A 72,089-nucleotide genomic window follows, 5' to 3' on the forward strand; every position below is an offset into this window, starting at 1 on the left:
ACTGTTTCTGGTCCATCAAAACACTATTAAAATACTACAATAAGAAAAGATTCTGCATTTATTCATGGCGGAAGGAGGGAAGGGGAAGGTTACAGACCTATTGTTTCTCTCTTTACTCACAGCCAAAGGGTTTTTTATTCTCTGGATATATTTGGGTACCAGATGGCAGATTGATTTCAAAGTTGTCAAGCAGATTAACTGAAGTTAAGATCCTAAATCCGTTTGGGGGCCTGATGATCCTGCTTAGCAAAGATGCCAATGATCTTACCCAAAGTTGGGCATTTGGTACTTGAGAAAATAAAACAGGCTTGTAAGTCCAAATGTTAACTCAGTTTTAAAAATTTGTTTTAAAATGTTACTCTTCTGAAATAAAAGAGAAGGCAAAATGATGCGTCCTCCGCTGAAATATTTTCCAGGTTTTCTGTGACAAAGACTTTTGATCTGGATTCCAGGTATGCCAAGTCTCTCCCTCTTTGCTTTCTCTCTCTGAGCTTTCTAGAGAAGAAGCTTGCTCTTGTTATGTGAACAGAGGGTGCCAATACCACAGGGTCCCAATCTAAACCAGTTCATTCCCCCAGGCATGGCAGGAATACAAGTAATTGTGCTGCTAGCAGTGTTCAGATGTATTGCTGTCCTGCTGTCTAACCCTGGCCTTAATGGAGCAAGACTGCGTGATCAGAAAATGCTGCCTAATGCTTGTTGTAATACCCACTTTTGCTGATAATAATTTATAGCTATGCACAGAGCTGGCATAAAAGAGGCCATGGAGAACACTAGGTCTACACAGAAAGGGATCCTCTCATTGTTTTATGTGTTGATCTGATAATCCAGAAGAGATAACACTGTTTTGTGGGTTGGTTATTTTCAGTTATTTTTTCTATTTCTCCAGTAGAATTTCCCAGGATGTTGAAACAGAGCAGAAACAAACGGAAGAAATTCAGGCCAAAGTCAATTTTTTCAAAGTGGAAATAGGCATAGATATGTTCTAAGTAATCCTTATTTCCGCACAGACCGTTTGACAAAAAAAACCCCAATCAACTACACAAAAACTATTGAAATAGATTTGTGCTGTAGGAACATTTTGTAGAGTGCATAGATTTGTGTGTGTATGTGTGTTTGTGTTCTAGCTCCGAACTCCTTGGGTCTGGTTGGTCTACAAGAAACAAGACAGGGACTGAACAGCCTAATGATGCTTTAAACCATTTGTGCCTTTCCCCAAGCCTTACCTCAGCATGGCAGTCTGAGAGTAAGAGACCTTGCTTCACTTGTGGTGGTGGGATTTGAGCTGTGTTCTTAAAAGCTCAACCTGCAGGGCTGGCTTTACTCTGACAAAGTCATGCCACCTCAAGGCAACTCGGAAGGTACTGCAGAAGCCTGGAGAAGGCATCATTTCTCCCCCTTTTCATTACTAAAAACAAGGCAAAGTGGTGAGAGATCTGTGAGCGTGGCTCTAATGAGCTGCAAACATGGCACAATGATTCAATATGAGCCAGAAATTAGTCAGGCTGAGTAGCAAAATGACACTTTCTTTTAAAAACACCACAAAAGCATACTGTAATTTTGTATAATTACTGATCAATTGCCATTGATTTATGCCTCTTATTTGCCATCAAAGGACCAACTAGAATTTAGCCTGAGCACCAAACAACAACTGGATGCCTTTCTAATAGGATTTACTAAATAATTATGTGAGATGCACCTGGACTTCAGGATCATAGACTTCTGTCACAGGAAATTGTAAAGTAAGAGCATGAGTTTTCTAAAAACTCGTTTCTCCTAAAAAGGAAAATGTTTTCTCCAGTGGAGCAAGTCTTGTCATTTGCTAATGCACCGACTCATATTTACCCTGTTGCAAAGACAAGGGTCCAGATTATCAGTCCCACCTGCTTTTGGCACTTAACTAAAGAGTCTCAGCTAAGACCCTAGCTATTGTAGGCTCCTTCATTCGCTAAAAATAGGGGAAATGTCTTCACTGGTGGTCTAATGCAGTATGAATGTAAATCTATTCATTCCTGACTGCCATCACAGGCACTTACATTTTCAGTCAAATTTCTTGCTGCTTATGGCTGGTAGTTGACTCGACACCACCTGGACTGTATTTTGTATAATAGTCAGGGACATGCTGCGAGGAGTAGGATGGGGCTCCTGTCCAGCTGATGGTCAGCGATGGCTCCTGTCCACCCCACAGCCGGTACCCGGGTCTGTGGGCTCCATTGCTGAGCCGCTGCTGCGGGCTCCAGCTGTAGCAGGACTGTGGGTCTGTACAGGGAGAACATCCATTCCCTGGCCAAAATAAAAGCTATATCTGGCACTGTTGAGGCCAAACGTGTCTACCGATGAAGAGATGAGTAATATGTTCAGAGCCTGACCTTTTAGTAGTTTTGTGGAATAATTTCAATCAATATTGCTGTATGACAAATTATAATTTCTGTCATCTGACACAATGTTCTGGGGGAAAAATTGCCTCTCTGAGGAGCATAAAATGTGAAATGGAAACAGCAAAAGCTTAGTTTTCCTTTCTGCTTGCTCCCTTGACAGTGAAAGGAGACCAAAACCTCAAGAGAGATGACTGAATTTTGACACACCACCTGTATTTTCAAGTGCCACCAGGCTGTTTGTGTGTCTGGATGTGTACAGGCACAGGAGGTCTGTGTGTGCCACTGCCCTCAAACAGTATGTGAAGAAAATGCTTGCATGCACTTTTTCTCCCTTCCAGCTGAGGTGGAGTTTTTAATTGATTGTTACAAAGCCAGAATTTAAATAAAATGAAGAAGACAGCACTACCACAGTGCATGTTATTGATTTATGGTTTCCTTTTTTTCGAGCAGAAAGTGGCAGATTACAGGGCAGAGAAATACTATGAGAGAAGGCAAAAGGATAAAAAAAGGGTTAGAGAGAAAGGAGGAGAAAGAAGGTTAAAAAATGCACCTATAGAAGAGGGAGAGATACTACAGAGAATGGGGCTTGCAGGAAAAGGGCATCTCCAAGAATGCTTGGAAAAAATATGTGGGTAGGGTAACAAAAGGAAAGGAAACATCAATCTAAGGAGAGGGTGGGCAAATCAAATAAGAGATGGGGCAAAAAAAAAGAGGTAGAGAACAGGAGTTGAACCACTTTTTCTCAGTGTTGAAATCTTGAATCCCTCTCTGCTTTCCTAGGCTGTTTGCCATATTGGGCTGGTGTTCTCCCACACCGCTGGTGGAGGCTGCTCTCACTTAGGACCAGTTGGGTGCACTGGGCTGCTCAGCTGGACCCGTCACAGGTCCTACCAGTTTTCCTGATGAGTGTTCCTGGTAAGTCTTTCCCAGGGCTTGGAAAGTTATAGTTCTAAGGGTGATCAAAGAAACAAAGTGAGTAGCTGGGAATACTGCATGGTAAATGCATAGCTAATTACAGTATAGGTCAAACAGACTAATTAATAAAATGTCCTGAAAGATAAAAGCAACAGCCTGTGACATGTAATTAGACCTGTAGTCCAGGGTCTCATCTTTGGAAAAACAGCATTTGTGGGATATTTTTCCTAAAAGATGATAGAGGGCCAGGGTTAAGCCAAATGAACTTTCTTTCAAGGCGTATCGGAAGTTAGAGAGGCGGGGAGTGATTCATCATTCAGAATTCTCAGAATAGATTTGCTAAATTTACAAATTCCATGTTAATTCCGATTCTCTTCTCCAGCCTTGACTGGCAACAGCTGTTTACTTTGTTCAACTTTACTCCTTGGCTTCATAATTTTCCCATCAAAATGTACCTGTTTGTGTGCTGTGAGATCCTGAGCTGGTTTGGAAGATGATGGCAGGAAGGGGATCGGTCAGTACGGTAGTGAAGGAAAGCAAGAGAATATTTTTTGCTTTGTTTCATTTTCCACTGCCCATTTTCTGTAATTACTCTAGTAAAGACTGTTTGTAGGCATATTTCTGGAAAGAACAAAGTTTTGATGACTGCACGATATTTGGGCAATGCAAACTTGCATTTCTTTGAGAAGCTGGTTCTTTGCCCTCTTTCAAACACAAAGCCACAGAGCACTGTGACCTCGTTGGTCAATCAAGCAAAACAAATTGAATTTGAAGTAATTAATACTTGCCACAATGTCCTTGGGAATACGCTAACAACTGAGAGCTATTTACAAAGAATTAGTTCAATTAATTAAACAAAGATGAAACTAATCAGATAAATTATTCCTTTTGTTCAGGTCTAATAATAAATATCAGTGACAGGTTTCTTTTGGCTGTTGCACTGCTGATGCCTTCATTGATGAGTCTTGCCTCTTCGAGTAAGCAAACAAAAGCATAAAATGTAGCATTCTCACAGTACTTTTATGCCGGTTTGATTTGGAAGTTGGGGTACCATCTCCTGTCTTGGACTTCTACGTTTTAGAAGGAATGAGAATTAACTGGTGTCAAGTGCTTGGTGATCTAGTAACCAGAATGATGAGAAGAACTGGGGCTGCCCAACCCCTAGAGAAGGGGGGATGCACAAAGATTAAAAAAAAAGAAAAGGTGGAGGAGGATGAACTGCTTTGTATATTTGCTTGGGCTAGGAAAAATTACCATGGAATGAAACAACATTGAGAAGTTGTTATTAAAAAAGTAATCTAACTGGAAGGTTAATTAAACCTGGAGGGGATCATCTGTATTCTCCACCCTCAGAGGTTTTTGAGAACAGCCTAGGCATGACCTTAAGTCTAATATACTTCACTTTGGGACACGGGAGATAGGTAACATGACCTTTCTCCATGTTACTGCCATGTCTGTGATTGAGGTACAAGTTTTGTGGGGGAAAGTAAAAATTTAAATGGTGAGAATGTTCCTTTTTGCCCATAATATCTAAGGATTGAAAGTCATCTGAGCATCATCTACTTAAAATTGGTATAAACAAAAACAGGAGTGTTTGGGGTTTTGGGGGGAGGTGGAGGTAGTAGCATGTGTACAAAGCTGCACTGCTTTGTACACGTGTTGAATAAAGCTTTCCCTGTTTTAGTGGGGTTACATATTTTCTATCCATAAACCAAGTTTAGCTGTCTCATAATCTCCCTAATGCATCTCACTGATAATGAGAGAAAGAGGCAAGCAGAGACAGAGATGAAGGACGTTCATTCCTGTACCAGGAACTGCAATAATCCATGACCTGGAAAACAAAACCACAAGGTTTTGGGTGATGGGATCTCCCATGCTTTCCTCACTATGGATTACAGGCTACTTGATGAAGTAGCCACTGATGAGTGGCTTTGAAAGGTCACTGTCAGTCATGCCACGGCTCACCTCCATGCATCGAGTGCTTCTGATGTACCACTAGTCTCAAGTGAACTTTCCTTTCTGCATCATCCTCTCATTTGGAAGTGCCCACCTTGACCTTTTTGTTATTTTGAGAAGGTGCTCCCTTACCTAGGAGCCTCTTTTGTTACAGATGTACATACGATTTCTCAGGGATGTCTCCAGTGGTGTTTGAGGGTGTTTCAGGAACTGTTCTTGCTTAGGCTGCAAGATAGTGGCGCAAAGTTGAATGGTACCATAACGTACCCAAGACATGTTTTGAAGACATTGTGTTATCACAACCAGAACTAACTCCAGAGACCATTATATGCATTTATTATACAGTACTAAAGTATGAAAGACTCAATTAAAGTTTATTTGATATAAAATTAACGCTCCTTTCTTCCTCTTCACTGTGCTGATTACGTTAAAACGGAACAATGAGGCAGCTGCAGTGGAACAGTATCAGAGAAATTTCTGTCAGCATTTACTATAGGCAAAATTATAAGGCTAGGTTTTCTCAGCCAGTTCAGTGAGCCAACTGGCTGCACATGTTCCAAACGCTTTTTTATACTACCATGAACTGCAAAAAGAATACATTGAAATTTTCCTCCTTTTTGAAAAGTAAGAGAATGGTGCAAACACAGGAAAAATTACCATATTCAACTCTTGCATTGTGCTTCTCCTCCACAGCTTTCCAGGGCCCTGATCCAGCAAAGCCCTTCAGTGCTTGTACAACTTTAAGCATCTATGCAGTCCCTTTGAAGTCACCGTGACTCTTTTAAAAAGTGCAGTTAAACACGTCTCGCTTGAACTTTAGTTCGATTTGAATGTCGGAATTTTCCAAAGGAAAATACTGTGTTTTACAATTAATTCAATTCACGTGATTTTAGTATATAGGGAAAACTGAATGGGAATGATCACCTTTGAAAACCAGTCAGTGAAAATCAATCACAGGGACTGCATTTCTCTTACTTTCTTTATAGTAGAATAAAACTTCTGCAGACTAGGTTACTTTTTCAGAGTCCTTTAGTGTAATTTCTCTAGAAGCTTTTTGGATCTACTCCTATTAAATTTTATACACTTCTATTCCATGAGAGTGAAAAATAATATTTCAAGTGACAAGTCTATTGAAACCCTCATTTTTTTATCATGAAGATTTTTTAAAAAAACCCCATCCTTCAATCTAGTTTTTTCCTCTACGATGGAGTTGGAATAAGAATAGTAATTTGGCAATGTAAATTTGCATAGAAATATGCTGCCTAAGAACCCATTTATTACACCAGTTATAACTCAAGCAGATATGAAATGGCCCAAAGGTAAAGCAGAGTTGATGGCAGAATAAAAATGTGCATGTAACTTTCCATGGGCTTAAGTTTGTTGACTTTGTGATTATTTTCATTTAATATGTCTCCAGATGAATATTAACTTTTTTTTGCTGGATGTGTACTTCTGGCTCACTTACACTGAAATAAGAAAAGTGGGTGCTCTGATTAACATTTGGTTCAATTTAACTGCAGCCTTTCTATACCTTGCTGAAATACAACTTTATGGGTTTTTTTAAGGGTGATTTGTTTTTTCTATTTTCCACTGACTCAGAAGGGATATTCCTACATCAAAAGCAATCACACATTGTAGGTAGCTACTGTAATTTTTCTTCTTTTGCAATAGTGGACATGTACTACTTTCCTTACTTCAGATTCGTTGAACAGGATGTCAAAAGAACAGAATTCTATTCCCAGTTCCGGGTTTTTTTTCTGTTTTCCACCCATATTGCTTCCTGACTTACAGCTGAGAAATCTAATTCACTATGAATTTTATTCAAGGTATGGCAAAAGGAATATGAATTAGGGTTTAATAAGAAAGAGCAGCAAAAGGTACTTCTTCCTAAGCTCACAGAGCCTGCTCCTACCCTGCTAAAATATATTGAAAAGCACGTGTGTTCTCAGCTGCCTTTCTCAGCTTGTGCTTTCTAGACAAAGATGACTTTTCCTGGAGTTGAGACAGGAGGGGTCTTAAAAAAAAAAAAGGACAAGATTTTTTTTTCCCTCTTATTTTTTTTCTCTTATGATATAATCAAAGTTTGAGACATGGTTCTAAATGCTGAAGCCAGTTTAATATTGATTCTGTGCATCTTGCAGTTTCCGATCAAGTCAGATATTGCATGTATTCAGTAAAGTCTTGTTGTTATCCTTACTCTTCTGAAGAGTCACCAGGCTATAAAATCCGACTTTGAAGCTGAAAGTAAAGCTGAAATGTGATATGATATCACAAGGGTTAATTGGGCAATAACTACTTTTCTGGTCTCTTACTCTCTGTTAATGACAAATGAAAAACAAAAAGAATCCAAAATAGCTTGGTTTCTATACTGCAGACAATAATGACCATCACATGGGTTGTTATAATCATAATAGACTTGCGGTATTTTTCAGCTGAAATAGTTTAATGTTATTTTTTATTACTGACGAGTGTTGTTTGCTGCTTTAGAAATTAGCTCTGTAATTTTAAATATCTTTTTCTCCCATGTATTATGGCCATATAAATAGGGTAATATTTTTCTCCCATTGCTTTTGTTTGGTTTTCTGACTCCTTCCATATTGATTTGTCTCAGTGCTCTGTGAAATTGATTACATTTGTTTCTTTAGAAAGGAGGCTTCTGGAATTCTGCATTATATTTACCACTCAAGAAAAAAATTATAACAAAGAAATGGGTTTCTTTTAGAAATGAAACAAAAGCCTCATTCAGATGAGAGTTAATTTAATGAAAGTATTTAATCTTCCCCTCCTCCCTATCCTGAAGCAAGAAGTTATGGCACTTCTTTATTTTAAGATCTCCTTGCCATGTTTATTCTGAGTCATTCTCAGTTTACTGGCAGAAATGAATTTTTATTCTGTTAGGCCTGCTGAGATTATCCTGCTCTGTGACAAGGAGCTTTAGTCCTTCTTCTGATTTGAGCATCATCAACAGACTGAACTGAAGGGCTTGTTATAGTATAGTCACTTAAATTTAGTACTGCTTGTCACATGAATTCCTGTTCCTTTTTGCATGACCAGAAGAAATGGAAGGGAAGATGGCAGTTGCAAGGAGGGGAAGATGGCAATTGCTTTCGTGGCAAACTCGCGTTCTGCTGGATTTGATCCAGAGGATTTCGCTCCTCCCCTGACCTGGCCCACCAAGGAGTGGTGAGCCCATCCCCTGTACCCAGCCTGCAGACGGTTTTAATGCAACGTCACTGTGAACAAGCAAACCTCTTCCTACCAGCTCGGTAACGAGACATGACTCCACAGGTCACGATCAGCAAAACTACAGCTGAGTAGCTCTGTCTGTGTTCATGGCAGTCTGCCCGCTGAACAGCTTAACTCCGAGGAGGGTTGGGGCCGTCAGACTGGCACCGTGCTCGCGGCTGGGGCGAGCTCTGTGTGCTCAGATTGAGACAGGGAAGAGAAAACCAACTTGGCTCGGTGCTCTGCATTGGTGGTGGGAGACTCTCTGAAGTGGAAGAGCCTCTGCTGTTTGCAGAGGAGACAGATAAAGCTTGGTCTTGTTGATTGTCTAATGTCAGCCTAGTGCCTTTTTTTGGAGACAAACAGACCCAGCCTCAATTCACTTGTGAGCTGTAACATACTGCAGACAAACAGGTGCCTAATTCTAGCAACAAGAGTCAAGGCAGCTGCAGCCCAGCTCTGTGGAAACCTTTCACCAGTATAGGAACTGGGATGTGGATATTTTTGTCCTACAGCCTAGAACCTCAGTTGGAAAGGTCTCCTTATGGCTTTTCTGCTTATGTTCTGTGTCTGGGGCAGCTGCAATAGCAGAGGATACCATAGAAAGGCCACGCTTTGTGCGGATATCACTCTTGCATCCAGAAAAGCCAGTTACCATCCATATGTAACCATGCAAATGTACGCAGCAACCCTGACTTGCGACTGCTTCTTCTCTTGTTCTAAATCATCTTTACATACGTGTGGCAGTGAGCATTAAAGTTGACCTCAGGTTCTGGAAATCCATAAGAGCTGGGCACATTAATTTCCCGACTGTTGATCTCCCACCTTGGGGCAAGCCTGGACCCCTGCCAGCAGGTTTTGTTTCTCATCTGGCAGTCTCTGACCTGCACCAGCCCAGGGTGCTGATTAATGTAGGGCACGATGAGGAGCTTTAAAAACAGAAACAGTTTTGTAGCTATGCATTACTGTTCAATATAGCTTCCAAATTGCTGCCATGGAAAAAGGTCAGATAAAATATGTTTCATGGAAGGGTTCTGCAGCTTCATATCACATGCCATGATTTTTTCCCCCCATATAACCATATTAGGCCCTTTAAATACTGTGAGAGGGAGTGAGGAGAGGTGGGAGCAAGCGAGAGAAGAAAGAAACACTTGCTCCCTGGGTTTGCTATGTGTTTAGAGACCCAAAGGTTGAAGTGGAAACTAGATCACCCCTCAATGTAAAATGTATCTTATATTGGAATTAAGAAATTCCACGAAAGAAAAATGACCACAAGTCAGGCTATTCTTTCTCTTTCTCCCACTTCCTGCCATGTTTTTATAGCTATTATTGAACAAAATCTGTGTCACAACAGATTAATCTCCTGAATGATGCTCCCTAGAGTAGGAAAAAGCCTCAGGTCCTACGTGAGCGGAATCAACAAGGCGTTACAATATGGGTGGCTGCTAGGAGCGGATCAGAAACAGGGGCTGCTTTGAAAGCACTTTGTCCCGGAGGGGACCTTTCCAGGGGACCACTGAAAGAAGCAAGAGGCTTGAGATGAGAGACTGCTTCTGTGTGATGTGGTCAGTCTCAGAGGGCTCAGCCACTCCTTTGCAACAGGACAGAGGTCGGGGGCCAAGGGAGAGAAGATGCCACAAGCATCATCGTGGTGAAAGGGTGCTAGTTGGCATGTCTTGATACCTCAGTTTGGAGAGCTGCAAATAAAGTATCTACTGTGCAGGCCAGCATAACAGCAAAGGCAAGAACTGAATGGAGACAGATGGAAATGTCTCATGAAGTGATCTGCTTGTGTCAGAGACTGATAATACGTGGTCAACTGGGCAGGGGTCATCAGTCAATTCTTGTTGAATTTCCATCTGCTGGACTGCATTTCAACTAGGGATGGGATCCAGAAGTAGTTTTAAACACCCTGAAATACCTTAACCCTTTCTCTCTGCTCCATTGTTTAGACTCAGACACCAGTTACAGACCCAGGGCGTTGGGGGGAAATACCATAGACCTTGTCAACTAGTCACAGCTGCCAAAGGCTGCTTGTCATTAATGATTGACATACTCACTTTGCAGTATTTGTGACTCCTACCATGGCCTGTTTCAGATAATAAATAACAGACCAAAAGCACCCAGTTAGAGGAAATATTAATCTGTCTGTAGGGAGAATTTTTGTAGTCCTTTGTCCTGATGAGCAGATCATGCCATTTGGAGTACTAAAAAAAAGGAGGCAACCTCTTGATGTCAGGCAATGAAATTACTTTGGCCAGTGCTTCAGGATCTTTTAAAATCTGTATTAAAAAATATAAACAAGTCACCAGGGATTTTTTTTTAGTGCAATGTTATTGACAGGAGAATCCAGAAAGCACGTCCTCTCGAACCGTTACTATCTCAAGATGTAAATCCTTAATGATACCATATATGTCAAACCTGTGTATTATTTAGACAGCTATAATAGTTCTGATGTTCCAATGAAAACGTGCTCCAAACAGAAGTCACTGCACTCTTCACTGCATACTTAATCAGATTTTCAGTCAATGTATTGTGAGCAAGATTTTAAAACTCCAAAAACTGCAGTTTATAGCAAATTATAATGTTTGACAGGGTGAAAACACACTCCTCTTCAAGTCACTGTCTTCAAACGAACTACACCTTCAGAATATCCTTATGAAGTAGGGAAAATTCATAAATGCTGTTTTGTAGGTGAGGAAATGTGGTTGCAGACAGCGTAAATGACTTTCTCAAAGTTGTGGCAGATTTCCTCCCATTTGCTCCTCTCCCTGGATGTAGGTCATGGTAACATGATCATACTACACCACCTTTTCCCTGCTGCAACTTGATGATAGTGGGAGTGTTGCTGGTGGAACCTCGTACTTTGCCTTCAGATAGGAGCCAGAGCTAGGCTTAGCCTCAGCCTCGTATTTTGTGCCTCCTATAAGAGGGAGAAGATCATTGGAATAACCTCAGAGTAAATCAGTCCAGTGTAGCATTCATGAAATGAGAGTCTAGTTAACAGAGACAAAAAGAGCATTAAGCATGGTTACTTCTAACCTTTCTCTTTGCATCTCCCTTCTGTACTGTGGCAGGAGCCACTAGCTCCGGTGAGGCTAGTGGCCCCGTTTCTGAGGGACACAGCACTGGGAGTGTGCTGGTGAGTGGCTGATTCACGCCCGCGTTTGGCATCTGCAGTGCCCACCAGCATGGATCACCTTAGCATGCAACACATTTGCAATCTGCCTGCCTCACTTGTTTGATATTGCGGTAGCAGTATGTTTTGTACCCCTGCGTGAAGTCAATGCTCCAGAAAATCTTCCTCCAAGGTTGCTTCTCTCTCTTGGATGCTCATAAAAGTACGTACTTAAACAGGTCCCTCAGCACCATCATGTGAGGGATTTCAATAGTTTCACTGGGGAAGAAGAAATTACAAACACAGCAAACTGAATTTTATACTCCCAATCCTTAAGTAGCTTTACTGGGGGATAGTGAAAGGGGCTGTGCATCCTTCTCATTTCCCTTCCCTCTCCAAAATAATCTCTATCTTCATTTCTCTTGGGTCCTTCTGGTTAGTCTTCTCTCTCATCTCACATGCTCTGAAACATCTCTATTCTAGAAACACTTCCTCCTGCATCCCTCCATCTGATTTCCTCTTGGAAATCAGCCAGTCTCAAATTAATCTACTGGATAGAAAGCTGGTCCTTCCTGGCTGGCTTGATGGGTGACTCATGTCTTTGCTTCTGCCTCCACCCCAAATATGGCAGCCTGAGTCACTGTCCTTCATCACATCCCTTACTCACTCTTTCTTCCCTCCCCCGGTGAGAAATTCTCAGCCGATGTGTGCATGAAATGCCTGAGCTGCTAGACAGTCCCAGTGCACTGACGTGACCCGCAGGCTCCCTGCAACCCTTGCGCATTGCCCTTTGTCTCCATTGCTCTGCTGCTGCATTCAGGGACAGGCTGTCTCTTTCCACATCTTCTGGGAAAGGGCTAGTGTGCTGGTAGGAGTTACAGAGTAAGTCCCGTCTCAGAGTTTGGTTCTTCGATCACTTCTGGACATTATCATTAGAGCTAATCATCTAGTTAATTAAACTGTCTCAAATACTTGTCAGTATTGGGCTTGGCCCAGACCTTTTGTTTATGTTTCTGACCAGCCCCAATTCTTCATTTGGCAATATGTCAAAATGTACAGATGGATCAAAATTGCTCGTCATTTCCCAGTAAAATATGCTTATTTGCAAATAGTAACGCAGACTGTCACAGCTGGTATTCACAGGACTTGAATTATACATACGCAAGCTGGAAATGCTTTGAAGACTCAGCCAGCCAGAATAGACACCGTGCCACACAGAATGCTTCCCCACTCACGTCCTACCTGCTGGCCCAAAGAAGTCCCCTGTGGATGTGGATGGGAAGACTTCTATCCTCCAGCCAAGCTGTGTTGGCCTCGTACAGAGCTAAGCCAATGAAACCTGTTACTGTCAGAGAGCTGCTCACCGCCAGCTCATGGATACCATACACTCAGAGGAGTTGTCTGACATTCAAATATTCAAATACATATATATTAGAGGAAACGTTAATCTTCAGCAAGCAGAAAGCATCTAATTTAGTCAGATAAATTATTCATTGTAAATAATTTGTTCAGCTCCAATACCCAGCAACAAAAGGGTTTATTTTTCCTTCCTTTCATGCATTTAAGATTCTTTTATCAACAGTAATGGGGGATACCCAGAACAATCACATTAATATTGTTTTTTTGCTTACCTACATGTTCTTTAGAAATGGGTATAATGTAAAAATGTAGATATATTGGTGTTAGATTCCAGCTCAGGGACCTGTGCCAAGAAATCTCTATTGAGCATGTACAGTAGCACACATTCCAGTGCGAATGTATTTCACAGTTCAGTAAGTATTAGAAATGACATTTTTTGGTTTTACTGTTTTCATGTAAGTGACACCTTTAGCTTAATATGAACTCCCTTCTCTATTTCCCCTAGTTAAGAACATAACATAGTATAAGAACTGGGTGAGACTGAAGCTCCAACTAGTCAAGTGGACTGTCCAGCAGCAAGGGAGCTTGCTAGGAAGACAGCGGAAGAACAAGGCAAGCATACAGCAGTGCTTCTCCCAGCTTCCAGAAATTTATAGCTTGGGGTCTTTATGCTTAGTAATCTCTGGATATTTCTTCCAGGAGTTGGTCGTGTGTGTGTGTGTGTGAGAATTCATCTATGGTTTTGGTTAATTCCTCCCTTTCTCATTCTTTAGATTTACAAATGTCTTCTACTCTTACCAAAAGCAACAGTTACATTATTTCTTCATCCCCTTTAACATGTTACCACTGATTTCCCCTTACAACCTCTTCCGATGTGCTTGCAGAATTTCTGAGACAAGAAATGTATAGTTCCATGCTGTCCTGCCTCTGTCTGAGCGTTTGAAAAAGAACCTGTGATTTACAGGAGAATATGTAGCAAATTCCAAGGCCCAACAGCTTACCTTTATTGGATTTATCTCTGTTGGTGTCTGCTTATCTCAGTGGCCATTCTGTGACTCCAGGCAGAAAAGTATTTTGTCTTATAAACCAATAATTAAACCTTTGATGGAAATTTTTGCATTCTATATTCCTCTGCTGTCATTACCTTCTCCCTTTCCTTGTTCTCCCTCTTATTCTTGTCATCTCAGCGTTACTATTCTTCCGGCAGCCCCATCCCAAAGGTAGGCATGACTTCAGAAGACTTCTGGATGACTTCAGAAGAGATGTTGATAAATAATACCAGATTTAGGCTGTGTAAACAGAGTTGACCTTTGGTCTGTTCTTTCCCCTGCAGCCTTCCAACTAGAGAAGCAGAGAAGAAAAGACTGTGTGCTCAGCCACCTCAGGTTATCCCTTCCTCACTGAAAGCTTTGCTCTGAAGGTTACTTAGAAGGGGAGAGAAGCAAATCTGTATTTGTAAATAAACAGCAGGCAAAATACAAAGAGAAACATCAGAGGATGTTCATCAAGGGTGAATAGCAGAACGGTTAGCGAGAGAGAGAGAGAGATAACTTCTTATGCACTAAAAAAAATCCCCATGGTACCTATAAATAATTTGTCTGTGGCAAGAAAGAATAATGAACAAATGCTGAGGATTTAAGTGCAAAGGGCCCCAGTGCTCAGTCCCTTTCTGAAGGCCTCCCTTCTTTCAACCCATGGATGTTCCAGTTTCGCTAAAGAGCTGACAGCAATGGTTTACAGGATTTAATGTGGCCAGATATTCAACCATTGAGCTTTCCACTTAGTTTGGGAGTCTCAGCAAACTGGAAACAATACATTTACCATCCCAAGTCACCCAAGTGTTGAGGCTGAAGAAATAAATTGAGATGGAATAGCACCTTTTGGTGATGTGGATAAGGAACATACACGTAATTCGTGAATGTTAGGGCCAGATACTCAAATAGTGGGTCAAAAGGTACAGTTAGTGGCCTGTAGTTGAACCAGGTAGATTAATGGACAAACAGAATTCAAGAACTGATGATGTTGTGTGGCACTTTGTCGAGCTGTGGTTGTACTGAATTCTTTACGGCCAAAAGTTGTACCCGTTCAGCTGGGATATGCATCCTCAGAGATGGTTTCAGCCTGGTACTCTGGTTCTTAATTGCTATCCAAAAGAAAAAAAGATCAATTTCCTATTCATTTATCCTCTCCTGCCCCTGCCACTGACTTTGAGCTAGGCTAAAAGTTTTCCAAACGCTTTAAACTGCAGAGAATCATAATATTTACTGAAATCAGCATTTCTGCAAAGAATTCTGCATTTCCTATGTGCTCAGTGATGTCACCCCCTGTGATAACTGCCTTGTCTGGGTCAGCTTTGTGTTCTTTTCTATAAAGCAATTGAGATATATGGTTCCTGTCACTCCTTTTTATGAGTTTATTTTATGGTGTGACTGATCTTACTGCAAACAAAGCTTTTGCTCGTATTTCCCGGGGTTTTTTTCCATTCTATATTCAAGGAAAATGCAGGAAACGGGCCAGTTTGGAAGCTGTAACTTGTTAAGAGCTGATAATCTTTTTTAAAGTCTTAAAATATAGAATTCCCCAAAATGATCTTGTGGCAGCCAGTTCTTCATTATATTATGGTGCATGTATGCTCAGACACTCATTCAGCTATTATTAGTGCCTGCACTGAAGTAATGTCCAGGCATTTTTTTTTCCCAAAGGAGTAGAAGTCATGCCAAAAAAAAAAAAAAAAAAAATGTTCCCTGAACTATTTTAGCCGCTTCTGCAGGAAGAAGTGTAATCCAAGAAACAAGGTCACAGACTGGTTTCTCTGTGAGAATGGCAAACACACAATGCTTTTGAAAGGGGGGAAGAATACCAGGTTAGGATTTTGATTGCAAAAATACTTTGTATTCCCAGCCTGGTCTGGTAAATGTAATGGTGGTGGCTGGTACTTCAAGACCTGGAAAGTTTATATTTAGTACTCAAGCCTTTTTATTGAAATGTCGCAAAATAGCAAAATCCCCACTGCTTCACTTTCCAAAAGAGAGGATAACTACTGTTTTCTTCATTTAAACCACATTTTCTGCCAAGAGTAGCTATTAGTTTACGTTTTAATGCTGAAGAAGACATAAAAGGAGGGAATCTTTGCCCTTAAGAATTGAAAAGAAAATGGATATGAGAAAGGAAGTCAGAAGGGCAGGCAGTGTTAGCTCTACTTTATAGACAGGAAATGGAGAGCAAAGGACGAGTGTTTTTGTTAAGTCTTTCCAGAGAAAAATGATGATGCCAACTGTGCGTCAATGTAACAGAGTCTCTATCACCAGAGACAGAGAATGATGAGGATATTAGATTCAGCAAGGGTGTAACCAAAATGACTTTGAAATAGAGGAGCCTTTGGATGAACTCAGAAGCAGCTGGTTTTCTTTCTAGTGATTTAGTCAGTGACTGGGGCTGAGGGTTTTACCTGTCTCAGACTTCTGTCTCATTTTGATATACTGATACACTTTTTGCCTTTCAGCATCCTTAAATGCGGTGCAACAGAGAGCATTGCTTCCTTATGAATCCATGCAGCTCCCAGTGCACAGGGTGTCTCAGGACTATTGCAGTACCCATATGGAATGATAATAACAAACTACATGTTCAAAATCATATATTTGATCTGAAGAGCATGTTGAAGCTGAATTTATGCCAGTCTAGTGGCTCAATCCTTTTCACCCCAAATTTTCCCCAGCTGGCTACTCCCAGAGTTCTGCTATGCAAACGTCTTTGTGGGAGCTGTCGCTGCCTTTTGCCTTGCAAGTCATTCTCTGTATGTGGCAACGGCAGGAGTGCATCATATTTGAATTTCCCTTTCTCATGTGGCTTTTAGAACTCTGAGTTCAGACCCTGCCCAGATGGTTCCTCCATGTCAGAATCCACCAGGCGTTTTCTCTTCCATCACTTTTGAGCAGGATCTGGGGACCTGGGCACATGGTATTGTCAGAATAAAAGCAAATGCCAAGCACAGAAATCTGTCTTTCTTCCTTCATTTCTCTTTTCTTTTTTTCTTTTATTTTCCCTTCTTTTCTTTTTTTTCTTTTTTTTTTTGACTGCAGGTATTAGTCTCACAGGGTGGTCATCTGGGTGGCTCAGAAGTGACCATACATTTAAAACTTTTCTTCAAAATAGCTGGAATCCATTAAAAGCCCCCATTTGTATTCAGGGCATTTCAGCACTGAGCAACATGAAAGGAAGAGATCAATAATCACATTGCAAGACCCAACTTCTTGCTGTGCCAGGCTAACATAAACTAGCTCAGCTCTAGTATTGAATCCAATCCCCCCTAATTTGTCCTTCAGATATAGTATCCCACCTTCTTCCCTTTCACCTAGCTATCCTCTAGGTCTATTTCCAATTCAGCTATGATAACCTTGTTTTACTTCTTTGCAGTTTATTCCCACATCTGTCTTTCTCCTCCTTGATCTATCATTTAGGAATTACTACTGAAGGGACTCATGTTCATATAGTTACCTTTGTATAGCCTTTATTTTAATGCCACTCTCACCCATCATTGGACCTACAAACGTGCTCCGCTACTTCAGTAACAGGGTTATACCGGCAGGAAGGAAAGCCCTGTTTAACCAGCAAATGTGTATCATGAGGGAAGAGATGGTAGGAGATCTGTGGTGACGTGTGTCGTGAGCTGACAGTATGGCAAAACTAGGTATTGCTTCCTAAAAGAAAATTGTAAAAATGGTAACTAGGAGGCACTCCTTATTTTCTTTTGTCTTCTTCAATGTTTTCACAACTCAAGTAATTCCTTACATAAGCTTTATCATCATTAAGTCAGGTCCCACTCCTATTCTGTTCTGCCTTTTACCTATCCCCAGGCTTTAACATCACTACCAAGTCTCCACGGTTGTCTAAAAATATTTAAAGTGCATTTCAGGTTTTATCATTGTTGTTTTAAAACCAATTAAATTTTCCCCAAAATTAGTTCTTGGCATTACTGATGCCTCTTCCAGCAATAAAGCAATAGCCAACGGTACTTCCAATTCATTAATGCTCCAAGATGGGAGAATTAGAGGAGGCAGGCATGTTGCCAAAACTCAGAGTTGCCTGTGCACAAAGAGGATATGTTGTGGGAGGATGGAGGGAGAGAGAAAAACTGAATGTGGAATCAATGCCAAGAAACAATGAATGCAGCAAAAGCACTAAGTGGCCAAAGTGAGATGCCCTTCTGTGTGACCATGTGCCAAGTCAGGGAGAAGGAGCGCAAGGATGTGTTGATGTTTGATTCACTGCTGGTTTTGTGTCATGCTGAATCTGGCAGTCACACAGTTTCTGCCGTGTGTCACAAAACTCCTGTGGTGAGAAACCACATAAAAAATTTATGGAGGGGAAAAACACTGGCACAAGGATTTCAGGCTGACAGTCCCTGAAATGAAATGCTGCTTTAGGTATAGTATCAAATCCCTCTAGTCTGCCCTTACTTTCACTTTATTTATGACCAAGTCTCATTTTCCACTGCTTCCAATTGCACAGACATAAAAAAAAAAGCTTTGAATACTGCCATATGAATAGAAAAGTTCTGTTTTTGCAGCATATCATGCTTAAATGGCTCTCGCTTTATGCACGTATGAATTTGTAAGTCAAGCTTAGGCCAAAAGATACTATGGAGTGTTTGTTAAAACTTGTAGCAAGGTCTTTATGGATCCAGGCTTATCTCAGGGTTGGAGTCTCAAGGGTTTGAGGTACTGAAGTCATTGGATCATGTTGTCTACCTGAGTTTGTAGAATCTGAAACAATAATTTGAGTTTTGAGTCACATTACTCATATAAGCAGACTCAGACCCAGGGTGAAACACTGAACGCAGCTTTAGTAAATGTTTCACTGTGTTCTCAAAAATAACCATCAAGTTGTGCAGGCTTGTCAATCTTTTTCTAAAAGCAGGCTACCTAGGGAGTGCAGGGAACCACTGGGACATGAGTTGAAAATGTGTAAGGTACCCAGAGAGAAACTGTCACCCCCTTCTGTAGAACAAAGGTCCTCCAAAATTTTCAGTACGGACCAAACCCTGGAGAATTAAGCGAAGAACTGAATAATTTTTCCTACACTGTTTGTTTTCCCCCTTTCACTTGTGCGGTTTTGGGTTGGCTCAAAGTGCAGGAACCAAAATGCTGGTATGGGAGAAGAATTGTTGTAATGCAGTTTGAAGGTTAAACGTTAAGATATCTTTGAAACAACAGAAGGGGTGCGTGTGATGTTGTTGTTCTGAGATTTGTGAACTAGGTCTTATCTTCCAGCACAAAAATAAGTGGAATCCACATCCAGACTTCCCTTGGTCTGTTCTCCAACTGAGCACTGATCCTTTCAAGTTTTATTCATGTCTTATTTTTCAGCAATCTTCAAATTTGACATTGACTCAATCCACAAAAGGCAGAAAACTTGGATGGTTCAGGTATTTTCAAGATTGATAGTAATATTAGGAGGTAGCCAGAATTTCATGCTGTTCTTCTCATCACCCTCTTGAACATCCAAGGGCAGAGATCTGAATTTTGCAAGTAATTACCAGAGTGTTCTAGAGTGAAATTTCCATCAGTTAAAGTAAGGCTTTTATTTTTTTCTAGTGAAATGGGAAATTCGCTTGCTCTGAGCAAACCGAACATATGTTTATCCCATGTGAAAATCTGCCATTAGCGCCCACAAGCTTCTAGTTTACACAACATCTATTTTCATTTGCAGTGGGTAATGAAAGAAGTGTCAGAGCCACCCAGGCTCTTCTATAGTCTCACAGACCGTTATTTCAAGGACCTGGGAGCAAAGGCCACGGCATCCATTCCTGTTGACAGATTCCCAATGTTGTGCACAAAAAAAAAAAAGCTAATTTATATATATATATTTTAAAATTGTCTTTAAATCCTCTTCAAAAAGCAAAAAACAGTACAGAAGGGGAGAGCTTCCTTAATTTTTTTGTTCCGGTCTGTTTATTGAATGTCGCATGATAAGAAGAGGAAAATCTTCTGTTGGATTTTGCAGCAAAGTTTTGGCCAGCATTGTTAATTGTTTTCTTTGGTTTTAATGAAACAAACTGCCTCGGGCTGAAGCTAAATCTCTCATAAGCCACACAAGTGAAGATTAACTTCTTGTCCTTCCTCTTTTGCAAAGCCGTCAGAAAAGAGTCACTTTTCTCCTTCACTGTTTTTTTCCCCCTTAAAATGTTGTACACATCCCTGCTCAGCATCCTTCTCATTTCAGAGCTAGAGAGACACACGGCTGCTTCCCAACTTCATTTGCCTGTACCAATGCAAGGGGCCACGGCATTCTCACTGCATTTGAAGCAAGATTGCTCTCAAGGTTCACGCACCAAGCAGAAAATCCTTTGTCATTTCAAAACAGTAGACAGCAGCCGAGTATTTGATGAGTTGATATTAGGAACCGGTAGCAGCGCAACAGGCTGATGCCACTGTAGTACAGCCTGTGAAGTCTTCTCACATGCCAGCATTTGCTTTTTTAAAGCTCCTTCCTACACAATAGCACACAGTCCTTCAGGCTTTTCACTCAGTAATCCATTGTAAGCTAATCGAAAAAAGAGAGTAATGGGAAGCTCTGCAGCAGAAGTGCTAAGAGTCTCGTAGACAGGGCTGCCTTCAGGCAGCTGCCGGGTGGGTTAAAGGCAGTATTGGTTACAGGGAAACTTCCACGAAGTGATCAGACTGGGAGCATTGGGCAACCTGTGACATGCAAGAGGGCACTGCTAAAATCCCACTATTCTCGTTATGCCTAATACTTGGGAGGTGATGACCCAACACTGCTCTTAAACCCATTTTTTTTTTTTTTTTTCCAGGGGAAAAGATGCTTTAAGAAATCAGAGACTTTTTTCTGCATGTTTGCAGTGATGAGCCCCATGATTTTATCACAATTAATACATCTTAATGCATCAATCTATAGAATTGTAATACTATGTTAGACCAATAGATTTAACATAAAGCAGGGGGAGAGCATTTCTAACCTTTGTCAATTTGAAAGACTCAAAATCCAGAAAGACAATCTAAAAATAAATAGGGCGGTAGGTTCTGAGGGCAAGCTGAAGATGCTTTTCCCAGAACAAGCTAAAACTGAATGGAACTAAGGTCTGGGGAAAAATCAAAGAAAGCTAACCAAATTCCTTCAGAACTCAGGTAGAATAGTTGGGTTTGAAATTTGGCTGCAATTTCTAGTATGTTGTGCATGTTATTCCATGTGACTCAGCAGCATTTCTAGCACAAAGATTTTCAAATTGACAGAAAAATGTAACTGGAAGGAGGGGATGTGAAAAAACATTGGATTTGTGGGGTTTTTTTTCCTTTTTTTCCCCCACAAGTTATTTATTTTGATCTTGAAAACTTTATCTTTTTTAGAGGGGCGTGTTCAGAGGGGAAGAGCAATCCCTCTCCAGCTAGTATTTTGCATTGTTCCTACCTGCTAATTATGTGAAGAGATCTTCAGAGAGCCTGATAGACACATCCATAATACCTACTTGATAGCATTTCAACAGAACTTTGCCCCTCTTCTCGTCACATACACAATGGCTCCATGGTGTATTGACAGCCGTTTGTCAGAAGATCTCTGTGAGGAAGGAGACAGAGAAGGAAGATATTTCAGGCTTCCATGTTGCCACCCTCCTGATGAATAATTTAGGCAGTTTGGAGCCTCCTCATGGTCCTTTCCATCACCCCTATCCCTCTGTTCCCAGCAGCACATTCTGTCTCCTTCAGGAGTCACGCCAGCCTCTCAAACCTAAATGGTACATGATGTTAGATCAATTGGCTAAGAAAACATCCACAGAACGAGGGGGTGTGGGGGAAGAGGAAGGCTTGCTTGTCAGAAGTGTCATTTTGTCACACTGAAAATCATAGAAATGGGGAAATGAAGGATCCACGTTGTAAATGAAAACAAAATGTTTGCCTGGAACTGGCAATAGCTTGGAGGCAAGAGGGAAGAGAAGAGGGACCGGGGAAGGGAGGGGAGACAAAGACACAAAGTCCTAGTTGGTGCGTGATGGCTGTCACCATTGCAAGCAGGGCTCTGAGGAGACATCCTCAGCTGTCTCTGCTCTATACCACTGGAGCAGGCAGCCCTCCTCTACCACTGATGGACTCAGAGCGGGGACCAATGGAGCCCTGGGGTGCAAGCTCCTGCAGGGGGGAGTGCGCTGAAAAGGAGGAATGAAGATCTATGGCATCCTAAGAGCTGATCCTGAGCTCCAGCACCAGCCACCTACCTGTTGGTGAACTGGCCCCTGGATAAACCATGGGTACAAGCTGATCACTGCATTTCTTGTAACAGCGGTCGTATCCTGTCAGTGTCTCCTGCTACTTCTCACGGTTGGCCGTAGTAGAACCCATACAGAAGTCTCTCCCTGCTTTTGCTCTTCTCTTATGAATACTGCCAGAAGACCTCTACTCTCCTTGAAGCTGAGTTGAAGATGTCTAATTCCCGCCTCACATCTGTTCACAGTCACTGGAATTATTTGATGGGCTCCTTGCTAACTCAGTCTAAACTCTTCAGTAAAGTTGGAATCCAGTTGCTGCTTCTCACTAGAGGTTTGGCAGCCCAACATACTCCTGAAGTTTTGGAGTCGATTTCTCCTTTTCTTTCTTCCTGTTAAACCCTTCCTGTCACTGTATTCTCCATGTGCTGGGACCTCCCTTGTGTTGCCAACTTCCAGGTTCCTTATTCCTCTGCTTTTCACCCACGCAGTTTTCTCTTTAGTCCACAAGCAATCTCTAGCACTACTGTTTTAATTTCTTTTTTTGTTTTAATTTCTTATACACTTTACATACACAGAATGATTTTGGTATAACCCACTGCAAGGACTATTCTGGTTACTGGTTTTCAAGAGGGAATTAAACACCCATGGTAACAAAAATCTGAGATTCCCCACATGGCAATTCTGGGATCTTTTTGGTACTTCTAGTGCCAAAACTTTATAGAAAGATGTTGTCTCATTCATTCTGACTGACTCTGGCAGACACAAAGCTGCTATGCAATAATTAAGAGTATTTTTATATGTAAGCTAATTTTTCTACTAGCCTGCATACCATACATTCGGTGTGCAAAAAAAAAAAAAAAAATCTTAATTTTATGCCAAATGTTTCATGCTGAAATTCAACAGATGAAGCAAAATGACTTCTTTCACTCAGCTTTGCTGATGATTTTGCTTCCTACATAATGACCAGGTGCTGACTTCCTAGATAATAACATCCAATAATGTCAAGTAATAGGAGCTAGGTATTGGAGAGGAAAAATAAAAACAAAAACATTTCAGTGGGAAGGAGAAAGATAGACTGAGAACTTGGAATAAGTGTGGAAGATGCGCCTCTGGAGGTTCTCAAAATCAGGTTAAATGTTTAATTTTAGTTTCACTAGAGTTTGTGTTGCAACAGAAGGAGAAATTACTGGCCTCATGCTCCCTTTTTTTACACCTCTAAGATAAATGGAGCACCATGCCAGGAGAAGAAGAAACTAGCTTCTCCCAGGATGTAAGACCAAGGTGAATTCCCTCTCCTACCTTAGTAGAGCTGTAGGCATGGGGGTGTCTTTCAGCCATCCATAGGAAACAACTCTTCCTTGCTCTCATCTCCAACTCTGGTAGCCTGGCACTGAGACATAGAGAGTATCCACACCCCTCATCGCACGGCTTGCTGTAGTGTGTTGCAGAATCACCTCCTTCACTGATGGTGAATACTTTGCCAGTGATACTGCTTGCCAAGTTGCAGCATGCCTCTTTGTTCTGTCACATTGCTGTAACATCTCACGAGGAGATTTGTTGTTTCAAAAAAAGACAAATAAGCAAGCGGTGTTTGCAAACTGAGATGGCATGTTAAAGCATCTTTGGAATGGATTTCTCCCTGTGCTTTTTGTTGACCATTTGTTTCCTTCAATTGGAGCATGAAATGACCGAGCATGTCCAATGCAACTTCCCTATGCTAAGTATCACCTGCCAGGCAGATAAAGATAATCTATCCGTCACTTTTTGTTTGGGATCGTAAGCTTTCAGAAAGAAAGCTGGCACACACCCACGCTACTCCCCCCCACTGCATTCCGTTCCCATCCAGACTGCAGTGTGACTAGGAGTAGGAACAACACAGAAAATCCATCTCTCTCAATAGTATTTCAAATCTAAAACTTAACCTACAAATTAAGTGACTTACCCCTGGCACCTCCACAGTAATTGGACTCAATTTTAGATCACTTTCAATAGTAACACCTGAACAAAAGGGCAGTAGCTATAAATAACTCAGGATGGAAGATATTATTAGAAGATGTTATTAGAAAGGCAAAGATAGATTAAGTGGAGGGGAGGAAAAAAATACCAGCCCAGACACTCCAGCATAAACAAAATAGAGTAAAATTAGAGGTGGCTGTAGGCAGAGCTTTGAATGACTGAAGAGTGCATTTGCAGCCTGCTGAGCAAAGGCAATTCTGCCCCCACACTGACGCACAGAAGATTTGGATTAATTTCAGTCCAGACAGGTAGTATAGCTGCAGTTTGGGGCTGAGAGCTTGGTAGGAAGACAAACTGGAGGACTGATGCAGACCTGAATACGCTACACCTGCTGGGTAACAGAGATATAAATGCTACAAAAAGGGCAGCCAAAATGCGTCTTAAGCAACACACAGCTTCTGAACAGTTTTAGCACAGCTTCCACAACAGAGAGGTGTGATGTGAAGCTGCTGTGAGGACCAAGGCAGTAATCAGTTTTCCCTGTCTTTGAGGTTCGAAGGGAAGCAGTAGGATTGTTTGGGACGGCTCCAGGAACAGTTAGATAAACATCTCTCAGGGTAAGTTAGCTCGGATCCTCCCTTAGTCATGGTCAGGGTGACATTTTCACGGTGGCTCCTGGCTTTATGTTTCTGTGCTCGGACAGGGCTACCAGACACCCTGAGTCCCTCCCTGCCGAAGGAAGGCAGGCACCATGGCCTGTGGAGGTTAACCATTAGGTTATGGGACCCTGAGGTATGCATGGGTGAGCATCACTCCACCATCAAACCTCTGGGAGGTTGTTGTCATCTCCTGCATACAAACTGCTCCTGGGGCTTCCTGTCATTTCAGCTCCCTGGGATTTGCATCACGGTTCACCCAGCTTGTGCCCAGCAGTACCACCAAGCGAGTAGTATGTCTTCCTCAGTGTTTATTGGCATTGTTTTATTTACGATTAAGGTACAACCACAAATCTATTCAGAGCCTAATTGTCTTTGCTGTTGTAGAGATACATAAAGAAAGTGCATTGTTCAATTGTTTTATTCCATTTTAAGATTTGTGGAAATAGAAACCCTTATGGTCAATGTTACCTGATGGAAGATTATTTTCCATTAAAAAAACAGCTCTCTTTAAAATGTATTTGTTTGACATGCCAGAAGATTTCCTCTATGAAGAACAGAGAAATGGGAATAAATGTTACAGTGCAGAGTAAATATGTGTGGGGATAAGACAGAAGGAAAAGGCATTTCTCTGACTTAAAGGTTTCCTCCACCCAGGAAGCGAGAAGAGTGGTGTTGTCCAGCACTTGGAAAATGTTGCCTATCATTTAAAGTGAAATTTTTTTAACAAAGAAAAACTTATCTTTTCTTTAAAGCCTCTTGCCACAAAAATACATGTTGGACAGCAGTTTGTACCATATGGGTCAGTTGCTAAAAATATATATCTTAAAGGTGAACTTGCCTTTCAGTTTTATACAGTGGCTCAACCAATCACAGCAAATGTTAACCATAAAGTACTCAGTCCCACGTAACCCAGAGAGCTCAGTTCTCTGTGAAGCAAAAGGAAGAAAATTCCTCAAGTTCATTGGCAACAAAACTTTTTTTTAACCTTCCTTACTTATTCTTCTTAGGACATGGGCATTGTTCCACATCTTCCTGACCTTTAAAATCTGCAGGGAGTACAAAGGGAGGAGGAGGGATGGCTGACATTGTGACCAGTGCTTCCTACTTGATCACCTCTTTGCTTTGCTTATTTATGTCTCTGTTAGAAAGTGTTGCAAAGCACTTATAAAAGGCTGTTTTATTAAAAGATGCTTAAGTATTATAAAAAAGCTGAATTAATCAGAGCTCTGAGAATACATGTGCCTTCAAGGGAAATGAGCACATGGGCAGGGTGATGGAAAGCACCAGGTCCTGAAGGAACTGGCAGATGAAGTTGCTAAGCCACTATCCATCGTATTTGAGAAGTCGTGGCAGTCCGGTGAAGTTCCCACTGACTGGAAAAGGGGAAACATAACCCCCATTTTTAAAAAAGGAAAAAAGAAAGACCCGGGGAACTACAGGCCAGTCAGTCTCACCCCTGTGCCTGGGAAGATCATGGAACAGATCCTCCTGGAAGCTATGCTAAGGCCCATGGAGGACAGGGAGGTGATTCGAGACAGCCAGCATGGCTTCACCAAGGGCAAGTCCTGCCTGACTAACCTAGTGGCCTTCTAGGATGGAGTGACTACATCAGTGGACATGGGAAGGGCTACAGATGTCATCTATCTGGACCTCTGTAAGGCCTTTGACACGGTCCCCCACAACATCCTTCTGTCTAAACTGGAGAGGTATGGATTTGATGGGTGGCCTGTCCGGTGGGTGAGGAATTGGTTAGATGGTCGCATCCAGAGGGTAGTGGTCGATGGCTCAATGTCCAGATGGAGGTTGGTGACGAGTGGCGTCCCGCAGGGGTCCGTATTGGGACCGGTACTGTTTAATATCTTCATCAATGACATAGTGGGATCGAGTGCACCCTCAGCAAGTTTGCAGATGACACCAAGCTGAGTGGTGCGGTCGACATGCCAGAGGGACGGGATGCCATCCAGATGGACCTGGACAAGCTCGAGAAGTGGGCCCGTGTGAACCTCATGAGGTTTAACAAGGCCAAGTGCAAGGTCCTGCACCGGGGTCGGGGCAACCCCCAGTATCAATACAGGCTGGGGGATGAAGGGATTGAGAGCAGCCCTGCCGAGAAGAGCTTGGGGGTACTGGGGGATGAGAAGCTGGACATGAGCCAGCAATGTGCGCTCGCAGCCCAGAAGGCCAATCATATCCTGGGCTGCGTCCAAAGCAGCGTGGCCAGCAGGTCGAGGGAGGTGATTCTGCCCCTCTACTCTGCTCTAGTGAGACCCCACCTGGAGCACTGCGTCCAGCTCTGGAGCCCTCAGCATAAGACAGACACGGACCTGTTGGAGCGGGTCCAGAAGAGGGCCACGAAAATGATCAGGGGGATGGAACACCTCTCCTGTGAAGAAAGGCTGAGGGAGTTGGGGTTGTTCAGCCTGGAGAAGCGAAGGCTTCGGGGAGACCTTCTTGCAGCCTGTCAGTACTTAAAGGGGGCTGATAAAAAAGATGGCAGCAAACTTTTTAGCAGGGCCTGTTGCGACAGGACAAGGGGGAATGGCTTTAAACTAAAGGGGATAGATTTAGACTAGATATAAAGAAGAAATTTTTTACGCTGAGGGTGGTGAAGCACTGGCCCAGGTTGCCCAGAGAGGTGGTGGATGCCCCATCCCTGGAAACATTCCAGGTCAGGTTGGACGGGGCTCTGAGCAACCTGCTCTAGTTGAAGATGTCCCTGCCCAGGGCAGGGGGGTTGGACTAGATGACCTTTAGAGGTCCCTTCCAACCCAAACTATTGCATGATTCTATGATTCTATGACTCTATGATAATTACCTCAATAGCTTCTTCTGTATCGACATCACTCAGACGGGTACTTTACATCACAACAAATGAGGTGTCAACTTGGGAATACATATTTTTAAAGTATAAAATTGATTCTTTTACCCTGTGTTTGTGATTGTAAAGATGTTTTTCTTTGCATCTTACTTTTATTGCTTTTTGATAAACAGTAGCTTCCATGGACTATTTGAAGTAATGGTCTTTTGATTAGTTGGTCCAATTATTTGCAACAAAATCCATGGTTTCCCAGGTGGAAGTCAGGAAGCCCAGCATGAATAGGGTCAAAATCCAGATTAGGGGAAATATAGCTGGTGGGTGAGGTGTTGCCCTTCAGACATTTGGAAGGTTATTTCTAGTGCTTTTGCTCCATGACTCCTTAGGATGGGACTTGCTCACAGCAATAGCTGTGCATGAAAGTGCAGGCCTGGTTCTAGCCATGTGCTTTCAGGCACTTCGTGGGCACAGCATTCGCAGGAGGCTGCTACTGAGCCGCTTTCGTTTAATCTGGCACAAATCAGGGCTGTTACAAAAGTCTGTTGCAGGCTTAAACCAAAAGAAAAGCAGGCAGGATAGGGCTCCAAATGAGCCTGGGTCACAGGCTAGTAAGCATAAGGAAATTGTTAAAGTGCTGCTAAAAATCCATTATACACAGTCATGCAGAGAAGCAGTTGGATTTACATGCAGGTGCAGTCTCTGTCAGGAATATCTAAGTGTTCTCTGTACATGGGCTAAGAAACCCTCACAGAACTGTTGGATGTGAGAGAAAATAACTCTTTCTCATTCAATCTGTTTTTTTAACCACTTCTATTAATCTTGTATTTATTCTCAAAGCTCCTACCTTCTCTCATATATAATGGAGACTGAGAGAAGGGTAAATAGCTTCATACAACATTCATACCCAGCAAAATACTCCTATTAACCTATATATGAACTTATTTATCTAAGTTAAGTAAATAGATATTTATATACTTTTCAAGCAGGAGAAAAGAGAGCATAAAGATGTCTAGACAGCTGAGTTCAGGAATGAGCCACCTATGGTCCTTTTTAAACTACTGGGAAGAAAAGAGCTGCAAATAAGCGATTCCTATCTTTTGATTTTAAAGGTGCCCTAGCAATGGGGGAAGGTAACTGAAGATAAACTCAGCCACACTTAGCAAGTGGTACGAAATTTGTGTGGAGCTGTGTAATTACGACATGTAGAGCTAAAGACAGTGTATGGACATTTTGACTTTGAAAGCATAGCCTTACAGACTTGGGCATCAGATATTTATCCTAAGAGAATTAGGCTTATTCTATTAGTGTTATTGGCATTAATTGGAGTAGTGAGTTGAAATGTTCACGAACTGCCATGCAGGTTGAACATCTGAGGTGCCTGCAGTGTTTATGAGGATAAATGGGGAGGGGGAGATATAACAGTTGTGGTGTGTGTTTGTAGATGGCCAGTAAAGAGTTGTTCTGCCTAACTCTGCTTTTAGCAACTGTGCCAGTAGATCCAGCTGATTACTCCGTTTCTCCAACTTTAAACCCTTACTGCCACATGGCATAACATTGTTTTCCTACTGTAACAGTGCAAGGGTGGATCAAACTTTAAGGGTAGAGTTCATTCCTTTGACTTCAACCATCCAAGAGTTTGAGCTCCTGTCTGTGTGACCTGAAAACTACCTGAAGTTCACCAAGTGACAAAGCTTATCTGATTTTGCTACCTCAACACTGAGGATACTGATGTTCTCCATAACACCTTTGTATATGTTGTTGATCTGGAATGTATATAGGATTCCCATTACCAAAACTATGGTAATTCAGTTAATTGATGGACATTTCTGGAAATACGATACAACGCTCTATTGAATGATTAGGTTTCTTTTGCATAAAAGCTCTCTATGTTTTTGAGCTGCTTAATTTGAGGGCTGCACGATAAAACCTGAAATGTTTCTGGGCCATCTCATCTGAGAACTAGATTGGCCAAGAGAAGCTTTTTGGCCTTATTGGTAGATGTCAGTATTAGAAATTCTGTGACTTTGAGCACTAGTGTTTGGGATGGGTCAAAAGCATTGAAAAGGCTGTGGATTTTTTTATTTTTCTGGGAGGTTTAAACATTATAATCATGTTGTGCTCCTCTGAGACTTTGGCTGGCTGCAAAGAAGAGTTGAGGTACCCTTTTGTTCCATCCCATTCCTGTTATGTAGGGAAGGGCACTCTAGCTATGCTTGGAAATGGCTCTGAAGGGAGCACTGGAAAGTGTTCAGAAGAGCCAGAGGGAAAAGCACAGCTCATCTGATGAAGGGCACCACACACAGTTGCCAGGAGAAGTGCTGTTTGCTGAACTCACTTTGATATGATTCCAAATGCCTGCGTTAAGGGAAATAAACATGAAGACCACATGCACTTCACTTCCCACCAAGTGTTACTTGCTTGTGTCACCCATCTTTTGAATTTTTGCAAGATTTACTGATGTCCTTGAACTCCACACACATGAACATACACACAGAGACACACCCCCCCCCCTTACCCCATCTGATCTGCATCGCGCCCCTCTATGCTGTACAAGCTCATGGCGTAGTCTGTGCATTTCAGAGCAGACAATCCCATCATAAATTCCAATGATACCATGACAGCAGTTTTCCGATCTCATTTAAATTACAGAGTCACTTCCTGTTTTGAAAGAAAACTGGAAAGGAGATTGTTCTGGAGGTGGATTGGTCTGGTTCAGCTTGTTAAAACCACAGCTTTGAGAGTGGGCTGTTCAAACCCACTTCCAGGCAGCTCCACTTGACTACAGAGTACTGTTGGCCCAAGTTCTGGCCTCATGGGAAGCTCCTTTTCCCTGTCCCACTTAGGCTTGAATTGAAAATACTAATGACCCCAGTGCCTGTCCCAGGCCTAAGTTCTGCTTAGTGTAGTAACAGGTGTACCTACACTGTACAGTAAAGAGGTATGAATTAAGAATTGGACAATGGATGAAAAATTTGGCCGAGCTTTCATAGTTAGTCACAGGATGAGTACATAAGATGCTAGATTCAGTTCAGGAGAAAACAGGACACTGAATGACGAGACAAAAATGTTACGCCTACTCCCTGTCAAGACAGTAAATCTAATCCTAAAAATTGGAATGAAAATCTACCAGTCCAGGCTCACAATCCACTCAAACATTCTTCCAACAGAGTGATGAGTATCTTTTCTTTAATATAATGAGTTAAGAAATATGGCCTGTGCTGGTAAGTGGAATATTGAAGGTTGGAATAAAAATTTAGAACCTGTCTGAGCCTTCTTAGAGGATTTGGGATGATGGAAAGGTTGCTTTGTGTTTATCCAAGGATAAGAACATACAAAAGCTATTTCCACATTGTAGCTACCTTGTGGCAAATTATTCATTGGCACAAAATACGGGATCTCTAGTGCTGTTTCCATCATTGCCAGGATGTAGTGAAATCCATCAGCTCTTTAATGGAGACAGAAGTACTGCAGAACTCGTTGGTTTCAGTTTGCCCCTACCAGACTCATACTCTGTAGCTTAAACTCATGGTCCAAATCTTCAACAGCATTTGATGGACACAGATCATCATGTCAAGGGGACAGTTCTTTTCACAAAGTCTTTGCTGTTGTCTCACCAGTCTTTTGTAAATAGGTTCCTCAGCCCCACATAGCATAAACCTGTAGATGCAAACTATATCTATATATCTATATCAGCAATCAACATGGTGATGAAAAAGGGATTAAAACTCCAACTGGGAGAGCAAGGCTCCCTCGACTGACACAAAAAAGGGAGAAGGAATTAGTTGAATAATTTCATTTCAGTGTTGTTTTATCTTTTCCGCAACTGAGATGGCTTCAACTCCAGCTCTTGGAGAACTTTCAGTACTGGGGGTTTTATTAGTCTTTCACCCTTGGTTACCTAAGGGAACGTGGTACCCCACGTTCACCCAAAAGCAAAAGAAATCAATTTCCAGATTCAGTCTTTAAAATCATCTTCGGAGTGCTGGCATGACCATGGAAAACAGGACAGAGAGGGGAACAGGCCTAGTGGATGGCTTCAGGTGACATCACGTCATTCATACATGGGACATGAAGCCAGAAAGCAGTTCAAGAAGTGATGTTGTAGGTGGGTGTGGTGTCACAATGCCACAGGCAAGAGTTGGTCACTGATGTAAAGCTGCATATGCCAACCCTGTATTACTGTCTTGGGAAATAGAAGATGAGCACTATAACATGACAGAAGAGGAGGGGGCACGTTCCCCACAGCCATTTTACAACCAGCTAGGTGGAAACAATGCAGCAGCAAGGACTGAAGGGAGATGAGAGCTAAAGTGTTCCAGATTATCCTATAGAGAACAAATGTGTTTGAATACACTATTCACACTGCCTCATATGACAGTTTAATATCTTCAGGGCGCCAGCTCTGTACAACTCTCTGACTCACTGTAATCAAACCACAAGCAATGGCTATGTGAGAGATCTTGTAAAAGTTTCTTGGCATCTCCAATGGATGTGTTGCAGAGCAGTGACCCATTTTTCAGTCACTGGTTTGTATTTGATAACCATGAAGCCCTACAGAGTAGAGGGGGAAAAGAAATGAGGTTGCTTGAGCTGAAAGAAATGGCTGTGTGAACCAAACCATTGTGAGGTTTTATATCTTGATTGCTTCTCTCTGGAAAAGTCTGCCAAGTCTAAAATAATTTCCATAATAATGTGCATTGCTGATATAAAACAGATAGAAAATGCAGTGTTTCTTTTCAACTTGCACCTACAACGCATCAAATTCCTTTCAGGATATAACTAGAACCTGTTTATCAGTGAAGAAAAGTGCCCGTCTGGGGTTCTTCCTATCAGGACCTGAGGCAGAGATAAGTTTTCTAATAAACCATTCAGTACAAGCACTTTGAAACTACCCATTAGCTGACAGATTTCACCTGCAACAGACCTGAGTAAATTCTCAACTAGTTTTTTTTAAATTTTTTTTTGCTGGTTCTAAATGGATTTTAGTGGCATCTCTTGACTCTTGTTGGCAGGAATGGAGATATTTACCATCTGTTCAAATGCACATTGGCCATGGTAAACAATTCAGACAATCCCCCAAGCAATGGGCATGGGGAGGCAACCAGTAATAGATGCTGTCTCTTCATGCAGCTCGGGTGCAGGCAGAGGACAACACATTCAGGTGGGTTGCTGGCACTGAAGTGAAGTCATGAACAGAACATCTCTCCAGCGTGCTTCCAGCAGAAATGGAGTTATGAAAGTATTAATGATCAGATCAGAAGATACTAGGCTTTGGCTTAAACAATAGCATTTTGTTTGTTTTAATATGTATGGTGCCCCAGCACATCTTTCTGGGGTGGTATAGCGCAGAGAAAAAAGGAAAGGAGATAGTTGCATGGAAATGAACTTCAGTTCAGAAGCTGTAAGGTCATGTTAGAGCAGCTTTTAGTACTGTGTTTAATATACTTTGCTCAGAGACAGCTGTAAGGAAACACATCAACTCTTACATGTGTTTAGCTAAACCTGCTCCTCACAGTAGTTTTCTAGCTATAGAGGTTCTGTATGAAGGGAGGCTGTGTTTTGGTTACACTCCCAGCAACCGATTTCTAGACAAACGTGTCACAGTTGGTGGACCTGAATCAGGATTTGCTTGTAAAGATGCCCATGCTGTTAAGAATTGTATTTGCAAGTAAGTGAAGGTGGAGAACTTAGAAGGTTGCTGCTGGGAGGAGTGAGTGTCTCTCAGTGGTGTCTTTCCTTCAGAAATAACAACTGCAGCCTGCATCTTTTGTGTAGCAGCATCTCAGATTAAGTCCCTGCCACTCATTGAGTATTTGCTTTATATTTTGCAGAACTTTCCAGCTGGAGTCACACGGTACGTTTGTTCCCCATAGCATGAAAACATGACATCTTACTGCTTTTCCCTGGAGTGGAGCAACACATTCATTTTTAATTGTTGACCACTATATCAGAAATCCTATTTCCCAGAGTTTAATTGTTTTGCATGATGTTTAATTCATGGCTTCCCTACAGAAATCAGCTGTTAACCTTTTAAAAAAAAAATGTATTATTTAGTATTTATTTATTATTTAGCAATAACATTTTTTAATTGTACAGGATGATATAATTTATTTATATTTTCGTCATAAAATTCCATGTCTCAGTGTTCCCTCTCCCTCACCCCCCTTTCTTTTCCTTGCAATTATGAAGAGCAATAAGAGCTGTAGAAATGCTACCATAAAGGTTTCAAGAACAAGTTTTTGAAATAAGATGGATCTTACGCAGGACAACATTGAACACACATTTAAATCCTGCTGAAAACTCTAAGCCAATTATTAAGAGCTTTTCGAAATCAGGGCCTAGGTGAATATACTTTTCTTGCAATCTTTGGGAATTCACTTTCTCCATGTTCTTGCAAATGACCTGCCCTGCAGAAAAGTTTGGTGGAATGGCAAATCTCAAGCCAAAGTTGCAGAGGATTTGTTAGAAACAAGAATTCAGAGTTCAGAATTTCTGCCAGAGACCTGATGCAACGAGTGATATTCACCCAGCCAGGAGACTGTGCCATCCAGAATGTGTCTAGCTGAATTTCACACACAGCAAAGTGCTCTTGGAAATGTTCCAGGACAATAATTATTGGATACCAGGGAGCTGCAAATAAGTGCTAAGGAATGAGGAAGCACAGCACTTGCACAGATAACATCCCCCCTTCTGGCTGCTCAGAATCCCCTCTCTGCTTTGGCTGCCACGGCAAAATCTCCATCTTCTCTTTCCAGCTACTAACCGATGCAGAGCAAGATGAAAGGATTGGGTGCTGGGAGACATTTTGTAGTATGCACCAAGTGCTAATGCTCTGTCCAAACCCAGACACTAGGCAGAGGCTTCAGGAGTCCCTCGCCACCTCTCATCAGAACAAAGCTTTCCCATGATGACTAAAGCTGCAACCCGAATTCAGCTGCCCTCACGGCAATGCTGCTCATGAGAGACAGGGTCCAGCTGCAGAGGCAGAGATGCCAGAGATGGGTATCAGCACAGTGGGCATATTTGAAGTTCCCTATTAGCAGCATATTCCTTACCACATGTGGACTAGGAGACATTTATACATAAGGGAATAGTCAACTTTCATTGTCTTTTTTTTTTTTTGGGGGGGGGGGGGGAAGTGTGACTGGGTAAATAGTGAAATAAGCACAGAAAGGTGAAAAATAAGACAACACGTGTTGCTGACTGATAGGGCTGTCGGGTCAGTATTAATGTTTGGTCAGCATCAGTCCAGAAAAGCACCAGGGCAGAGATTTACTTTTTTTTAAGTGTGTAGGAAAACCCAACAAGGTCAATACTGAAAAACATTGCTGCACCTGGGCCTGCTTTGCAGCTCCATTTCATTTGATGGAAGCCTGACCCCTAAAGCAAATCTCCCTATTTTCCTCCTTTTCCGAGGCAAACGATAGACCCAAGAAAGCAAGCCAGGATGGGTGTTTCCTTGTAATTACTGAACTTCTCCTGTGGCTGATCCCTTGCCCTTCAGTTTCTTTCATTTAAAAACTATCCCTCTGCTATCGCCACCCACACAGGAACACATCATTGTTTCACGGCTTCGATAGAGTGCTGTAATGCCGGTGCATCGTCAGAGGAGGAAGTGCTACATCTGGGTAAAAATCAGTTTACAGTGGAAGAATCACAAAGCTTTTAATGATGAAACTAGTAAACAATCTAAAGCTTTTTGCTGAGTGTGTTTGGTTTAAAAACAAAATTTCCATCAAATCCTGAGGGAGCAGAGCAGCACTTCCTCTCCTAACTTTTAATATAAACCTTGGCAGAGTTGAAGACTGGATGGCTAAAGCAATTACAGGAAAATTCCAATTCAGTAGGAAACAGGAAAAAAAACAACTACAACAACAAAAAAACTTGGTCATTTCTAAGAGATAGGATATCTGATACAGCTGCTGCTCTTTCAAGAACTACTTAAAAGCATTTTTGACTACTTTTCTCTGGAAAATATTTCAATCAGTATATATCAGAAAAGCCTTTCTTGTCTCTTTCACTTTCTTCCTTCTTTCTTCCTTCTACCATGATGTAAGTTCTACTGCAAAAGAAAGAGAAAAAAATCTGTATAGCACAAATGAGTCTCACTTCAACCAAATATTGCCATGAGTAATTATGCTTCTCTCTGTTCTTGTTTCAGACATACTGATGTTACGAATGAATTAACCAAGGAACATAATGCTTCACTGCCAACTGAGAGCTAATCCTTGAAGTTTAGTGCTATTACACTTAACATATTTCAGTTGGATCTCAAACCAAGGCGTGCAGAAGAATTGATACCACTGAAGGAGCCGGATTTCTTGTCAAGAAAGAGTCTCACGATTCCTTTGCTCCAAGGAAATTTGAATGAAGAAACATTCAATTTGGAGATTTGCCTATTCTACTTGGAAAAAGTTAAAAAATGGGTTGAAGAAAGAAGTCAGAGCTAGAAAACATTGCAAAGAAAAATTATCATTTTTTAGTCAAAATTCGAGTTTATAAATTTCTCCATGGGACTTTTTGACAGTTTTCCACCCATCCACTTTGGGAGATTTTCTGGACTTTACACCTGAAGCTCTTTCAAACTGTCTCTTAGGCACGGCAGGACAGGGAGCTTATCTCACTTGAATGGTCTAGATCTGCCTGCAGTTTCCGGAGGACTCCCTTGGTGACTATTGACATGTGGTTTCTGGTGCTGGAGCACATGCACGACAGTGATCCTCTTTTAGGCTGGAGCTCAGTAAGGTGCTGAACACTGGCATAGATTTTGGGTGAACTACGGTTAGCTGCATTGTGCCACTGCTCCCAAATCACTAGGTCTATGCCACTTTAAGCGGTTACTGAGACAACTAAGGAAGGAGTGTATTTGACCGAGGCTGCCTTTTATAGTCAGGGAGATGAGCGGGGTATCACCAGAACATGAACCTGAAGTGCCCTGTAGTGCCCTTAGCTGACTTGCTTCCTGATTTAGATGCTGCCATTAGATACAAAGAGGTGCTTGGGAGGGATGCAAACAGTGAAGGCAGCAGGGAGAGACAGCAACAGAGAGGAGAGCTTCAGCCGAGTCATTTGCATCCGCAGAGGGAACACGGAAGGAGAAAGGGAGCCGGCGTCTCAGTCTCAGTTCAGCAGCCCAGTTCAGGGGCTCTTGGGATTGTGCATATGGTCACTGTGGACTTCTGCGGATAACAGTTGTCTTTCTTTAAAAATGGGGATGGGAACAATTTCACATAGCAAAGAGCTGCAGAAAAGATCAGTATCCCTCTGATAACAATTCATGGTCAGAGAAAAGGCTGGTATTTGCTGCATGAGCTGTCTGTGGTTGCCGCTCTCACCTTCTTCTACCTATTGCAGGTAGCTACACGTCAGGACGTACCTTCAACACCCACAGTCTGCATGAGTTGTGCTTATAGTTATGCACTTACTAAATGATTGTGTGCATTTGTACTCAGACTATTATAAATCCATTACTTCCCCGAGGCCATAGGAAATGGTTTTAAAATGTGAGGCTTTTCTACAGGGAACTGAGAGACAAAAATACTAAAGCAATGTACTTGGCTTGCACGGATCAATGTAGTGCAATAACTGGGAAGATGAACCAAGCTTAAAACATTACAAATGCGATTGGATGAAAGCTTAACACGACATTGAGTAATTATCAGTACAAAAGTCTCGTAAACCACCCTAAGAAAAAAAAAAACAAGCAAAGACCCTGGCAATAAATCATAAAAGAGAAATGACAGTGTTTGCACTTGGAACCAAAGTCTGGGTAATGTAAGTGCACAGTAGTGAGTGAAACTTCAGATTTGGCCTTCTCTTTTTCAATACGATGGAGAGGTGTAGGTGAAAAGTCTTGGGATGGAGATACCAAGAGGTTTTGAAAATTATTTTTCCACTAAAACTTTCATGAAGATTTTTTCTTCATCAGTAACTTTGTTTCTCTGTCAGGGAAAAAAGTGTTCCAAACCTGACAATTCCTATTTAGGAAGGGAACAATAAAGAAAAGAGAACAAAGCAATCTTTCAAACAAGATTCAAAAATAGTCATTAAAGTTCCTACTAGGTTCAGAAGCTGGTGCTAGGTTGAACTAAGGCACAAACATCATCCAGTGAGCAATGAGATTTACCTGCATTTTCAGGGCAATGAGTTAATATTTCATCCCAACACAGGCAGGCACAATGTACAGGTTAGTGAGTCTTCCCATTTTTTTTCATGAATTCGTATTAAGCTGAAAATAAATACTAATGAAGAGAAATGTTTCCTTTTCTGAAGCACTGAGCCACTTATGGGAATAATTTTTGGGGGGAGGAGTAGGAAGGGAGTTTATACCTCAGGCTTCTGTCATTATCTCGCTTGAACAGATGGAAGCTCAGCCACTTGTGATTAAATCACTAAAATGAATGGACATCGCTGAAATGGGGGTCACTCATTTGCTCAGTTCCAAGTGAAGAAAATTAGCAATGGTTAGCGATGGATGTGGATTTCCTGAAAAGGAACAAAAGCGGCCTTTCCCAATAACTCCAGTCATTGCAGGTTGTATTCCCACATCATGTGCGTTCATGGCCAGGGAGCTATGATTCTCCATTTCCATTTGGGATGCATTCAGGAGCCATCCAGTATCCAGAAATACTTAAACTCCCTTGGCATCTAAATTGCTGCCACAAGTTATGCACGTAGAAAGTCTTTCTTTAAATGCTACAGCTATCTAACCCAGAGCTCTCCAGGGTGAGGGCTCTCAAACGGAGATTTCTCTAAATACTCCTGACGTATGGGTCCTTCAGCAATCGACCCTGAACATGTTTGTATGCTCAGCATAGAAAGCATGTTCCTGGTTTTGGAACGCATCAGTGGCTGCATAAATCCACTTGGGATCTAGAAGTATTGGGTTCAGGTCGCTGTCTTAGAGTGGGGTCTGAAAGTCACAGTCTGAAAGTGTCCAGTTCTCTTGGCTATTAACTAATGTCAGTTATTTCAGGTCTTATCTGAGAAAGTGGACTACACCTCCACTGTCCCTGGGTGTTGAACAGTGCAGCTACTTTGCAAAGCACAAAAACATATTTAAAAAAAAAAAAATCAGTCAAATCAATAAAATATTATCCACTCATCAGATCTTCAATCAGCTTCTCAGCGCTCCATTTCTAATTAATTGCCATCTGGTGCAGTCCCTTCTTTCCCGAAGCAAAGGGGAATATTCTTCCGGAGCAGGCACACACAGCAGTGCTACTCGTATGCTAACCGCTTCTGACTGGTGATCCTAGGGAGCCTCATTGTTTGAGGCAAATGCCTCCCCAGGGACCGCATGATCTATTCCCTGCATTTGGGTTGCAAGATTTTTTGTAGGGGAAAAAAAAAATGCTTCCGTGTCATTTATAATGGATCTCTCTGCAATAAACGGTCATCTTGTGGCATAATATGACTGCAGCTTATCAAATAATAAAACCCTGTCACTCTAAATTGCTGGGAGTGGGACCAAGCCAGCCAATGTTGATTCCTATGTCCACTTTGTCATGCCATGAAATTTTCAGTGCTTTGCGTGCATGCCAGAGTCATGGCTGTCAGCGGGGAAGAGCCTTAACGTGCCACAGGGAAGCTGCAGAGACAAGTGCGTGTGATTTCTCAGATTCTGATCCTTAATATGCTATCCAATTTTAAGTGCTACCTAATGTTCATTAGGGACGATCAGAAAGCCATATGGCCTAACAAATGTAATATGTAGTTCGGCATATTGGCAGAATGACTCCTTGTTAATTCTGTCTCCTATCCCACCCTCTGCCTGGTGGAGAGGATAGTGAGGAGGCTGGTTTTACCATGCTGAAGAGATGACAGACTTGATAACTTTAGTATGGAGCATTTCCAGAGCTTAACAATGAATAGCACAAGTTTTCTAAGGGGAGAAAAAAATAGGCACAGATTTTCAAATGCATCAGCAGGTTGCAAAAATGTGCTGATTAGCCATTTGTATATTTGACTCGGGACAGTTGGGACTTGGGAGATCTCAATTTAGTTTCTATCCCTGCAACATTTTCCCTGTGTGACCTTGGCATGCCGTTTAATCTCTCTGTGCTTGGATTCTCTCACTTTCTCCCTAGGATAGGAAGTGGGGTGTTGGTACACGTGTTTATACAGAGAAGACCTGAGAGTATTTCACGATAGTGTGAAATCCTGGGCCTTTTATGGTTACTGGTATTTCCTCATTGGAGACCTTGTTACTCTTTCTATGTCTTTTCCTTTTCTTTGACTACTACTGATAAGACCCGTGTTAGAAATGTGGAAACTTCAGAAAATTCACATAATATTTCAAGATGAATGCTTTCTCAGACATCTAGAGTTAATGAGAGCAGGTTATCTAACCTCTTGGAGGGGACCGGGACCATCCAGTGGTGCTGGACTTGTCTGGCCTGGGGGTTGGCTTCCTCCCATGGCGAGGTTTGCCCAGCAGCCCTCCTGTCATCACACCCTGCTACCATTGCAAGGTATAGCCTTGAACCTCTGATGCAATGTTTCTTTCTGTGACCCAAGGTAATGGAGTGCCCATAAACCTTTTCCTATGATATTTTGGAAAATTCAACTTTCAGATGCATTGGTAAATTTGAGGAATTATTTTCTTTAACACTTAATTCTTTCTGCCATTATTCTCAGCATATTAAATGACAGGCTGCAGAGAATTTGGGGTGATCCTTGGTCTGCTGAAACCACTGTGCTCATCTCTATTGTCAAGCCCAAGGCTTGAACGTGTGCTCTCCACAGCTGCCAAATGCCAGCAGGAGTGCACCTCTTACACTGCTGCATTTCCTCAGCAGTAGCACAGATGAGTAAATTTGAGCAAATGGCTTATTTGAAACAGCCTACAGAAAGGAATAAAAATGACATCAGCAACAGTAAACTACTGTTGCAAATAACAGCAACAAAGTCTTAAAGCAAAGGTTGGCTGTGTCTATATAGAGGCAATACTTAGTGTCTGTGTGATGTACAAGGCAGCTTATCTCTTTGAGAGCAGGAGACTATAAAAATACAATTGCCAGAACGAAAGAAAATTGAAGCTGATTGCCATAGCAACAAAAGAATTACATTGATGAAACAGAAGCACATAAAATCCATGTATGCTACATTAAGGATAAAGCAATCAAAAGTAAACAAGAGTGGATTGGAATTTGCTTGGATAAAGCTGGAAATGACAAATGTTTCCAGCTGATGAAGGCAGAAATGAGCCCAAAAGAAATGAAGGGGTAGCCCTGCGGAGCTGGGGATTTATCTCCCATTTCCTCTGGGAGCAGGACCTGAGGGACATTTTGCACAGACCTCCGTGACTTTGTCCCTGAGACTGCCTGCTTCCTCTCTCCTGCTGAAATTCTCCTTCGCAGCTGGGAGAAAGAAGCTGCTACTGTAAAAAGGAGTTTTCTTTTTCCAGCTGCATCTCTTGAAGCATCTTGCTCAGACAGGCAGCTACTTAGCCATGAAAAAATATATCTCCTCCTCTATGGTACTGCACTTTTGCCCTTTCAGGTCTGTCTGGCATGATGAGACTGCAGACACTGCAGCAGAGCCAGCAACTTTCCAGAGTGCACTGATGAAACCACAACTTCAAACCTATACAGAAATCCAGCAGTTTTCTGATGTGAGGGGTGAGGGGGGTTGAAGACCCGGACCGCAGCACCTCACACAGCATCTAAACTGTAGTGGCAGACACAGCACAGTGCTGTGCTTCCTTGTCAGGCTCCATGCCCCTGCTTGGGGGTGGATTATTGCACACCTGTGGGCTACTCTCACCTGCTGCATCGTTCCCACAGCCAGTTGGTTGGATGAAATTGCCTATGGGATAAACAGCATAAAACTCAGTGGTGTTACACCAGAAAAGGAAGATGCTCTTATGTGCGCCCCTGTTCGCATGAGCTCAACCACAGCTGTCCTGGTTCTTTGGAGAATGGGCTCATGTTATGCAAGTCAAATCCATCTGAAGTACGTGTCTATACTCCATGGCTTGGTCTGGAAGACTGAAAAAAATAGCATGTGTTAAAAGAAAGATATTTCCTGAATGCAGCCTTAATTAAAATCAGTATTTCTTATAATAACAAAGCCTTGAAATCAGTCCAAATGTTGTAGTTAAGCACAATGAAAGTATTCCAAGTGGTGGACTGACATTTCCTTAAGATACAGGAACATTTAATCTACTAGATCTTAGACTGCAATAATGACCAAACCTTTCAAAGTTACCACAAAAAATTCTTAAGACTAAAATAAAGTTGACAGTTCCTTTAATTAAACTCATCTTCCTTTCAAAGGAAGTGACAAAAAGAGTTAAGGAAGATTAATTAAGACTTAAATGCACAGAAATGACTCAAGGCATATTTAAGTAAGACTTAAATTAGTCTTTCATTTGGACATGGGAGATTCCATTAACAATAATGAAATGGAGATGATAGCTAGATCTTAAAGCCTTTGCTCTAAGCTCTGCCTGGAGGCTGTTTCCCAAGTCCTACCCATCTCCCAGATCTTAGGCCAATCCCGATTGTTGTTTCTTTAATATTTCTGTCATCCCTTTTTTCAGTAATCTTTTTTGCTTTCTGCTGTACTTTAACAAAACTCTTAGCCTTAGCCCTGTTTGGGTTTACATGCTTCCTTATATGACAACCTATTCTCCTTTGCAGGACCCTAAATACAAAGATATTCTCATCCTCTGGGTTTGGCACCGTTTGGGCTTTTAGGGAATATTAGTTCAAACTGAAATCTTGCTCTCCATCTGGTAAACAAAAGACATTCATGCAAATCCTGGCTCTCTGGTGCTCCCTAAGAACCTAGTGCTTAATTGATAACTGCATTGTGCAGCAGCTCCAGCTCCTGCATAGAGGTGGCACTAAGTTATGAGGAGAAAAACACAGATAACAATTCTCCTGGTTTGCACTGAAGTAAAGGTTTGCAGCATCTTGCCATGCGCAGATGGGCATGAAAGTCATCCTGGTCACCATGGTAATAAGATAATCAAAACCAACCCTCAATTTTTTAACTTTGGGTGATAAATGGCAGAGACAGAAAGTGTCAGGACACAGGCAGGGAAAGAAAGGGCTGCATGGGAAGACATCTGTGAAGGAGAGTGAAGCCACATCTGCTAAGCACAGGCAGGCTCCCAGGTGCTTCCTTCCCCCAAGGAGACAAAAAAGAAATCATTTCAGTAAGAGATTCGATCAAAGCAGGAGGACGATATTAGGAGCTGCCCCCAGCCCAACACGGGATCATCCCTACACCTGGCAAATGTGTGAACTTGTGTCCAGGGTGGCCGCAGTGGGGTCTCCTTGCCTTCTCCAGGGTGTCTCTGCCTTCCAGGTGGTCCCCAGGTTTCTGTCATTGCCATCTTCACCACTGCAGTCCCTTTGCTCCTAATGTCTGTCTTAAATCTGCCTTGCTACAGTGTAAGCCCACCACTTCCAGTTGGGTCTAGTGTGGGTATTGCGAGGGGACTGCTCCCTGCCTCTTTAAAGGACAACTGCTGTTATGACGTGCTTCTCTATCTTCTCTTCTTCAAGCTAAAAATCCCAGCTCATCCAGTCTTTCCTTAGGGTCATGTTGCTTAGACCTTTCATTGCTCTTGTCATTCTCATTTATTTTCCTTTACTCACAAGAAATGTATCCTCTTTTCCAGGTTTACTCTTGCAATAAAAGGGTTCCTCTGGCGTTTGTCTTCTGTACATTGTATCTTCTGGCTTTCATAGATTTTTTTTTTTTTTTATCTCCACCAAACCAGACTGTAAAAACACAGGGGGGTGTGTGGGGGGGTGGGGGGTGGGGGAATTAACTTCTATTCAGTTTTGTTGGGGTTACAAATTGGATCCATCCATCTCTCTAAGCAGGAAAACAAACAAAATGCCAATACTCTGGGGAGCACACATAGCAAAACTATGCAACAAGAAAATTTGTAAACCTAGTTTCTCTCTGTGGGTGGCTAAATGGCTGTTTAAAGCCGTTTAGCATCACACACAGAGTTGAAGAAACAGAATAATAAAAAAAAAGAAAGCTGCATCTTCCTATTAAAGAAGCCCTTTGTTTTATCCAAATTTACTGGTTGGCTGATTTAGGATTGCAGGGCTGAAACTCTTTATGGAGGGGAAAAGAGCTTCATTTGGGCTTGTAATTGCATTACCATGCACTCGTGAATACACACTCAAGGCAGTGCTGCGTGTCCGTTGAATTGCTACTCCTGTTGGCCAGAGTCCAAATATACTTTGGGCACTGTGGAGAAGGAGACAAATGGGTGCCATTTTCATGGTTAATGATCACAGGCATTAGCAGGCATGGCAGCAGGGGTTGGGAGGGAAAGATGATGGAAAACTTGCTCAGGAAATAAAGTCCATTGCCCTCCTTTGCGCACAGCAAGCTGGATGGATGCTGCATTTGTCTCTGCTGCTTCTGTTTGGGAACCAGAGTTCTTTTTATTGTAGGCATTCCTAAATTTAAGCAACAGATGTACTGCCGGTGTCTGCAAAGGCCTGGAGGAGTCCTAGGGGTTGCTGGGTTTTTAATACCTTGGGTAGGGGTAACATCAGGTCACAGCAGTAGAGAGGGATCAATTACTCTGCTAAACTCCATCCTGCCTTAATCGCTCTCTCCTACTAAATCCCAGACCAGTTAGTTGAAAACTAACTTAGGTATCACTGCAGAAAGCCGCTGTGACAGCACTGTGAATAGACCTGCATGCTCCTTATCTTCTAACACCTAGAGCCAGGAGACCTTCCCACATGATTCGGCAGGACTTCCAGGTGCCACAAGAAGACATAGACAGAGGTGCAGCTGGGATTTGCATTTCAGGCAGCTTATGGATGACTCTGCCATGAAGCACCCCCAGGACAGAAGTAACAATCTGCCTTGCAGCTGGATGAACCGTGAAGGAGAAACTATTTTTTTTTGCTTCATTGATGCCCTGCCCCATCATGATGGGACTGAGACTTGCATGTTCTGCATTGCTTTGTAACACTTCATGCTAAAGTCTGGGAGAATGAGTGCAGGGCAGAGCACAAGAGACAAGGAACTGTTTTTCCTAAGCTGTGATGCATGCTTCTTTGGGGCTTTAAACCGATTTCAACTCAGACAGGAAAAAAAATCAAAATGGATAAGAGCCTCCAGATAGTGCAGTCTTCACGTGTAATCTAGTAAAAAGTAAAGTACTTCTAGATATGTTCAGCTTCCAGGACACAGTCACACTCTGCTTTTAGGCCTGGCACACATTAGTGCCCCACTGCCACTATGGGCCAGCTGGCCATGCTTCCCTGGTGCTACCATTGGCTTGCAATTAACCCCTTCCCCCAAAGGGAAGAGCTTGGATTCAAAGTAGTTTGTATTCAAAGAGCTGTGTGGTTCAGGCTCAGGTCTGCGATTACAGAAGTTGCAGTTGCCAGTTTAGAGCTGTCGGGGTTGACACATCCTTTTTCCAGATGGGGCAGCCTGCACATGTCCTCCAGTCAAAACATACCTACACTGGCTCCATTCAGTTTGGCTTTTACATTCAAAAGGTCTTTGATATTTATTCTAGAGCTAAACAAAACCTCCAGATTTGTCATGAGACAGAATCATCCTCCAGCCAATTCAATATACCCAATCCTACACCTGTGGGTTTTTTATTCATCCTCCTCTCCAGCATCTCAGGAATTCCCTTTTGGAGTCTGAAATAGAAATCAAATCCCCACACAATATTGGCAGCCTGCCATTTGAAAAAATAACTTTTAAGGGGTTTTGTTTGAATTGGTGAAGAGGAGGGAACCAGAAAGGATGCTGTGTTTGGATTGGAAATAAAAGCAATGTGACTATTTGTTGACAATCCTTTGTGCCTACCAGCACCATTACAGAAACTGGCAATACAGACTGTTTAAATTTAAACATTGTAGATCAAGTTTTACACCTGCACACAAGGTGTAAAAGCAATGAGCCGACCAACCTAAAATTAATCTGTGTGGGAATGTGAGATATTGTAGGTGTGCTGGATAATGGATTCCAGCTCTTTAGTGCAGCAGACTGGAAAAGGCAGGGGGTGCCCTCAATTCATTTCTAACCTCTTGTGTCTTCGCTCCCTTATCATGTTGCAGAGAAGCAACAATTTGGTTTTACATAAATTAAGGGGACAAACACACCTTCCGTGCTGCTCCTAGCTTGCCAGTGATCTTGAGATTGTGGAGGGAATTTGAAAAACAGAGGAAGCTAAGCTGACAGAGGAGCTAATTAGAGGGAGGAGATGAATGATGGGGCCCTGGGAGTCTTCTGCTGTCTCAGGAAATCCCAGGATTTCTAAATGCTTCTCAAACCCCCAAACCTTCTAAATGAGTCACTTGAAGGCACACTGCAATGTTGCAGCAGGGTTGAACAGAAGGGCTGGTATTCTGAGGCTCTAATGATTGAGATGCATTTTAGTTTTAGCCCCTAGATGTAACCAAAAAACAGTGGCAATCACCTTCACCTCCCATTCCCTCTGCTCTTCTTTTTCTCCTCTTCCCACTGCTGTAGGACAGCTGCTGTTGGCTCCAGCTCTCCTGCTCAGGATCACAACCACCATCACCACTACTTCTGCTGGTGAGACCTTCCAGGAGCCCCACCAGTATGCTCAGCAGGCCCTGACCAAATCCTCCCCCAGCCCTGCAGGGAGCCCACAGAGATCACCCTGGCGTCTGCTCCATGTGGGGCTGCGTTGTAGACATGTCCGAGGAGCTGGAAACAGGGCTCTATGAGACACAGAGGTGCACCTACAAACCTATGGGCCCAACCTTTTCTTCACACACAGCTCCTTGGTGCACAAGAAGCTCTGCAGTTTCTTTATCCTTTATTTAGATTTTAGTCCCTAAAGGGATGCGGAAACCTCCGTTCTAATAGTGCCTTATGTGCAGCTTCCTTCTGTTCATGGAGGTAATCTCACGGAGTCTTGCTTTTCAGCATACTTGGCAGTATTGTGCTTGACCACATGACACCAAGTAGTGGATCGTCCTTGGAGAAGCCGAGGGGGTAATTCCTTCAGCCTGCGGGGAGAGCAGGGAGCATGTACAAATGCCTGATCTCATAGGGAAGGCGGGGTGGAGAACAACCTGCAGATGGCTCCTGTTCTCAAAGCGAAGCCTACAGCCATCCCTCTCCAGGGAAGAGAATTTATGCTCTGCGGGAAGTAAATTGACACGGTGTGGGTGATGCCACAAACTTGATGTATTATTAGGCACAGCTCAAAGAAGAAAGGCAGGGCTGATATGGCATCTGGCTTTCAGGGAAGTCCTCTCTGCTTTCTGGCGTTATCCTGGATAGATTGATACACTCGGACAGGCCAAAGGATTTGCACATCATCACAGACAGGTGAGCCATGAATGGCCTGGACCTAATGAAGACAGTATCATATGTATCCCTTCCTGCCCAGAACTAGCACAGCATTATTTGATTGTCTTTGTTCCTGTACAAGAAAGTGAGACCCATGTTTATGTGCCACGAAATAGAGGCATGGGCTTTCCACTGGGGCTCTAGCATGGCCCATGCAGAAGGCACATACCAAGTTCAGTCCTCGCTCCCTCCTATCTGCCTTTCATTTTCATGAGAGATTTGACAAGCAATTTATTAACTCCACAAGCCTTCACACAGTCAAGAATAAATTTAGAATTATTATTCATGGAGAGGAAAGCTAACAGAGTGTCTCTGTTACCTCTTGAAATAAGGGGTCCTTTAAGGACCAGTGAGGTAACTGCTTCCACGGGTGCCATCTGCTCACAAGGCACACGTAATCTTTCAGTTCCAATTATCCTCAGAGATCTCATTTGTTTCTCAAAACCATGAATTGTTTCAAATACGAAAACGTGAGACTACTCACTTCTTTCACCAACTGCAGTAACTCTTTGGATCGTATTCTTTTTGGAAAATGTGATTTCTTTATTCAGTGCATCTGTCTTTTGTGGCTTGAAATTCTCCCTGAGAGACCCCAGGCCTGGATGTTGGCTGGTGGAAAACTAGGGTAAATCTAGCCCTTAATGTCTAAATAGCATGAGTTATTGCTAAACTGAATAATAGCCACAGTATTTATTTATGGAGTTGCTATGCCACTGCTACCTTCTCCTAACTTATTACTTTGTAAAGCTCTTTGGGATACCTGGAGTTTGAAAGGTGTTATATTAAACTGAATTCTATTATATTTTCTACTGCTGTCAGTAACTTCCCTTTTTAGCCTGGTTTAAAGCATCTATGTGTGTTTCATGAAATGCATTCCTACTCCTGTGCTCCAGGCTCCCAGGTGTCCATTTTAGGTAGTAAAGACTGAATATTAGTAGGTGCTACAACTAACTTCCTTTCAGAGCACCAGTCTTTATTCCTGTCAAAAGTACTAAGTAAGGAGTTTGAAATGAAAGGGCAGAGATTGGAGCAATGCATTCCTCATTCATCATTCCACTACTTGGATAAAATAATATTAAACTCAGTAAAATAATCAGTCTTCTTACCCTGAAGAAAGGCTCAGATTTTATTTTCCCATTTCTCAGAATACATTTCTTTACCACCAGCTACAAATTCTGATATTGTCTTCTCCTGAGAAATTCACAAACCCAGTTTTTTAATTTTTAACACCAGCACAATAATTTGGAATGATTACTGTTACACTGCCCATCAAAAAAGGTAACAACTATTGACAGGCTAATGCGATAAACAAACAGCTTAAGGAAGACATGCTAGGGTGACATCTAGACATCTGAGGAGAGATTAAACCCCATTGAAGTTACGATTTCAATATGCAGAATATGAGCTACTTAGAAATAGGTGGATGTTTTGCTCCAAGGGAGCAAGAGTCTGCCAATGTCAATGGCAGAAACGATGAAAAGTCAGAACCCGCCTAAGTCATGGGATCTCTGTAATAAACTTGGGTTAGAACCCAGATTTGCTGAGGCATGGGTTAGGTACTTAACCAAGCTTTCTGAACATACATGTTGTGGTGCAGAGTTAGTTACAGAAGCCCTGAGGACAATTAGTGTTACCTTAGAAGTAAGGACGTCCTTGCTAGTAGCTGGGAGATCAACCTTGCCTCCCTTTGTCTTTTTTGGAAAATAAGCTTTTCATTTCATACAGATTTATTTTGTGCCTTTTGTTCTGGGAGATCATCTTCTTAACAGTCTAGGCACTCAGATCAAAGTGTTTGATTTCAGAGGGATTTAATGGTTATTGTTGCTGTTTTGTGTTTGTTTTTCAAATGATTCTTGATGTATCTTATAGCAAGAAAAAAGAAACTCTCTATGGGTGGGTAAGCTGAACCTAAACTTCCAATCCCACATGGAAGATGCTGCAATCAGGCACATCCCATCAGTTCCAACACAGTGATGAATCCAGCTGAGTTACTTGTAATAGTGTCTAAGAAAACAGATGAGCAGTTGAATCCAAATTTTCAAAATAATAAGTTTCCACAGGGGGGCTGCGTAATTCTTTTTACAGATGGACTTCCCTGGAGACTTGAGTACATTTGACTATTATTAGAAGGAGGAAAATGGGAAGAGAATATTTTAATGTTCAGGATTTTGCATTTCCCTGACTATGCTGATCTTAGAATTATAGCTCTGGGACTTTTTTTTTTTTTTAAATGAAGATTTTAAATGCTTATGGACACTTTTTTAAAAATTAAAAATACACATTCTCCATCCCCTCTTCTTTGCAACTTCCATTCTTCTTAAGTTGCTGGGATTCAAGAGGTACACTGGGGCTAGAGCAGAACAAGGAAGTGGGTGGATGGGGGTGCTGCTATTAAGTCAGAGATATTAAAAATCAAAGGCAGCTGAGACATAGATTTATCCTACTCAATCCTGGACTCTAAAGCCTGTGTTCTCACAATAGGCATTCGGGCTGCCACTTTCAAAAAGCTATTAAGATCAAAGATGAATGAAATGTTTCCAATTAGACATGGTTAATACTAGAGATTGCTGAATCTGGTGAATTCTGTACGTTCTGTCATCTATTCACATGCACACATACATACGCTCCCACACAGTTTGAACTCCAGAGGTTTTTTGCAATGGTCATTGGCTAGTCTGAAACTTTGGCTTTGGAGACAAGCATCAGGTCATTTAAGAGTAAATAAAGCAGACAGAAAGAACTGGAAAGGGTCGGTTGTGTTCATCCTTAATTCATCCCTGCCTCCTGCAGTCAGGATATTCCCAGGTACACTGCTGAGGATCAGCATTCAGATTTAGACATTACCATGGCTATCTGGAATGGACATCGCACGAATGTTTAAGAGCTTTAAAATTCTGGGTGGGTTACAAGGAAAATGCTATTGCTGGTTCTTTTTCAATTTCTAGCTGAGATATAGGTATAAATACCCACCATTTATGTACATCAAACCAGTACTGAGTAAATGAAGACCGCAAATTATTTGCAAAATTAATTTGAATTTTAAGATAAGGTCATTTTGGCTTCATTCCCTTTTAATCTTGTGCTTTTTTCAAATGATAAAATAATGAATTTAACTGACTGGCATGCTCTGCTCTTCCACAACATGAAGATTTATTTAAGAATAGATGCAGGAACAAATCATAGAATCACAGAATCATAGAATAGCTTGGGTTGGAAGGGACCTCTACAGGTCATCTAGTCCAACCCTCCTGCCTGAAATACTCAAGCTGTGACTCTTGTCTTGTGCAGTAATACATTCAGAGCAGTGACTCCCACCCTGTAGAGCAGAACCAGGCCATGGATTTAACAACCCCATGGTATACGCCAAGTGCTCCCTTCTTGAATAAACTCTTCACTTCAAGCAGAAATCCATGCAAAAAGGAGATGCGTCCGGTCCAAGAAAGTTGCAGACACAGCACATTGCAGAGAGTGATTGCTGTGAAATCAACACCGTCTGCAGAGACCCATGGGCTGCTCCTCTCTGGTAATATATCAGTGGAAAAGTCTCAAAGGCAGCAGGGGGAAGGATGGGAAGAGAAGTCTCATGGACCCCCAGTGACTCCAGAATCTCTTCCTCTGAATAAGGATACTCTCATAGTTACATCTCAGCAGGTCTGGAATCAAATTTTGGTATCCTTCTGGGAATCACTAAAAAATCTCCGGCCTTTCAAAGCCCAAGGTCTGGGGCAGAAGCTGGCGCTGTTGTTCTTTGTCACGGATGCTTTGTGCTCACAGCAGGCTGCCATGCTAACCTGGCTCGTTTTGTACCTGAGCTGCATCATGTGGATGAAATAAGTTGTGTATCTCTGAAGAGCACTGCACCATCTCAACAGACCTTTGGTGTGAATAAGGCTTCTCCCTTACAATTGTTTTGTGGAGGAAAAATGTGCTGAAGGTTTATGAAAAGGAAGAAAATTAGTATACATAATATATGCTACCAAAACCTCAGGAAATGACTGAAGCCTCTAGCTAGGAAGGATAACATGACGCTATGCATAATGAGCAAGGGGCCACATGGACCACATGCTGGGTGAATCTGAGGGAAATGAAAACTTCAGAAATTTCCTTGAAATTGGGAAAAAATATTGCTGTGGGGCTATCAGAATGTTCTATTGCAATAAAAATCAAACTGTCACTTCGATTTTTATTTAATTTTAGTGTTATAATTATCTCCTGATTGATAATCTACAATATATTTGCAAAATGAAATGTCATTTCAAACCCCCCAAAATCAAAATGTTCATATAAAATCAAAATGGAATATTTTGACACTGTCAAAATGCTTAAGTTCTATGTTTTTCCTCAGGAAAATGTAATAAAAATCAACACAATTGCATACAAATGTACAATTTCATTAAAACAGACTTTTCTAACAGAAATATGTTCTGCAAAAAAAAGAAGAAATATCTAAGCGTCTTCGACATTGACCGTCTGGGTAGAAAGATTACTTTAATTATTGATTTGTTGGCTAAACAAGTCATTCAATTGAATACTGCTATTCTTTTAGTGTAATGGCAGTATTTTTAAATCCTGTATTTACAAACAGTGGACCAGAGGGGAGGTTCCTCCAGCTGTGTCATCGATCTCCCACAAGGCCGCTAGGAAATGCTGACAAAAAGAAAGTAAGAAAAGGAGAAAGAGAGACCATTCACTTTGCACTTCTCCCTCCTTCTGGCAATTAGAAGACCATGAACTTTCTAATTCTGGCACCCAGGCTATTGTGTTTAACAGATACTTCCATATTCATTTTTTGTGAATTTGTGTAATCCTTTTTAGCCTATTAAAATCTTATTAAGTTCCCTCACATTTTTTTGTCCTGCAATATATTAAGGAATATCCCTTTTCCTTGTATTTCTCTCCTGCTTTCATTTGAGTTCCTTGATCATTTCACAGAATTAAGCAAGGGGAAAATCAAACTACACAGTTTTATCTGTTTTGGTCCCACGGCCCAAGCTCGACACTAAGAGCCTCCTGAGTGGAAAGGGAGTTTGGCCATTGGTTTTCATACCTCTCTTTCTCATCACAATTAATCAGAACGATGGATGCTTCGTGCTCATTAAATGTGGAGTTTTATGGATAGTTCTTCTTTGCAGTGCCACAGCGTTAGCATCATCAGAGATTTTGGCAAATTTCCATGTTCAATCTCTCATGCAAACAGATATTGACAATCTATTTCATTCAATTTATTAGTCATTTCTCCCCCTCCCTTCCCCTTTTTACATCTGTTAAAATTATTCATCTATAAGAAGCGTTAGGGGAGTAATTCAAAATCAACAATTTGTCCGGTGTTCAGCCTCACTGCTTGCAGAACAACTGACAACAGACCCACATGTCCCCAGTGCTCCAGGCGTTTGACTGGAGGGAACAGCCAGCCTCCAACCACTGGGTGACTCTTCCCTGCAAAGTCCATTTCAACAGTACACTTAACATGCTTAAAACGAACCATATGCATCCTTATTCATCACAGACTTCTGTGTGATATTAAAATCTTTTACTAACGTTGAGCCTTGGGTTCATTAGTTTTGGACAGACAAGTCGCATAGTATTTTCTCATCTCTTTATTTGGATGAATATGCAAATATTTCCACGACAGATACATGCATAAGCAAACCTAAAACTGGGTATTTGCAAATATGCATGCCACTTTGAAATTATCTCTCTACAAACATTCCTGACAGTAAAACTCAATTGTTAGAGTGTTTGCAGAGAGCTAGCAGATGAGAGGATGGATATAGCTGAACTGAACTCATTTAAATATTCAAGTAAACAGTTGCTCCATTATTAGCCCAGTTTGATTTTAAAAAATTATAGATATAGGTTTGGCACCTTCTTAAACTGCTGAGGACAAATAGGAGGATAACAAGAATCTCTAAGGGCCATTCTCATCCTTAATGTGCATGTTTCCTTGAGATATTCTAGAAGATGATGCTGTCAGATGACTGCCTAAAATGTCATTAAAACTCGATCCGTACTCATTAGCTCTTCTCTTCCATTCATAATTGATAGAATGTCTTGCTCCATGTGGTAGGAGCCATCAGTGGGTATCATCTTCTGCGTCAAGCCAGAAGTCTCTCTGCACTGACAAACTATACATGGCCATTTACTACAACACTGTCGAGTTCTTCAGCAGAACATACGCTGTATCTAGATAATGGAAAAAAATCTCCAGGCACTCAGCAGCTACTGCCTGATTTTGGCTGGAGCTCTGTAAAACACAGGTCTGATTTTGATGTGTCTCCACATGTTCTTGATCTCCATTCTGGGTAATACAGGAATACAGGGGAGAATATCTTTGAAGCCTGGGGTTGAGTTTTCTGTTGTCTCCAGTGCAACGCTGCATGGTCTGGCAGAGCTGAAGAGTTCCCACATGTGGAATACCCAGAAGTGTTACAGTTCATTCACAAGGCTCATGTTCAAGCCATGGAGTGGAGTTACTAGGGCTTCTGCTGGTCACAACCGTGACTCATTAGTGGAAGAACAAGCAGAAATTTGCACAGCAACTGCTTCCAACCATGCCTTGTGCCAGAGTTATCAACTCTTCCCATATGGTAGATAAGCAGTGGAATAAAACCACTTCATCCAAAAAACCACAGTGGTTCCAAATAAATATATCTGGTCCAATAATTGCTATGGACATTTTGTCTGTTACACTAGGTATTTCCAACTATCTTTGGAAAGGTACTTCTTTGACTGACTGCTGCTAAACTGTGCTGCTTGTGGCTGGGATAGAGTTAATTTTCTTCACAGTAGCTGGTATGGGGCTGTGTTTTGGATTTGTGCTGAAAACGGTGTTGATAATACAGGGATGTTTTCGTTACTGCTGAGCAGTGCTGACATGGAGTCAAGGCCTTTTCTGCTCCTCACCCCACCCCACCAGCGAGCAGGTGAAGCTGGGAGGGGACACAGCCGGGACAGCTGACCCCAACTGACCAAAGGGATATCCCACACCATATGACGTCATGCTCAGCATATAAAGCTGGGGGAAGAAGGAGGAAGGGGGGGACGTTTGGAGTGATGGCGTTTGTCTTCCCAAGTCACTATCACGCGTGATGGAGCCCTGCTTTCCTGGGGATGGCTGAACACCTGCCTGCCAGTGGGAAGCAGTGAATGAATTCCTTGTTTTGCTTTGCTTGCGTGCGCAGCTTTTGCTTTACCTATTAAACTGTCTTTATCTCAACCCACGAGTTTTCTCATTTTTACTCTTCTGATTCTCTCCCCCATCCCACTGGGGGGGAGTGAGAGAGCAGCTGTGTGGGGCTTAGCTGCCAGCTGGGGTTAAACCACAACTTAAACATATCTCTCGCCTCTATTTTCTTCTCCCTTCTTCTTAGCCTTGTTCCAATAACCAAAGTGAAGGAGCACCATGAAATCATTTGGATGCACCACGCTTCAGAGATACAGCTTCAGCTTCGAAGCAGCAATGTTGAAATAGGAATAAATGAAAGCTTTAAAATAAATAAATTAGTTAAATTCAGAGGAATATCTTCACCGCTAAGAACATGAAGTGGCTTTGATTTCCAGGTCACATCATTTTCAAAGTAATTAGTAGCAATGCTTCTTAATATATCATCTAGACTGATTACAGGAGGCAGAAAAGGTGCCTTGAATAAGAGCATCTTCACAGGAGTTTAATGCAGTTTAACTAATATACTTTCACTTCAAACCTTCAGGTAATCCATCTTAACTTGCTTAGGTGTGCTTGCGCACACAGTTTTTGGATTGGATACTTTTAGCTGTTAGAGGATGGGTGATTTCTTGCTCATCTCCAGGTGACAGGTACATACCTGTAGCACTGGGATGAACAGAGGGTATGTATGAAAAAATTATGTAAAAGTCTGCTCTGAATTTATGGCTACATCAGATGCTCTGTGTTTCTGTTGCCTGGAGTGATCATATAGAAATTATGTTCTTTGGCCAACAAGTTGTCATTTAGCGGTTCCTTGCCTTGTGGCATGGGAAGGAGAGGAGGGTTGGGTTGCCTGCCAGCATGATACCAAACGGGTCTGGGAGGGCAGATGGTGCAGAAGTCTTCTCACATGTGCTGGATCCCATGGATCTCTAAGTTCAGGACCCAGAAGTGGATTTCTCTCTAGTCTGACCAGTTGGTCATTTTCTTTCTCTTAAAAAAGGAACTTTTATTTCTTTTTTTTTCCTTTTTTCATTTTTTTTCTTGCTGTATTGTATTCCTCTAACTCTCCAAGTAGGTAAATTAACAACGGGGAGCTCTAAACTCTCTGAAACTGCTTCAATGGATTTGTGCTTAGGCTACCAGAAAGTAAATATTTTAATTGAGAACAAAACAAAAAAACCTGTGCCCTATCTTTACCCTCTAAGTGTCATTTGTAAAAGCGATCATGTCTTGTATTTTTCCTGATAGTGATAAAAATGTGGCCTCTGTATTCTGCTAAGAGAAAAGGACAAATTCCTTTCGGTTAACCACAAATTCAGCCAAGCATCCTTAAGTGGAAAGTTTGCTCGTGCTCATTAAAGAGTTTGCACATTGCTTGGTGTGTGTGAAGGGAGTTGGAATAGAAAGGGGAAGAAAAAAGGAAGACATTAACTAGAGAGAGTGGAAAAATCCAAGGAAAATGTATCAACAGGAAGACTTAATATAGAAAGGCAAAGCAAAAAAGGAAAGGAAAGGAAAGGAAAGGAAAGGAAAGGAAAGGAAAGGAAAGGAAAGGAAAGGAAAGGAAAGGAAAGGAAAGGAAAGGAAAGGAAAGGAAAGGAAAGGAAAGGAAAGGAAAGGAAAGGAAAGGAAAGGAAAGGAAAGGAAAGGAAAGGAAAGGAAAGGAAAGGAAAGGAAAGGAAAGGAAAGGAAAGGAAAGGAAAGGAAAGGAAAGGAAAGGAAAGGAAAGGAAAGGAAAGGAAAGGAAAGGAAAGGAAAGGAAAGGAAAGGAAAGGAAAGGAAAGGAAAGGAAAGGAAAGGAAAGGAAAGGAAAGGAAAGGAAAGGAAAGGAAAGGAAAGGAAAGGAAAGGAAAGGAAAGGAAAGGAAAGGTCTATATTTTACAGAAAGCCTCCTTTTAGCTAGGATAACATATTTCTTCAATGCCAAAGAGAAAAATTGAATCTTCTTTGGAAGAAAAAAAATCTGGTTTAAATTACAGGGCAAAGGTCTATGAACTCAATCTCATTTTTTGAACCCCAAATAAATAATTTGAGTGGTTATCAAATATATCCAAGTTCCTCTGGGTTTGCCCAATCCTAGTCCTCCTCTGGCTGCTTCTGTACTTCTGTTTCCTTCTAAAATACATCAAAGCTACGTCTGAGATAAAACACATCAAACAGCAGCAACCTCTGGAACCAGAGAAAATGTAAGTGAGGAATGCAGAGAACAGCATGATAATCATGTTGAGTACAGAGGGATGAGACTTCTAAGGAACGATGCCCAGTGGACTGCTTGGTTTACCATAATGATGATGCTTTCTATGCATTTGCCTTGCATTTTCTCCCTAGAAATGACTGTAATTTATTTCTGTGAATCTCATCTGAAGCTGGTGGAAATCACTGATGCCTCATCTCTCACTAGCTCTCAGGAAATCTGCTTTTCCCAGACAGAGCACATTAGGCAGGTAGTCAGGAGGATAATGGAACACTTACATTACTCCAGCGGTTTTCATTGCGATAGACTGCTTGGAAGCAGCAAATGGCTTGCAGATTTCTCCTGGTGCATCTAGCTGGCCCGTGGCTTCTGTTTGTGGTGGTAGAGGGGAGAGCTGGGATGGACAACCCTTCAGGCTGCAGATATCAATCACACTAATTTTTGCATCCCATTTAATTCAAGTTTCCTACAATAAAAAAATATAAGGTGAGAGGAGAGAGAGCAGCAATTGGTACCCCATGCAGTAGACGGAAGATAAGGATGGCAGCCACATTGCTCCAGCTCGAATGAAGGCAGAATGTGGGCAGGAATTCACTGTGAAATATCAAGCTTGGAGGTCACCCAAGGCACTGTGTGGTTTTCTTTGTGGTCCTTTATCATTCACGAGTTGCTTTGGTGTCTGGCCACAGGAAGAACAGGGCAAAATCAGTAAGATAAAGTGTAAAGTACTTCATTTTTGAGCCATCTTATTTAATCTGTCTTCTTGGGATGCTGGTGAGATATCATGTGTTTATATGGCTTTTATATAGTGAGAAGTTGTACTACCAAGAAGTTGTGACTGTTATGTGACCTATAAGCTACACATGTAATGGGAACATTTCCATCTCCTGCCAACCTGCAGGCTGGTGTGTGAACACCAGTTTCACGCTGAAACCCCAATGTTTACTAGCATATCTGTTTCCGTGCCGATAGACCATGCTGGCCATCTTTGACAGTTTAAGCTTGCTGAGATGAGGAGGAGTAAGGTTAAATCAGAACAGCAGTAACTATAAAACAGATTAAAAGGCACAGAGTGTGTGTCTGCCTATGGAGATGTAGCCACAGAACAAATAGGGCTGCAGTGCTGAGAATGATATCAGGAGAGAGAACATGTAGAGAGCTGTTACCTTCTGTCCCACATTCCCTCTAAATGCAAATATTGTGGAACAGCAAGACTTTCGTTGTGTTTGTAGTCACAAAATGAGCATTATCAATACTTAAATTGCAATTAATTTGCTGGGTGTGGAAAAAGATACAGTATTCTCACCACCATCTCTTCCATTCCCTAACCCCAAACCCTGAGTTAAGGATCATAATTGCCAGGGTGGACACCCAAGTTCTGTCAAAGCAAATTAAAACTTTTGGTTTTATGAGGACAGCATGTATTTACAAAAATTATCATCCTATCTTGTTTCATCATCATAGTTTTAACTGGAAATGTGCTGAAATCATTCAAAGATGTCTGATATTTCACACCTAATTCCTTTCCCAATTTCTGTGCCACTAGCTCTTTTCACAGAACTATTTTGTCCCAAACCAGAACAAAATAAAATGCCAACTGCAAGATTTCTTTCCCTTGCTGAGGCAGAAATGCCTTTTTCCTGTCACCTTCAGCAGTACACGATATCAGGGTAGTGCAGCTGTTTTGCAGCCGCCAGCTCATGCAAAGGAGCCATCCTTTACCCGAGAACAGAAGAAGCTGGGGGGGATCGTGACTGCTCTTTGGTGTTCCTTTCCCAGTGTCTCCTCCTCATATTAGCAATAATATTTCTTGGCAGCACAGTAAGATACTTGTGCAGCACAAGCTGAAAAAAAAAAAAAAGTGTATTCCAAGGTAGGTCAGTCAAACAGCAGTATTTCAGATATGACATGATATGGCTAAAATCAGGCATGTAGCAAAAAGAAAGGAATAGCAATAAGTAAAAAACTCGGTTGAGATCTCTAGAAAATGTGTATTACCGTCAGGTCTGTAGATCTTATATCTCTCCCTTAGGCTCCAGCAAGAGGCAGAGAAGGGTATTTTGGTGACAAGTGTAGGAACAATGTTTAAGCAATATTGACTGGCTAAATGAGCAATGTGTTATTCTGCTTTCATAGATTCAGAATTCTACAGAATCCTGGCTCTGACTTTTTACTTCTTACTTTTAGTAAGCTTTTAATTAATCTTACAAAACGTGGGAGATGCTGTGATGGCTCTCCTATAACATGTCGTTCATTTTCTCCTTACAAAACACTTCTTTTCCCCAAATTTGGGTGAGTTTACTCTGAAAAGAGTGCAGAAAAACGTCTCTATACTCCAGACTTCAGTGCTCTAGGAGATAGCTTGCTGTCATCAAGAGACATACTTCCCTGGAGATATTTCAGACTTCTGTTCAGACCTAGACTTTGCTAGGTAAGGATGATGCTCTGGTAGAGTGGGCTCTCTTCAGCCACATGGATAACAATACTCTGGATGGCTGAATGGAGAAAAAGTAAAAAAGGACCAATGTTTTCCACAGCTGCCAAAGATCCATTTCTTTTCTTTCTTTTTGTGCTCAGAGCTGTGAAGGGCTGTTCATAGAGTGATGTAGGAACTATGCACAGATTTTATTTCTTTGCAAAAGCAATTTGACAGGCTGTATGTCAGCAGAGATGTGGATGCACTGAGCTTTTCCCTTTTGCCATGTATTCTCCATTTCCTTTAATGTGGACACCAAAGTTGTTCTGAGTGGTCAAGTAGAAAAGCCAGGAAGAGTGGGATGTGAAGGACACAGCAGGATGAAGCAGTCAGCCCGGGGTTACATCGCAGGAAAACCGTGGAAATAGGAACAGCCCTGATCCCTTAGGAGATCCCTGTTCAAAGACCATCAACTAGACCTTACAGCCCAGAGACAGCTCCAGGTTCCAGCTCTAAGGGCTACACCGGATCCTTGGACCACACATACATCTCATTGCATCTAATTAGCCCATCCAGTTTAAGAGCAAGCTCTTCCCCCAGCCAACTGCAAGCGGGATCCTTCTTGCAGATGAAGAAAGTTCCTTTCTGTTGTTCAGTGAAGAAGTTGTGCACTGTGAAGCTCATTATAGAAAAGGTCTTCTGCTGACCAAAGGGAACAATAGCAGCTAAACCACACTGCTAATTGATTTTCCATGGCCAGATAAGCTCCCAACCCCTATCTGAATCCATTTGTCCCTTAGGCTGTAATGGCTTTGCACACTCAGGAATTTTCAGCCTGTAGAGCTATGATAAATAGAGGCAGGTAATGGCAGTGCAGATAGGCTGTGTTACTGGAAGTCTGCTCTCTGTTAGCTGCAGGATGACTCCTGGTGAACCCTAGGTTTAATGGCAAATATCTTTTTTCAGCAGCTGTTTCCCCAGACAACTCAAGTACATGCACCCTGAACTGAATTGCTGGTTTTGTCCTGCCTGTGAATAAGCCTCTGAATTACATTTGAAAATGAATTAACTATCATGGGCTTTGACTGCTGCTGTTGAGGAGCAAACTCTGAAAAATTTAAACACTGGCCTCATTTCTGTTACTAGTAAAAAATGGGAGCCAGAGCCAAAGGCTTCAGACAACTTTCAATATTTGTAAACATCTCCAAAGCTGAACTGCTCGAGCTTAGGATTCAGGGAAGCTTTAAAGACTACAGAGGAACCTGAATTTTAATTTAGTAATTATAGCTGGAGCCAGTGTCCCAGCTCAGAGCAGCTCAGAACTCCCTATTATAAGATCCGTTTTCAGCTGTTTACAACTCGGAGAAGTTTTGAGAATTTGAATTGCAGGCTTTTTGAATGAATTTGGTGTTTCTAGAAAAGCACCTGTTAAATTGGTGTAAAAGTCAGTCTGAGAATGAAATAAGAGAAAAAGTATATTTAAAAAAAAATCCTCATTTGCTTCCAAATTCAAAAGCAAGGACTTGACATGTACCAGGGAGAAGGTAAGAGGGAGGAGTCGTCTCCCTGCCATTATTCCTAGAAAAAACCCCAACAAGACAACACAGGGACATAAGAAAATGTGAATTAACAGAACTGCTAAAGTCTGGCAACTAAATTTGCTGAAGGGTCTGTCCCAACCTGCCAGTCACGTTCTTTGGAGTTGATGAGGACTCGAGACATCATTCCCTTTGCCCAGGGTGTCATGGGCAAAACAGCCTCAATTTGGGGAAGTTTTACTTAAATTATTTTATTGCCAATCAACACAAACTTCTAATCAGTGATTTGTATATTGAGAAAAAGAAAGTATAAACAATTAACAAAGCACTTAAGTAAACACCTTTCCTCCCTCAGCCTCAAATTAAGGCAAATGCCTATCCTCCCTCCTTCCCAGTCTGAATTTTTCATGTTTTCACTCCAGGTTGCACTCGTCTGTCCCAAACCTTTGGTGAGGCAGTGAGTGGTGAATCGAGGCTGTGTGTAACAGTGCTTCTTACTGTTCCCACTCTGTCATGGTTCATCCATGGCCACAGCTCAAACCCTGACAGCGCTACCTATTTGGGAGAACCCTAAAAAATACAGTGCACGTGCAATGGGACATGACAGGCCTTAAGTCTGTGGGCGAGTGCCTCAAGGGTTGTTATAAGACTCAGCACCGTGTTCTTTTAACTGCCTGAGAGAGACGATAATCATTTTGCAGTGCTTGGTGCAGTGTATTCCCACTACTATAAAATGCAGTTTACAAACAAAAATACAAGAAAAGGGATTTTGGATGTTCTGGGCACTGTCCAGGGCCAATTAGAGAGCACCATTCTTTCTGGTCTACAGCTGTGAGTACAGTTCATAGTAATTCACCGTATGTTGTTAAAAAAAAAGTAATTCTTTACACATCTCCTTTTCATAGGCACTTACTGGCCTGTAGAAAATGTAATTAAACAGGATTCCTGCCTGTTGTTTTCTTACACAAGACCTTTCTGTTCTGCTGCTGCTGCTAACTTCATCAAGAGGCAGGCACTAAATATAATCCTAAAAACCAGAATTTGTCTTTAAGAAAGGTCATGCAGTCTGCAAAGCTTCCTGCTTTTGTCTTGCTCCATCCCCTAGTTGTACATGCCCCGGCTCACTACAGCCGTCTCACACCCCAGTTTCTGGGTGGAGTGGTTGCTGCGAGTCAGGATTTAACAAAACCCCACTATTAGGAAAAGAGGGTGGAGAGTGGGGATGGAGAGGCTCCTGGGAGTTGGTAATGGCATGCAAAGCCTTTCATCTCTAGGTTTCTAGGCCAAATTAGCTGTAGTGACCCAAAGTCTTTTGAAATAAAGCAGATCTCTTCTTTATTTTAATTCGTAATAAATAAGAAGACAATTTGACCTGATTTTTTTCAAAGGGGTAAGTGTGTGTATCCCCTGTTGGGAGTTCCTCTGAAAATCAACAGCTTGTCTATGAGTAAAAGAGAGGCAGCTCTCCTCCCCAGCTGCCTTTGAAGCTTCCCAGGCAGCCCCATCCGCAGCCAGGGCATCCCTCCTCTGAAAGCACCGTGAGAGGGGGCTCGCCCTGGCCCTAGCCAGCCCCCCCTTGCCCTCTTCTCATCTCCTCCACCACCCTGCTGACTCATTCCAGTGAGTTTTCTAAAAAGGAGATATTTCCAAATAATGATTGACTTCAAGAGTGTGTTTACAGGAGAGATATTTGTAATATCTTGTCTTCTAAGCAGGTTTGTCAAGTGTCACATGGCGAATGTGAACAGATGGCTTTCTCCCTCCTAGAACAGGTCTGGAAGTCACTTCGAAGTATATCATTTAAATAGCTATTCACTGGCAGCAACACCCCAGTTTTATTCAGCTGTAAAAAAAAGCATCATTCAGTTGCATCTGTTTATAACAGCGTAAGACAGTCCTGACTGATGAAGTGCCATGTGGTATTTTCAGCCATTTACCTCTTCATTGGTTTTCCCTTTCAGGGTCAACAACTTTTTTTTACTTCTTGTAGGCTGCTGTCTTAGGACATCTTCTCTTTGTGAATTAGGGAAAAACTTGATCTGGTCTCCAGGCTATGTTAAATGTCTAGAATTCTGGAATTTTATGGACAAGCTGTTTGAAAAAAAAATAAATAAAAATTAGTTCTTCTGTATTTATTCCCCCAGTGGCGGATTGGCAGGATTTCCTTTCCACCTGTCCTACAGCAAGGAAGACTCCATATCTCAGCAGTTTTGCTGTTGATAATCAACAGGAAATATCACCACAATCTTATTGGAGCCTGACAATCGTAGGACATCTGGTATTAACAGAAGCTGTTAACCATATTCAAAACCTAACTATAGCGTGACAGCAAGAAACTTATGTAAGATTACTTGTCACTTTGAGTTGCAAGTATCGTATAGTATACGCTTACACAATCCTGGCACACACGCATGCATGTGTGGTTTCTAAGATTTACACTTGCTCTACATCAGTCTCCGCACTGGTTGGCCTCAAACTATTTCCTTCCTCCAGCCCTCACCCCGTGCTGCCCAGTGCCTGCATCCCACCCCCTGGGAGTGTGGTCCTGCTGCTTCTCTGCTTTTTTGGATGCTGCACGTCAGACACAGAATCACCCCTAAATCCAACAGATAGTCAGCAGGGGTTGCCATGCCAGAGCAGCACCCTATGGAAGACATGCTTTCTGTCAGCAGCCCAGCGATCCTCTGCTGTTAATGAGGTAGCAGATTTTCAATCACGAGAGTGACCGTGTCTGTTGGCCATGGAGAGCAGAGGTATCTGTGTCCACCAGGAATCTGCAGTGCAGTGAGGTAACAGCCCAGGACAGCGCAGTGAAAAATAACAAAGTGTGGGGTAAACTGAGTTCAGCTGTGGGAATATGTACTAACAGTGCAAGGCAGTACTTTAAATTCTAGAGACCTTGAGTTATCCGTGTATTTATAAAACCAGAATAATTCTTTAATATTTCTACTATTAATGCTTTTGTACCAAAATTGGAATGTGCTGTGAATGCTTTGGGGGTCTAGACTAATGGTATTGAAAGGACCGACAGGGCCAAATTCTCTTCTGGGCTATATTTGTGCAGTGTTAATGACTTCTATATTTAAAGGCATAGTATGAGCCTATGTCTCTCAAGTATTTAGGTACAAATCCTCCTCTTCTCACCCACGCAATTAGTTCTACTTAAAGCTGCAAGGACAGAGAGGCAAACGGGCAATTTTGGAAATGAAGAGAACTGTACTAGAAATAAAGAGGCATAAAGAAGGAGACCTCAAATCCCATTATCTGAACTCATTTTATTAAGGGCATATTTGTACTGTATTTGTAATTCCCTTAGAATCGCCTACCCATTGCTGAGGAACGTCTGCAGAGCAATTATGTTATCGCAGATGCTAATGCGACCTTAGGGAGGGAGGGAACTAGAAATTGTGCAGTTGTGAAGAGAAAATCTCAGATTTTAATGATGGTTAATGAACGCCGAAGCTTGGCATGGCACCTTTGTGCTTCCACCTTTCTTATCATGGAAGCTTGTTCCATGTAGGGCTAGAAAATCAGTGGGGTTATATGTTTGCCTGCTGGTGAGCTATAATGTTGCAGCTGTTAACAAATGAGTTGTTCTCTACCTAGTTAAATTAGGCCTAATCCTTCTTTGCTCTGTCTATGCCAGGTCTTTTTTTTGCTGGATCTCAGTTGAGGCTGAGACAAAGGAGACTTGAGGTATTTATGCGTTTTTCCCTTCCAAGGCTTTGAAAATTAAAAATGAGTTGTCACTGGCCCAAGCCCCATGAAAGCTGAGAATTTCAATCGATATTTCTGCCCCATTTCACTGCAGAGAGTGGGATGTAATTATTACAAATGTCATGGTAACAAACTTGGTAGTTTTCACAGTGACAGTTGCCACTGCAGAAATAGCACAACACAGAACAAAAATTACCTGTCAAGCATCCCATTATGTTCATCCAAATCCCGCTTGTTCAATTCACCATTGGGCTGCACCTGACACAACACTTCCAAATGCTCTTAGAGATTACCCGTGCCTCTCTGTCTCGGGCCATAGACAGCCTCCCACAGCCCACCTGAACAGCTGGCACCAAGGTCCCCAAGGTCTAGAGGGATTTCAGTGCCTCCACGGAAAATGTCTCGCTCCCAGTGTGAGCCCATCCTCTTGATATAGGGTCTGGAGAGAGTGAGGACCTTAAAGAGCTAGTAGGGTTAAGTGGGGCATAGTGTGGAGGTGGCCGAAAGGAGACACATTGAATCCTGATGTTCTCTGGAGCTGAAGTGTCCTGGGTTGTGACCTACCCTTCACAGAGTAGGAGATGTGACTGTTCTACTAAAATTGTAACCCAAGAGTCAGTGTATTCATGCAGGAAGCAGGAAATTTAGGTTAAATTGCCTGTTTCCTCTGATCTAGTGCTTTCCAGTGCCACGGGAAGCGCCTCAGACTTGTTCCAGGCTGGGGAAATACAAAAGCAGATGGGTGTGCAGGCAGGCAAGCAGATACTCGGTCTCTGTGCTGGTGAAGTTGAGCTATTGTGCAAAGGAGAATTCAGGTTTCTTTGGACCAGAGAGACTAAAGACAATTTAAGACATTTGAGTATTTTAAGATCACAGTGAGGTGACCTTGCACTACAGTGTCTCATGGGGATGGCTGAGCGTGTACTCTTTTGAACTAAAGTGGAACTGAGGTGCCTTAAACCACTGGAGGGACAGTGGCATTGAACCTGCCGGTGACAAAATGTGTCTGGCACATGGTGTTCCCTGAACAACACTGCGCTCGCCATAGCTGCCTGCCAGCAGAGCCAGCCTGGGAGGAGGAAACGTCCCCCAGGGCTAACCTCATTTTCTCTTCTTTGTGGTTTTGGTCCTAATGCAGAAAGTGACATTTCTCCGCCTTTTGGACTTTAAGTTCATGAGATGATTCATTCTGTTCTTTTTACTTTAAAATAACCCAATAAATACATTACTGAATAGGCCTTTTAGATGATAACGGATAGGATTCTGATTAAATCACAAAATGCAAACAAAACATTGCTTGCACCCTTTAGTGCTTCTCCTGAAGGGAAAGGTCTGATGTACACAAATGTCAGGCTATTAAGCAATCTTTTTTCCAGACCATAACTCACAGGGGAGAGTCATATGTCTATTCTTTGGATCTTATACAGTAAGTTGCCTAATACTCTGAGCTTTAGCACTTTAAGCAAAGCATTGCTGAATAATATTTGCTATCATTTGTAACCCACAAAATCAGGAGGATGGAGGAAGCAACAAAGTTAGCTGAGGTAACAGTTGCAAATTCACAAGGACAATCTTCATTGGAAAAAAATTAAACGTGATGCCTTTCACTGGTTCTCTCAGAAAAACACCTCTGAGGAAAGGAATTTCAAAATGGTCAAGTGTTTGGGCTTGAGCCAAACCATCATTGATTTCAACCATTTTTTTCTCTAGGGCAAGAAAACTAATGGAAATAAAATAAGAAAAGGTCTTTCACCATACCAAAAATTTCAACCCTTCCCATCTCCCATTTTCACTAGGAAGACAGACTAGGCAAATGCATGCCCTGTTTCATCCACTAGCAAGAAAGTCCCTGCCACTTTCCAGAATGACATGCGGACTTGAAGCCAATAGCTCCTGTGTGTAACAGACCAATCTATGTCTAGTATACTCTGGCATAAATTTATACCATATGAGAATTTTGTTCAAGATATGATTCAAGCAGCTAAGAATGAACAAAGTAACCTGCAAAACAGCTATTGATTTCCCAAAGAGGTGTTTGCAATAGGAAATCAGTTGGCAGCATGCAGAATTAGGGTTTTAATTGCTCCTAAACCAAAACAAGGTGGAACTATATTTTTAGCCTTTCACAGTGCTGTTCACTATTGGAGAAATACTGGCATGGGTGCCTATAAATTGAGGCAGCAGATCCTTTTGGCCAGAGCTACCAAGGGACTGACCATACCTCAAGAAAGCGCATTTAAGAACTGGGTGTATTTCACTTCTATTTTTTATTTGCTGATTAATTATTTTGCCAAGGCTGAACCTGAAAAGAGCAAAATTCCACCCGCTCTCCAAAAAGAACAGCTCGGGGTTTTTTTGTTTCACAGTTTTAAAAAAAGGAATGTGCTTTCATTTGCCTAACACTTTTATTAGTGTTTTTATGGACATCTGGAGGTCTGAGATTCTCCCTGTTTTCCACCTTATGTCTCCATCCCTCCTTTTTTTTTTCATTTAACTAAATAAGAGGGGCTGAAAGGAGGAAATTCCAAAAACAGGGTGTTTTTTTTTTTTACTATTTTGGTCCTTCCTTCTCTCCAAAATAAAATTTTGCAAATTAAAAAACAAAATAATAATAATAATAATAATAATAATAATAATAATTATTATTATTATTGTTGTTGTTGTTGTTGTTGTTGTTGTTGTTGTTGTTTCCCCTAAATTATAATGAGTCTTTCTGGCTCTGTTTTGCCTTCCAGGCTGATGCTACTGCAGCTAAAGAATGCATGTTGGTTTTGGGCAGGCCACTCAGCAGATGAAAAATAATTTTAATAAATAGAATAAACTATTGGGAGAGGAAAACAATCTTGGTGTTTTTAACCTGCCGCAAAACAGTTTTCAGCCTTTGACCTTTCAGATCAGGAAACTCTGAGAAGCAGTCAAAACTAGTTTGTTTTCAGCTTTCTCCATCATTTATACCCAATCTCTTATCCACCCACAAGCTCACCCACTCTATTGCTAATAAAAACAGAACTCAATATCTTTGTCTCTTAGCCGATAGGCTCCCTGTTCCCCTGAAGCAGGAATGCTTCCTCGTATCCACAGAGATGGGCAAAGGGAATTATTATGCAATGTTGAACTGCTGAAGCAAGGAGGGAGAACACGTTGCCTGAGCTCAGGCAGAATGAGAAGGTGGAGATTAACGAGTCTGAGGGGGCTGTAGTAATCTCCTTGTGCGCTACCAGCATGGGGCATGTGCTCTTAGAAAAGGGAGGTGGTAACAGCCATGGAGCTGTGTGTTCTTGCTGCTATGGCGCCTAGAAACTCTGATTTTCCTACAAATATGAAATCCAAGTTGTGATACTTGAAGGTTCCCTGGACTGGGTTAATATGAAAAGAAGGTGGGCAAGGTTAGGGCATGGGAGCTGGATGAGTTCTTTCAAGCTGGAGAAGGCAAATTCACTTTTTTTAATGGCTAATTTAAGGCCTTATCTCCAAACTGTCCTTGGAGCCCTGTATTGGCTGAAGTCACCCTTGGCTGCAGGGCTTTGACCTCTGAACTCTTCAGTGGTCAGTGGCATAGCAGGAATAAAAGGTTAAGAACAAAACAGGAGAACCAACATTTTTTTCAGGTGATTGTGTATTTGACCTCAAAGAGAAGAATATCCAGAGTCACAATCCAGCTGGCAGATCTGTGCTCCTCCCCCTGTCCTGAAGTCTCTTCTGGGACATTTAGGCCAGGCTCCCACTGTGATGAGATTCAGAAGTAGCTTTGCAATGCTCAAAAGCCTCCCAGGAGAAAGCTCCTTTCTCCTTCATCCTTCTGAAAGCCCTGTGGTGTCCCTCTGATTGCTTTCCAGCAGAGTCAGCTTCCAAAGCCTTCCCTCTGAGCAGAGAGGGGCATTTCTTTCACCTGACTGTCCTCTTGTGTTTGGAGGAAGCTTTGAAAGGAAGCCACTTGTAGAGCATGTTTGGTAATAGGATGTGTCTCTGCTGCTTTGTGGTACGCGTTCTATAAATGGCTTTGCTATGGCATTTAATCAATTGTTTCAGCTGTTTATTACCTTGTATATCACAATGCAATGGAGATAGTTGCTTAAGTTACCTTTATTGAATCTGAAGTAAATACACAGGATCCACTTAGAGTCCTCTTGGAAGGATATTCTTTGAATGCACTGAACCAAAACAGAGGCAGTGAAACTCTCTGCCCAACAGAACGAATCTGTGTACAGAATTAAGCAACTGGCTCTATGCTTTGAATAATCTGTGCCGCTGCCTTCGAGTGTGCTGTGAGTTGCATGAGCATGTCTCAGCAGAGAAAAAGTTTTTGCCTTTGTTGTTCATTCTTAGATAGCTCCTGTAAAGTGGGGTTACTGAAGACAATGTTGGGGACTCTGGCTTCATCCTGTGATGAAGTGACTGCAAGGAGCAATCAAAAATGGGTATCCCAGAGCTCTTGGACGATGGTTGGAGAAGTCCCAGCAGCAAGGACCGGTGAGCTCCAGCATCAGCAACCTCACAGGAGGCAGAGAGTGGAGGAATCTGGAAGGCCATACATTTTCTTGGCTCCACGGATTTATCCTCAATTTGTCTTGGTCATATTTGACAGACACACAGATAGCCTGTGGCCAATTAACAATGAAGTGGAGATGTCACTATGCATCTCGACATAGGAAGGGATGGAAAAGGCAAAAGGCACAGGGCATTCCTGGATGTAAAACTTGCTGAGAGCTCAGTTTGCCTCCTGAGTAGCCTTGACTGGTTGCTTACCCTCATGGGATGGAAACAGCCACTTGGAGAGGCTTTTTTCCCCTGAGAGAACCAAATTATCTAGAGGCTGCAGCTCCTGGCATCCCTGCAAGTCTGACTCCAGCTCTAACCAAAATCTGATTCCTTGCAGACAAATGCACAAAATCAAGAGTTGACAACCCTTCAGATAGAGACGTGGCATCAGACTGCAGGGACACAGGAGTCAAGCAGTGCATCCAGTCCTTGCTAAAGCTTCTATGGAGCTGCATATTAAGCGTATAGTAGATATCCTGCCTTCATCTGTGTTTTGAACTAGGGCCAGAATGCTCAGTTGTCCAGATTTATTGCCCCCATCAAATTTTTCTCCATATACCTTAGGCAGAATCTTTGCCCCAGCTGTGCCCTGGCGTAGTGTTGCTGGACACCATGCCCCAACCCCTGTGCTACACAAATTTCTGCACCCTGAGATAATGACTGCAAGGTGTGGATGGTTACAGAAAGCTAGGGTGCCCTGGTAAAGGGGTTCCTCCATGCCCGTTAAAGACCTGGCAGGGTTACAGAGGTAAAAGTGTCCTCCTGGAGCCTCTAGGGTGGCACATGACCTGCTACACTGACAGCTCAATTCTCTGACTTAAAAAAACCCTCTAAAATCAGGCAACTGCGATGTACCTGCTCTGTCTCAAGGAGCCAGACCCAAGCCCCCTCCATGGCCATCAGTCACTGGGGTTCCACAAGAAATGCTCCTACATGCTAAATCCTGGTGATTTTAGGTTCACAGCAGTGGTTACGTAGGTAAAGTGCAAGCCTGGAGAAATTTTGTGAATTAATCTGTTCCAGGCAGTGAGCAGAAGACATGGGCTGTTCTCCCCTGCTGTTTGCAAAGCTTCTGAAGGCAGCGCAGCGGACAGAGCAGTTCTGCTGTCGACGGCCCAGCCTCTCCCCAGCAGCTTTGCAGAGAGCTGCTGTCATACTTAGTGGAGCATCTAATGTTTCCCAGCCAGCCGGTATGGCACTGGAGACAGAAATTCTGAGACGCCTTGAACTCTGGGGAACACTAGTCAGCAAGCTGCTGTCCGACAAGCGGCAGTAATCTGAAATAAATCACACAAGCCCAGCTTTTTCCAACAGAGGCTTATTATTCAAAAGGAAGGACACATCCAGGCAATGAAGCATGGTGTTGCTAAATGGTTGGCTCAACATGGGTGTGAGTGGATACAGTAAAACAAGTCCTGCTTCCCCCCAGAGTGAAACTCAGCCAAGTTCTTAAGAGGTGAGAGAGCAGGCCCTATGGGCAGAGGCAGGGAAATTGATTTCCTTTTCACTGTTTAAATTAAAGAAGATGGCCTCTGCCTGATCCACTCTCACACCATTTGGGTCTTGGTTTTAAATGACAGCTAGGAACTTTTCTGACTCAAAATCCTACTAGATCTCATTTATTTTCCTGGAACAAGAGCTTCTCCTCTCATATTGCTTCTGTTCAAAACTCAGGTCATGGAAGCTACAGCCCTCCAAGGATGCAGGACCCGGGGGGTATTCAGCAAGGTATCATATCTCCTTCAGGTCCCTGCTATGAAGAAGCCTGCCTGAAGCAAGGTATTCTGATGGGATTTTAGCACACACCATCCCCTGGTCAAATAATGGAATAATCCTATTCTTGCATACCCTCCTCCCATGAGAACGCTGCGTCGCACACTCCTTCCAGTAAAAGCGAGGGTCTGATGAGAAAAGTACATTCACCTCTCTCCCCAGTTTGCCTCCTTGAAAGGCATTTGTCCGGCTGATTGTTCTGGTCATCCATCTTTGGCATGTCATTAATCAGTCATTACGGTACGCATTCACAAACAGCAGGGCACAAGGGCATTAAGAAAAGCTGGATTTTAATTTTTCATGTTTATCATGTTCGTAGTTCTCCATGGCAGCAAGATGATTTCTTTCTGTTCATAAAAGACAATTGGGAAAATTAGTTGGTTTCAGTTTAACAAGGTAATGATCCAATTTAGTGGAGATCAAAGCAAGCAGTGTGGCAAATGCAGAATGGTGAAATTAAGTTACTTTATTAATGCACAATGCACTTTTCCATCTTGCAGCAGAATGATTGACTAGGTTTACTGAGCTGCAATTAGCAATTATCAGCAATAGCCTCCTCTCTGTAGGCAAGTGAAGGTCTGGATCATGTTCGTACTTTCAGACAGCAGCTGTTTCCACCTCGTAAAATCATGGCCAATTATAGAAAGGGCCTCTTCTTTACCTGTGCCTTCTTTTTCTGATTGATGCATCATAATACAATGAAAAAAATATACATGTGTTAATGATTTTCACCATTATGCTGATGGATAATTCGATGCCTGGTAGTACTCTCAAATTTAGAGAAACTCAGAAAAAAATACATTTCTCTCATCCATTTTGGTGATTTGTCTATCAGCCAATAACCCCTCCTCATAAGACATTACCAGCACAATCAACGGTAGCCATTCTGTAAACAAAATGATCGACAGAGGTAGTGTCTTTTACAAGCTTTAACTGATATCGGATGGTGTGAGAAGGATTTAGATTCAGATTAGTGCCTTATCTGTGTACTTTTTCTTGTTACCTTCCGAGACAATTCTATGATCATTAAATTCTCTTATGACAATTATGTCACTTTATTCATTGTTTTTACTTCTTTGATCTTCATAAATGTAGGAGAATAGGATCTCTATTTATGTAGTATTCATCTGTTCCTGTTCCTTATTCCTCATTCAGACTGATAAACCTACAGTCATCTGAAACATGCTGAAGTATTTTTGTTTCAACAGAGGCTCCATGAATTTTATCCTGCATAGTGATTTGTATATGTATGCATATGCCTATTCATTTCTTTGCCTGTCCTCCCTTAATGACTTTTGATCTTGTTGTCCAACTTAAAGCAAATTTGACAGCTGGGAAAATTCTTAAATATATCGAGTTCTTACAAGTCTTTTGAAAGTAGGTTGTCAGAGAGAGCAGAGAGATGCTATTAGCAGAGAGAAGCTGCCGTTTCAACTCCTACCAGACATCAAACAATCTACAAGAAACAACAATGTAAGAAAAAGTTTAATTTGGCATTTACATCTTGTTAGACATCAGAGAATCTAGAAGACACATGTCCATAACAAACCAGGCTTCCTGCATTGCTTCACTTAGGTTATGTAGCTCTTATAATTCATCCTTGAATAAAGAAGTATTGCCTTTGCTGACTGAGGATGATTTGGTAGAAAATTGTCAACAAAAAAGCTAGCTTAAAATAGAAGGTCACAAGGGGTAGAAAGAAGGAAAACAGATCAATTCTGGGAGCTTCATGCAGCCATTGGTGCATGCTGCACGGGCTGTGAGCAAGGGCAACGGTAGCTGACTCCTTCTGTCTAAGTCCTGCGTGCTTG

The sequence above is a fragment of the Aptenodytes patagonicus genome, chromosome 12 (assembly GCF_965638725.1).
Source record: "Aptenodytes patagonicus chromosome 12, bAptPat1.pri.cur, whole genome shotgun sequence".
NCBI classification, from domain to species: domain Eukaryota; kingdom Metazoa; phylum Chordata; class Aves; order Sphenisciformes; family Spheniscidae; genus Aptenodytes; species Aptenodytes patagonicus.